At 44.1% G+C, this 72,089-nt stretch overlaps 1 long non-coding RNA gene across 1 annotated transcript; it reads left to right on the forward strand.

The window, feature by feature from the left end:
• Positions 1-4,216: 4,216 nt before the first annotated feature.
• Positions 4,217-10,150, forward strand: LOC116979378. Its single transcript, XR_004413692.1, has 3 exons — positions 4,217-4,392; positions 6,443-6,446; positions 10,070-10,150. It is a non-coding gene; the product is annotated as an uncharacterized LOC116979378 (long non-coding RNA).
• The last annotated feature ends 61,939 nt before the right edge of the window (positions 10,151-72,089 follow it).

Genomic DNA, 72,089 nt, shown 5'->3' on the forward strand with positions numbered 1-72,089 from the left:
CATTCAAGGCTCCTAAAATCTCTTGCTCTGTCATTATGTTGATCGTGTTGAAGTAAACTCTACAGAAGTGTTTATGAATCTTTTTTTCGCTGTAGAAAGAAATGCCGTCTGAACACAAGTCTTGATTGTTTTCAGCATCCTTGAGAAAACTCTGTAGTTGGTGACAAGGAAGAAAGTGGTTTCACTTTTGTTAGACTACTTTGAGAAATATTTCAAATCTGTCATCTGCTGTTGACATGAAGCAAAACACAGGCAACAGACCTGATAGAAGTAAATAAAATTATGAAAGGCAGAGATAGGGTAGACAGTCAGAACCTTTTTCTAAAGATGGCAATGTTTTCTCTGGAATGTTCAAGGTTGAGGGGAGACTTGATAGAAGTATATAACTTTAGGAGAAACATAGCCAGGGTATGTCTTTGGAATGTGAGAGGAAACCAGAGCACCAGGGGAAAACCCACGTGATCACAGGGAGAACATACAAACTCCATATAGACAGCACCTGCATTCAGGATCGAACCTGGGTCTCAGGCTCTCATGGATATTAAGGCAACAACTCTAGGAAGGACATTAGTTTGCAGGATGTGGAATCGGTATGGGTAGAGCTGCGAAACACTAAGGGGCAGAAAACGCTGGTGGGTGTTGTGTACAGGCCACCTAACAGTAGTAGTGAAGTTGGAGATGGTATCAAACAGGAAATTAGAAATGCGTGCGACAAAGGCAAAACCGTTATAATGGGTGACTTCAATGTACATATAGATTGGGTGAATCAAATTGGCAGGGGTGCTGAGGAAGAGGATTTTTTGGAATGTATGCGGGATAGTTATCTAAATCAACATGTAGAGGAACCAACGAGAGAGCAGGCTATTTTAGACTGGGTATTGAGTAATGAGGAAGGGTTAGTTAGCAGTCTTGTTGTACGTGCCCCCTTGGGCAAGAGTGACCATAATATGGTTGAGTTCTTCATTAGGATGGAGAGTGACATTGTTAATTCAGAAACAATGGTTCTGAACTTAAAGAAAGGTAACTTTGAGGGTATGAGACGTGAATTGGCCAAGATTGACTGGCAATTAATTCTAAAAGGGTTGATGGTGGATATGCAATGGAAGACATTTAAAGACTGCATGGATGAACTACAAAAATTGTTCATCCCAGTTTGGCAAAAGAATAAATCAGGGAAGGTAGTGCATCCGTGGATAACAAGGGAAATCAGGGATAGTATCAAAGCGAAGGATGATGCGTACAAATTAGCCAGAAAAAGCAGCATACCGGAGGACTGGGAGAAATTCAGAGACCAGCAGAGGAGGACAAAGGGCTTAATTAGGAAAGGAAAAATAGATTATGAAAGAAAACTGGCAGGGAACATAAAAAATGACTGCAAAAGTTTTTATAGATATGTGAAAAGAAAGAGATTAGTTAAAACAAATGTAGGTCCCTTGCAGTCAGAAACGGGTGAGTTGATCATGGGGAACAAGGATATGGCGGACCAATTGAATAACTACTTTGGTTCCGTCTTCACTAAGGAAGACATAAATAATCTGCCGGAAATAGCAGGGGACAGCGGGTCAAAGGAGTTGGAGGAATTGAGTGAAATCCAGGTTAGCCGGGAAGTGGTGTTGGGTAAATTAAATGGATTAAAGGCCGATAAATCCCCAGGGCCAGATAGGCTGCATCCCAGAGTACTTAAGAAAGTAGCTCCAGAAATAGTGGATGCATTAGTAATAATCTTTCAAAACTCTTTAGATTCTGGAGTAGTTCCTGAGGATTGGCGGGTAGCAAACGTAACCCCACTTTTTAAGAAGGGAGGGAGAGAGAAAACGGGGAATTACAGACCAGTTAGTCTAACATCGGTAGTGGGGAAACTGCTAGAGTCAGTTATTAAAGATGGGATAGCAGCACATTTGGAAAGTGGTGAAATCATTGGACAAAGTCAGCATGGATTTACAAAAGGTAAATCATGTCTGACGAATCTTATATAATTTTTCGAGGATGTAACTAGTAGCGTGGATAGGGGAGAACCAGTGGATGTGGTGTATCTGGACTTCCAGAAGGCTTTCGACAAGGTCCCACATAAGAGATTAGTTTACAAACTTAAAGCACACGGCATTGGGGGTTCAGTATTGATGTGGATAGAGAACTGGCTGGCAAACAGGAAGCAAAGAGTAGGAGCAAACGGGTCCTTTTCACAATGGCAGGCAGTGACTAGTGGGGTACCGCAAGGCTCAGTGCTGGGACCCCAGCTATTTACAATATATATTAATGATCTGGATGAGGGAATTGAAGGCAATATCTCCAAGTTTGCGGATGACACTGAGCTGGGGGGCAGTGTTAGCTGTGAGGAGGATGCTAGGAGACTGCAAGGTGACTTGGATAGGCTGGGTGAGTGGGCAAATGTTTGGCAGATGCAGTATAATGTGGATAAATGTGAGGTTATCCATTTTGGTGGCAAAAACAGGAAAGCAGACTATTATCTAAATGGTGGCCGACTAGGAAAAGGGGAGATGCAGCGAGACCTGGGTGTCATGGTACACCAGTCATTGAAAGTGGGCATGCAGGTGCAGCAGGCAGTGAAGAAAGCGAATGGTATGTTAGCTTTCATAGCAAAAGGATTTGAGTATAGGAGCAGGGAGGTTCTACTGCAGTTGTACAGGGTCTTGGTGAGACCACACCTGGAGTATTGCGTACAGTTTTGGTCTCCAAATCTGAGGAAGGACATTATTGCCATAGAGGGAGTGCAGAGAAGGTTCACCAGACTGATTCCTGGGATGTCAGGACTGTCTTATGAAGAAAGACTGGATAGACTTGGTTTATACTCTCTAGAATTTAGGAGATTGAGAGGGGATCTTATAGAAACTTACAAAATTCTTAAGGGGTTGGACAGGCTAGATGCAGGAAGATTGCTCCCGATGTTGGGGAAGTCCAGGACAAGGGGTCACAGCTTAAGGATAAGGGGGAAATCCTTTAAAACCGAGATGAGAAGAACTTTTTTCACACAGAGAGTGGTGAATCTCTGGAACTCCCTGCCACAGAGGGTAGTCGAGGCCAGTTCATTGGCTATATTTAAGAGGGAGTTAGATGTGGCCCTTGTGGCTAAGGGGATCAGAGGGTATGGAGAGAAGGCAGGTACGGGATACTGAGTTGGATGATCAGCCATGATCATATTGAATGGCGGTGCAGGCTCGAAGGGCCGAATGGCCTACTCCTGCACCTAATTTCTATGTTTCTATGTTTCTATGTTTCTAACTCTACTGCTGCACCACTGTGCTGCTCTAATGCAACCTTCAAATGTTACTTTATAAACCATTATGTTTCACAATTTCCCTCCCACTTTAGAACAACATAATATCCATGATAAGATCTATGACATGGCTGTCAGGGTCAGTTTGCATTAGGAGATTGTGGATTTGCAATACTCAAAATCTACTTAATACTTCATGTGTGACTATAAGAGACAATATCATCCAGTTAAGAAACTCCTCAGACAATAGCAATCCTGTGAAGTTCTATCTGGCCTCATTTTCCCAAGATTACAGTTCATAGTTACACTGAAACTGTTGCGAGTGGTGACGATTTACTAGAATGCTAAATATTTCTTTTCACTATTTTCATTCAGAGATATTAAGAGATAGATATTACAAATTAATATTTATGTATATTTTTACTTCATCATTGAGTCGTGTCAAAGAGTCCCTTCAACCCAACAAGTCCATTGCAACCTATAATCATCCATTTACATAATACTACACTAAGTTTTGTTTTCTCTTCACTCACATGCTGATCAACACCTCTCCAGATTCTGCAACTATTGTCCTACACGTGGCAGATTATACCTACCAATCAATGAACATCGCGCACATTTTTGGGATGTGGGACGAAACCGGAGCAATCAGGAGAAACATATTCACAGGGAGAATAGATGCAAACTCCACAGAGACAGCTTTGGAAATCTGGATTGAACCCGGAGGTGCCATTGATCTTTGTAGTTGCCATTATATGCTGTAATTTTTTTTATTTCAATTTTCAGCAATTTGGATCCACAGATAATAGATTTGGCCATGTAAATGCAATGTGATTGAAAAGGGATTTCAAGAATAGTGCGAGTATTTTACATGAACTACTTAATTTATTGAGAAAAAAGGAACTGCAGATGCTGGTTAATGCACAAAAGGACCCAAAGTGCTGGAGTAACTCAGCAGTTCAGGCAGCATCTCTGGAGAATATGGAACAGGTGACATTTCGAGTCGAGACTCTTCATCTATCCATATTCTCAAGGGATGCTGCCTGTCCTGCTGAGTTGTCCCAGCACTTTGTGTCCTTTTGTACTTAATTTATTGAAACATGTTAACAAGAAGAATTATATCTCTCTGCAGGACTAATCAGGAATGTGAAATAATAGTAAGATTAAACGAGAACTTACCAGTTCGAAGTTTGATCGTTATTTTATGAGGAGTACGTTGAGGGATTACGTGAAGAACCCCGCCAGGACGCATGCGTGTCATTCTTCAAAGCAGCGGTGTGAAATCACAGATAACTGTAATGACTGAACATAGTAAGATTAGAGAAGAAAATACCAGTTGAGTATATGATCAAGGGTGGGAGCGGAGGGCACGTATTCCCTCAACGTACTCCTCATAAAATAACGATCAAACTTCGAACTGGTAAGTTCTCGTTTAATCTTACTATTTTACTTCGGAGTCACGTGAGTGACTACGTGAAGATTTCAAAGCTCTGTGATTTCATGCCGTGGAAACGAGTCCATGCATCACATCTGCCTTAATTGACTGTGGGAGGAATTGTGTTAACATGTTTAGACATTAATCCAACATTGAAATCCATAATAAATTGTTAACAACAAATCATAGCCCCTATTTATGGGGTGAAATTATATTACAGAACTTAAAATTGGCTCTGCAAAGTTCCAGTTTAACTACTGGTTTGTGGTAGAATAGTTGGTACATTTTCCCCTGATCCATCCTGCTGTCTCGAGGATTTGGTTCATTGGTACATCCAACTCCATAGCTGCCGATGTAGTTGCAGCCCTGGTGGAATAAGATTTGAATATGTTGAACAGTATCCACCCCAGCTGTTGTTAAAACCTGTTTCAGCCATCTGGAAATAGTTTGAACCGACACTTTTTTGTGGGTTTGTTTGTGGCTGATTAGTAGTGTCATCTCATAGCCTCAGATGTTTTTGGTGTTCTCCATATAGAACAATAATTGTCTTATTATACAGAGACGATATCTGTAGGGTAATCCCTAAATTCTATTTTGAGGCCTGATGATCCCGGTCTGTTCTGTTTGACTAATTCGTAATATGAAACGTTATATTCCTTTTGAAGAAGTCATATGGTCCAGCCTTAACTTATGTACGACTGTACCCTTAGTGCCGTGACCAAAGCCATCAGCATGACTGTTTTGTGCGTCAGTCTTTGCAGGGACAGAGCAGTTGCTGGAGACCAATTCCTTAGCAACGTTAGGGCAATACTCATATCCCATTTAGAGAGTACCTGGTTCTTGGGGGATTGATATTAAAAATTCCCCTCATAAGTTTGGTTACCAGGGGTGAGTCCCAACAGAATAATAATAATAATAATAATAATACATTTTATTTATGGGCGCCTTTCAAGAGTCTCAAGGACACCTTACAAAAATTTAACAGGTAGAGGAAAAACATGTAAGGGGAATGAAATAAATAGTAGAGACATGACTAGTACACAAAGTAAAGACAGAATTCAATACATAACACAATATGAGGCAATTAATGCACAGATGAAAAGGGAGGGGGACGTGGGGCTAAGGATAGGCAGAGGTGAAAAGATGGGTATTGAGGCGAGACTGGAAGATGGTGAGGGACACGGAATTGCGGATCAGTTGGGGGAGGGAGTTCCAGAGCCTGGGAGCTGCCCTGGAGAAGGCTCTGTCCCCAAAACTGCGGAGGTTGGACTTGTGGATGGAGAGGAGACCGGCTGATATGGATCTGAGGGACCATGAGGGTTGGTAGGGGGAGAGGAGGTCAGTGAGATATGGGGGGGGGGGGGCAGATGGTGGAGGGCTTTGTAGGTGAGGATCAGGATTTTGTAGTTGATCCGGTGGGAGATGGGAAGCCAGTGAAGTTGTTTGAGGACTGTGATGCCAGGATTTGGTGTGGGTGATGAGTCGGGTGGCTGCGTTCTGGACCAGTTGGAGTCGGTTGATGTAGGTGGAGCTGATGCCAAGGAGAAGAGAGTTGCAGTAGTCCAGTCGGGAGGAGATGAAGGCATGGATGAGTCTTTCAGCAGCGGGAGGTGTGAGAGAGGGTCTGAGTTTAGCGATGTTGCGGAGATGAAAGAAGGAGGTTTTAATGACATGGCGGATGTGAGGCTCAAGGGAGAGGGTGGAATCAAAGATCACGCCAAGGTTGCGGGCCTGGGGAGATGGGGAGACAGTGGTGCCGTCGATGGTGAGAGTGGGGTTATTGATTTTGCTGAGTGTGGCTTTGGAGCCTATGAGGAGGAATTCTGTCTTATCGCTGTTGAGTTTGAGGAAATTATGTTGCATCCGTTGAATGACGCTCTGATCCTCGCCATAGATATGTTGAAAGGACACTTCTGGCGCAGTTATTGGCACTGTAGCTGAGCCCCTCATCATAATGGAGGCCTGCCAGGAATTTGAGAACAGACATTATGTTCAAAAAACAGTAGGTGATGTTGTTTCTGTGACAATATAGCTCCCATTTCCTGATGTATACCAGATATAGTTTTTTGGTGGACTGTCTGTGGCCCGCTGAGATAATGTTCAATGTTCGGTCCGCCAGTCCCAGTTGCAGTAGAGGTTTCTTTAGACTCTACAAATAGATAGGTTTGTTGTTTTTGACATGGATGGGTTCCCCTGTTATGGGATGAACCAATAATCTGGTTGTTTCAGGATGGTGATGCATGGTTAAAACCCATGTTGAGTATCACAGGGAACCATGGTTAAGTAGGCCAATCGGCACTACCAATTAACAGACGCTGAGTCTTGTTGTATTTTTCGTAATACCCGACTGATGATGCAGAAAAGGAGAGAATGCATAGATAAACAATTGCCCCCTCAATGCAGTGAAAAGCATCTGTCCCTGCTGTCCCAGGGTCTGGTTCCCAAGAAACACAGTTTGGTAACTGGTGATTAAGTCTTATTTTATTGAATTTGCGTGACCTGATGTTTGTCACTGAATTTTGGGTTACCTGGTAGGTAAGTAGCTGATATTCCAATATTTCTCTGGATACACCCTTACCAAATTGTATTAGTCAGTTTGTCACTCTGTAGTCTGACATGCTGGTGATTTATCCCAGAGCAGTATGACTTTAGGCCATAGAACGCACCCCACATTTTCAGGTAGTTTATGCCCAGTGTCTGTGATAATGATGCCTCCTGTGCCTTTCATCTACCTCCACAGATGGAGATGGAAATTGGTAGTACCCCAACCAAGCGCACTGGCATCAGTTTGTAGCACCCCTAAGGGTTTGCTGATAATGATAGGGTTGGAACAATGCCTGAATGTTATCCTTCCACCATTTTAATTCCATAAGCTTTGATTGGTGGCTTATTGGTCTGTCGAAATGACCAGTATTAACTTTGAGTGTTTGTATTTTTGTCCTTTGTAGATTTTTGGTAATACAAAGGTCCAAATTGTGTGGCTGGAAAAGCAGACACTATATGCCAATTATACTTGCTACCAATCTGATAGACGGTTCACTGATGTCAGTGGGGTTGTTGCAGGCCTCAGTTAAGACTGTAGCCTTGTCCTTTGGTAAAGTCACTGACATGTGAGCTGTCAATAGTGAACCCCAAATAATCCATTATGTTGGTAGGTGTTAGTTTAGATTTAACTGGATGGATGATAACCCCAGTTTTCACCCAATTGTATGGTGGATGTTACAGCTAGTTAGGCCAACTCCAAAGTTATGCCCACAATTAGTACGATCATATGATTATGTATTTGGTAGAGCTCTATACTGCCAGAGCTGCCCCATCCAGTTGAATTTTTTTTAAATAACGTTTGTGATCAGTCCGTGTAGGCACTGAATAGTAAGTATCTTTTAGGTCGATGCTAGCCATGGAGTAGCCTTTGGAAAGCAGTCCTTTAGCAGTTACCAGTTCCCATTTTGTACTGAATATATAGTACAATGTATTAAATTTGGTCAATTCGATGATGATGCGACTGTCACCATCTATTTTTTTTTTGGTAAAGATATAAGACACAAATTCCAGCCAATCGTGTTGGGTTTACCCATTACCCCTTTTGCACAATTTAATGGTATATCCCTGGATACTGCTTAGGATATAAGTGTCTGTAGTTAATATACACCATGTATCCAAAAGAGTGTAATCACCCACCAATGTGTGTATTATCCACTCTTCCTATAATTTGTAAGGGACCAGACCCACCTACCTCCATTGTTACCAGTGGAAGTTTGCTTCTTCTGTGTGGTCTTCGTGGAGGTTGAGGCGCCGGTGTCTGGGTTTATTTTTGGGTTGGGGGTTTGCGCATCATCCAGAAAGGCCGGTCTGGGCTATGGTCTAAAAGACCGCTGTCCTGTATGCCCGGCCTTTGAGCTTTCACCAGCTTCTCTTGTTCTGCTGGTGGGTACATAAGTGTGCTGTCTTTGGCTGTAGGAGATCCTTAATGTTGTCGCCTTTATGAGCCCCAGGGCTTTCCTAAGTCCTGCTCCGACATGTTTCCAGATGCTATTTCCACGACTGGAACATTCAGGGATGCGCAGTTTCCTGATCCCAAGTATTTTTGTAGTGGTGTCCATCGTGGTCTGGCTGTATGTATTTGGACACTATGACCAGTAGATTTTGCCTTCCTGCACACCTTGCACACTTGTAGTTTTGTTCGTCAAAACCCCTCTTCAGGGTCAGCCCAGAATTGACCCCCCCCCCAGTACTCCCCTCTGACGAGGGAGATGCACTGTGCAGCCCTACAAGAGGTGCTGCTGTGGGTTTTACATAGTGCCCACAGTGACTAGACTCCATCTCCCGGAGCCTGTCATGTTGGAGCTCGGCTCCATAAGCCGCTCTGACCGGGTCCAGCGCTCACGGTCGCTGGCCGCCCAAAGTCGGACTCATCAGTCCTCGACTCTTTTAGTTTTCTTCTTGCCTTCCCGCCCAGACGCAGTGTTTAATCTGGCCGGTGCGGGGGCGAAGACGGGATCAGCTGTTCCCTTACGGGTGATTCCTGTGCCGCCGGCCGCTGCTGGCGTCCGCAACTCCGCGGTCTTCCCCTGCCAGCTCTGGTCGACTTCTTTGCCTTGTGCATGTTTCCCCCCACCTGTAGAACAGTATAGGAACAATAAAGACCGCAGTATCACATACCTGCAGGTCCAGGCTTAAAACTTGCCGTTAAGGGGGAATGTCTTCCATCCCTCCTCCTGCCGTTTTGACGTGTCAAAGCCGACGGCTCCGTTCTGTATGGTCTCCCGCCCAGCCATGGTGTTTAATCTGGCCGGTGCGGGAGCGAAGTCGGGCACAGCTGTTCCCTTACGGGTGATTCCTGTGCTGCCTGCCGTTATTTGCACAGCTCACCATGTTTCCCCACCTGTGAAACAGTATGGGGAGAATAAAGACTGCAGTTTCACTTACCTGCAGGTCCAGGCTTAAACTGTTGCTACGGGGGAACGTCGTTCCACCCCGCCTCCTGCCGTTTTTGACTTGTCAAAGTCGACGGCCCCATTCTGAATAGTCTCCCGCCCGGCCGTGGTGTTCTGGCCGGCGCGGGACCAAATGTCGGCACAGCTGATCCCACTAACGGGGCTTGTGCCTTCAGCTGCTGCTGGCTCCCGCAACTTCGCGGTCCTCCCCAGCCAGCTTCACTCGCAGCACTTGTGGATACTATTTTGTCCAGCTTCCCCCCCCCTGTGTAAAAACGGCGCGGGGACAAAAACTACTGCAGAGTAAATCACTTACCTGCAGGTCGCGGTTTCAAACTTACCGCTGCGGGGGAACGCTCCACCCCGCCTGTCATTTCGCAAGCGTGAAAGCGATATGACACGCATGCATCCTGGCGGGGTTCTTCACGTAGTCACTCACGTGACTCCGAAGTAAAATCTGAGCTAAAATTGAATGCATGATTTATATGCTGAAAAATGTAGGCACAAGGAATTTCAGATGCTGGTTTACAAAAAAAGACACAGTGACTCAGCAGATCAGGCAGCATCTCTGGAGAACATGGAAAGGTGGGGTTTCGGGTCAGGAACCATCTTCAGACTGATTGTAGTGGGAGTGGGAATAGAATGCTGGAAGAGCAGAGGAACGGGATAAAGAGTGGCAAGTGATAGGTGGATACAGGTGATGCGGGTTTGATAGGCAGATAGTTGGACATTTCACCCCACATCTTTGTCTTTTCCTCTCTGACGTTTGTCCAAACATCTGCAGGAAGCCATTGGTGGCTGGCAGACTTGATGGAATAGAAGGGAACTGTATGTCTATGGCATCCTTTAGAACCTGTGTTTCAAAATTTCAAAGCCAATTAAAGTCAACTATCTCAGGAATATATTCTTTGTTGCAAAGCCAAAATCATGCAGCCAAAAGACCCACAAAAATGGTGTGAAATGAGCAGGATTGGCACAACACAGTGGTGCAGTAGTAGAGCTGCTGCCTGACAGTGCCAAAGACCGGGGTTTGATACTGGCTATGGTGCTGTCTGTATGTAGTTAGCATGGTCTCCCCGTGACCTGCGTGGTTCTTCTCCGGGATTTCTGGATTCCTCCCACACTCCAAAGACGTACAAGTTTGTACAGTGCTCTCCATAATGATTGGGACAAAGACCCATCATTTATTTATTTGCCTCTGTACTTCACAATTTGAGATTTGTAATAGAAAAAATCACATGTGGTTAAAATGCACATTGTCAAATTTTATTAAAGGCTATTTGTATACATTTTGGTTTCATCATGTAGAAATTACAGCAGTGTTTATACATGGTCCCCCCCATTTCAGGGCACCATTATGTTTGGGACACATGGCTTCACAGGCGTTTGTAATTGCTCAGGTGTGTTTAATTGCCTCCTTAATGCAGGTATAAGAGAGCTCGCAGCACCTCGTCTTTCCTCCAGCCTTTCCTTCACCTTTGGAAACTTGTATTGCTGTTTATCAACATGAGGACCAAAGTTGTGCCAATGAAAGTCAAAGAAGCCATTATGAGACTGAGAAACAAGAATAAAGCTGTTAGAGACATCAGCCAACCTTAGGCTTACCAAAATCAACTGTTTGGAACATCATTAAGAAGAAAGACAGCACTGGTGAGCATACTAATCTGGCAGGCCAAGGAAGATCTCCACAGCTGATGACAGAAGAATTCTCTCTATAATAAAGAAAAATCCCCAAACACCTGTCCAATAGATCAGAAACACTCTTCAGGAGTCAGGTGTGGATTTGTCAATGACCACTGTCCACAGAAGACTTCATGAATGGAAATACAGAGGCTACACTGCAAGATGCAAACCACTGGTTAGCCGCAAAAATAGGATGACCAGGTTACAGTTTGTCAAGAAGTACTTAAAAGAGCAACCACAGTTCTGGAAATAGGTCTTGTGGACAGATGAGACAAAGATTAACTTACCAGAGTAATGGCAAGAGCAAAGTATGGAGGAGAGAAGGATATGCTCAAGATCCAAAGCATACCACCTCATCTGTGAAACATGGTTGTGGGGGTGTTATGGCCTGGGCATGTTTGGCTGCTGAAGGTACTGGTTCACTTATCTTCATTGATGATGCAACTGCTGATGGTAGTAGCATAATGAATTCTGAAGTGTACAGACACATCCTATCTGCTCAAGTTCAAGCAAATGCCTCAAAACTCATTGGCCGGCGGTTCATTCTACAGCAAGCCAATGATCCCAAACATACTGTTAAAGTAACAAAGGAGTTTTTCAAAGCTAAAAAATAATGAATTGTTGAGTGGCCAAGTCAATCATCCGATCTGAAACCAATTGAGCATGCCTTTTATACACTGAAGGGCACTAGCCCCCAAAACAAGCATAAACTAAAGAATACTGCAATACAGGCCTGGCAGAGCATCACCAGAGAAGACATCCAGCAACTGGTGATGTCCATGAATTGCAGACTTCAAGCAGTCGTTGCATGCAAAGGATATGCACCAAAATACTAAACATGGCTACTTTCATTTACTGTGTCCCAAACATTATGGTGCCCTCAAATGGGGGGACTATGTAAAAACACTGTTGTAATTTCCACATGGTGAAACCAAAATGCATAAAAATCTGACAATGTGCACTTTAACCACGTGATTTTTTTCTATTACAAATCTCAAATTGTGTCCAGAGGCAAATAAATAAATAAATGGGCCTTTGTCCCAAATGATGGGTCTTTGACCACGTGGGTTTCCTCTGGGTGCTCTGCTTTCCTCCCACACGCCAAAGACATGCAGGTTTGTAGGATAATTGACTTCTGTAATTTATCCCTAGTGTGTAGGATGTGAAACTGGGATAACATAGAACAAGCATATGGGCGATCACTGGTCGTCACAGACTTGACGGCTCGAAAGGCCTGTTTCCACACTGTATCTCTAAACCTCTAAGCAAGTAGAAGTATCAACATGCTCTCTTTATGATTATGTCTATGACCTGCACACAGAAACGAGAGTGCAGATTCAATTTGCCCGTAAATTAAGAAGCACAGACACAAGTGGTGGTTTACAATTTAAATCTCGAGTTGTAGCCAAATTGCATATGCCCTTACCGATCAAAGTCATTGCCAGTGATGCAAATTCCTTAGCAATTATACGCTATAAATGTGAGCTTCAGCAGGTACAAAGTGAATGTCCAATTGTTGGCATTAAAATTTCAAGATTGTCAAGAACAGGGCAGGCACCAGATTACTGGAAGGATGTGGAGGCTTTGGAGAGTGTGCGGAAGAGGTTTACCAGAATGCTACCTGGATTAGAGGGTAGTCGTTACAAGCATAAGCGTTTTCTCTGTAGCGTCAGAGGTTGAGGGGAGTCCTCATAGGAGTGTTACACAATTGTGAGAGGCATAGATAGAGTAGACAGTCAGAACCTTTTTCCCAGGCTACAAATGTCAAAGACTAGAGGGCTTAGGTTAAAGGTGATAGGGGGAAAGGTTAAAGGAGATGTGTGGGTCAGCTTTTTAATACAGAGGTTGGTGAGTGCCTGGAACCCGCTGTCAGGGGTGGTGTTGGAGGCAGGTACAATAGCAGCGTTCAAATGGCTTTTGTATAGGTGCATGGATATGCAGGGTATGGAGGGATGTGGATCACGTGCAGGCAAATGAGATTAGTTTATTTTGGCATCATATTCAGCACAGACATTGTGGGCCAAAGAGCCTGTTCCTATGCTGTGCTGTTCTATATTATATGAGTCAAGTGTGCTCCATTTTGATTACAAATCATCTTTAAGTGCCTGAAGAAGGGTCTCAACCCAAAACATCACCTATTCCTTCTCTCCAGAGATGTTGCCAGTCCCGCTGAGTTAGTCCAGCATTTTCTGTCTATCTTGGTTTAACCCAGCATCAGCAATTCCTTCCTATACATCTTTAACCTCTGTGTCATTTTCTAACACTCTGATCAGAGGTATTAAAGATGGACATTAACATGCCAACATTGTGACATGTACAGTATCTCATGTGCTAAGCTCATACATTCTATATGGTTTTCATCCTTAAATTATCCCGGTGACCTTTAAGATAATCAGAACTGATCCACAGTTACAAAACCAGTTCTTCACCTTAATTTTGTTTTGTATTTTGATGCTGAAGATTGGATTGAAATTATATATCCCAATGAACATATTACAATGTAACAAAAACATATCACCAAAAATATATCAGGGACGACACAGTGGCACAATGGTAGTTTAGTTTAGTTGATTGTCTCATATACCGAGGTACAGGGAAAAGCTTTTGTTGCATGTTATCCAGAGTTGCTGCCTCACAGCGCCAGAGACCCGGGTTCGATCTTGACTACAGGAACTTTCGGTACGGAGGTTGCACGTTCTCGCTGTGACCACGTGGGTTTTCTCCGGGTGTTCTGGTTTCATCCCATATTACAAATATATGGGGTTTTGTGGGTTAACTGGCATCTGTAAATTTTCCCTAGTGTGTAGGGTCGAATCTGACTATGGGTGCTTGTCTGTACGAAGTTTGCACGTTCTCCCCGTGACTTGCGTGGGGTTTCTCCCGGAACTCCGGTTTCCTCCCACACTTCAAAGACGTGCAGGCTTGTAGGTTAATTGGCTTGGTATAATTGTAAATTGTCCCTAGTGTGTGTAGGAAAGTGTTAGTGTACGGGGATTGCCAGGTGGCATGGACACGGTGGGCCGAAGGACCTGTTTACACGCTGTTTCTCAAAACTAAATTAAACTAAACAATTCTTTTTCTCCACTGCTCAGTACCTAAAATGGTTGCAATTTTGTCTCAAAAACAGAATGCTGCTATTTCAAAGCTCTCCCTGGAGATCTGAGCCATCAGTGTGCAGCACACACCTCCACAGTGTCGGAATTGTTGTCTTAGAATAAGGCTTTAAACAAATGCTCTCACAGGTGGATATTAAACATTAACACTAAAAGACGATCAAAGAAGTTCTGTCTGGCTTCTCAGCGGCACTGGAAATAATTATCCAATCATTTATGACCTTGTTGTTGGTGGAGCTTGCTGCGTACAAATTGTCTGTTGATTTTCTTCACACTGAACATGTTAGTTGTGAAGTCCCCTAGTTCATCCACAGATTGTGAACAATATTGAATGAATGGCAGCCTTGTTTAATCTCTCCAAAGAGGTAAAACCAGCAAGCAGTCAAACTGATAAGAAATCATTTGTGCAGGAAGGAATTGCAGATACTGCTTTATACCGAAGGTAGACACAAAGTGCTGGAGTAATTCAGTGGATCAGGCAGCATCTCTGGAGAAAAAGGAATAGGTGACGTTTCGGGCCGGGACTCTTCTTCAGATTTGGCGGCGCGACTTTCGTCAGCAGCGGCCTCTGCAGTCCGCCTGCGTTTTTATTATTTTATGTCTTATGTTTTTATGTAGTTTTTGTTATTTTTGTTGGGGTATGTGTGTGGGGGGGTGGGGGTGGTGTGGGGGGGGGGGGGGGGGGGGGTAACTTTTAAATCTCTCCCTGCACGGGAGACCCGACCTTTTCTTTGTCGGGTCTCCGTTGTCGTTGGGGCGGCAACGAGGAGCGGCCTCCAACAGGAAGACCGGGGGCTGTGGTGCCGACTACTCACCTCACCGTCGCGGAGCTGGCCGAGTCCAGAGCGGGTGGAGCTGTGGTGGACGCTGCTGCGACCCGACCCCCGGAGATTCGGAGGCTGCAACTGCGGGTTTGGCGGGCGGCGGCACCGGGAGCCCGCGGGTCCCTGGAGGGAGTCCGCTTTTCAGGGCTTCCGCAACGGCGACTTCTCCCGCCCGAGTTGCGGGGTTGAAGAGCTCCGGGAGCGGGGCATTACATCACCGCCCCGCGCGGCTTGGAATGGCTGCGGGACTGCGAGCGCCCGCCGGGGGCTCTAACACCAAGACCCGGTGCGCGACCTTGCATCACCCGGCGTGGCTTTAACGGCCGCGGGACAATTCGCCATCGTCCGCCGGGGGCTTTGACTTTGACTTTGACTCTGACATCGGGGGGGAGAGTGCAGTGGAGAGATAAGTTTTTTTGGCCTTCCATCACAGCAATGTGATGGATGTTTATGTAAATTATGTTGTGTCTTGGGTCTATTTGTTTGTAAAGTATGACTGCAGAAACGACATTTCGTTTGGACCTCAAGGGGTCCAAATGACAATAAATTGAATTGTATTGTATTGTATTGTATTCAGACTGAAAGTAGAGGGGAGGGAACTGGAGGTAGGAAAAGGCCAGAACAAAGCAGGGATGACAAGATGACCAAGGAAGGGTGAGGCCCATAATGGCCCATTGTTGGCTGGGGAAGAGGTGATAACGATGGGATACAGGGATATGAACAGTGGAACTGGTAGGACAACTAGGGGGGGGGGGGGGGGGGGAGGTTTGTTTAAAAAATAAGTTTGTGATCTGCCTTGCTGCTTTTAAAAGTGTTCTGCTGAAATGGGGGGGGGGGGGGGGGGGAGGTTTGCAAGCAAAATTAATAATTACCAGCATTTGAGTGTGAGGATAATGAAAAGCTTGCGATTATATTTAATGTATCAATTAAAAAAACATTTAAAAATTACACCTTAGACAATCTGATGAAGGGTCTCAACCCAGAACGTCACCTATTCCTTTTCACTAGAGATGCTGCCTGACACGCTGAGTTACTCAACAGTTTATGTCTATCTTCAGTGTAAACCAGCATCTGCAGTTCATTCCTACACACCTAGAACAGGCAATTAGGGTTTGCCCAATAATATGGCTCATAACCAAGATGAATATGTTATAAGAGCTCAATTGCTGACCAACTAAAATCTTGTCTCATTACTTAGCCTCAACAGGGACCCATAATTGTGGATCGAAGACAAGTGAATCAGAAATAATCACACAGGCTTCAAATTTAACCTAGGAACATCCGGAGTGGATATATGGGCTCTTGCCTGTTCTCAAGAAGGATCCCGACCTGAAAAGTGGTCTGTCCGTTCTGTCCGCAGATGCTGCCTGACCCATTGATGTGCTCCAACGCTTTGTGTTTTGCTCAAGATTCCAGCATCTGCAGTTCCTTGTGTCTCTATCTCTTCCCATTTTGGCATGCAAGCCTACTGGAATGTAATGATAAATGAAGGAAAGTGTTGTGTGCCCCCCCCTCTATGCCCTGAAGTTCCTGAAAATGCATTTGTATTTTATAAACCATATTCTACTGTATCATTACATCTCTTCGCACATACTGGTGACATATTGTGAAGAATAGAGATAGACATGAGAGTTGCAGTTATCAGAATTTTTTAGTGCAATCCTTCATGCTTTAATGCAGGCTGGAGATGAAATCCTGTCAACGAGAAAATGTGAACAGATTCAGAAGGATATTTTTTGAGAATATTGTGTTTTGTAAGTTAATTGAAAAATGCGAGGTTCAAGTGATATACATTCGATAAAAGAAAGGCACCTACCTGCCTTTGTGTGTAGAGAATCATGAAGGGAATCGATAGGGTAGACGTATAGAGTTTTTTTCTAACCCAGAATAGGGGAATCAAGAACTAGAAAACATAGTTTTAAGGTGTTAGAGGAAAGATTTAATAGGGACCTGAGCGGCAATTTTCTCTCACAGTGGGTGGGGTGTATATGTAACAAGTTGCCAGAGGAGGTAGTTGAGGCAGGTACCATCACAATGTTTAAAAAACATTTGGACAGGTACATGGACAGGTGTAGAGGGATATGGGCCAAATACAGGCAGAAAGGATTAGCGTAGATGGGGCATCTTGGTCGGCATGGACGAGTTGGGATGAGGGGCTGCTTCAATGCTGTATGATTCCATGACTCTATGACTCTATGACTCCATGCACTGACTAATTTCTGAGCGTGACCATATTTCAATCACCACAGCTATGAAATGAAAGCAAATTTGCAAGGGCAGTGTGTTTTTGCCTCCATAAATAATTTTGACAAATTTGATTCTGAGAGATCGGCCAAGCCATTTTAGCTATGACATGGGCCACAGTTTGGAAGAAAAATCGTTGTTTTGCGGATGTGGTTTCCAGCAAGTTACCAACCAAAACATTTTGCAGGAACAAAAGAGAAAGTGGTGGAGGAACTCAGCTGATCAGGCAGTATCTGTGGAAGGAATGGACAGGTGATGTTTCGGAGCACACCAATGTAGTAGGGGGATGAAAGCTGGAAAAAAGAGGTGGGGTGGGACTAAAGCCTGGGGTTGCGATAGGTGGGTACAGTTGAGGGGTAGATTGATTGGTTGCTGTATCTCCTTATCAATGACAGGCTTTGTCCTGACCCCTCCTCTCTTTTCCAGCCTTCTTCCCTCCCCTACTCCGATCAGTCCGAAGAAGGCTCTGACCAGAAATATTGCCTGTACTTTCCATCCACAGATGTCGCCTGACATGCTGAGTTCTCAACCACTTAGAACTTTATTCAAGCTTTCAACATCTGCGATTCCTCGTGTCTTCATATTACAGTTTGCGTTTGTTTTTGGCCACTATCGTTAACTACTATTAACTACTGTTGACTACTATTAATCATTCACTACCATAACCACTGACATATACCACTGACAACACCATACTTCCCAATCATTGAACTCATTTGCTTCGCCAGCCAGCAACATTTCCAAAGCTTAGTGTACAACATTATGAGAGGCCTTGACAGGGTAGACATTCAAAGCCTTTTCCCCAGGGTGGAATTGTCCAACACTACAAGGTATGTCCTACACTAAGGTGTGAGAGGGAAAGTTTAAAGGAGATGTGCAGGGAAAGGTTTGTACACAGAGAGTAGTGGGTGCCTGGAACGTGCTGCCAGGGCTGGTAATTGAGACAGATATGAATGTGGCAATTAACAGGCTCATAGATATGCAGGGAATAGAAGAATTTGGATCATGTACAAGCAGATTAGATCAGTTAAACATGGCATTATGTTCAGCAGAAACATTGTAGGCTGAAGGACCACTGGCAATGCCATACTATTTTATACTCTATGTTGGTGATCAAAATTAATTTCACCCTAATATTTGAAGCTTGAAAGAAAATACGCATTAGTTTAGTTTAGTTTAGTTTAGTTTAGTTTAGTTTAGAGATGGAGTGCAAAAATAGGCCCTTCGGCCCAACAAGTCCACGCCGACCAATGATACCCGCACACCAACGCTATCCTACACACATGTTTTCCTCATCTCGGTCCTAAAAGATTTCCCCCTTATCCTTAAACTGTGACCCCATGTTCTGGACTTCCCCAACATCGGGAACAATCTTCCTGCATCTAGCCTGTCCAACCCCTTAAGAATTTTTAAAGTTTCTATAAGATCCCCCCTCAATCTTCTTTGGAGTGTGGGAGGAAACTACAGATCCCGGAGAAAACACTCGCAGGTCGCAGGGAGAATGTATAAAGTTCGTACAGACAAGTACCTGTAGCCAGGATCGAACGCAGGTCTGTTGGCACTGTATCCCAAAGTGATAAAGTGCCAACATTTCCTGGGGAGATGGTGCTTGAAGTCATAACATAGCAAGCAATTAAATGGTCTGATTGCGGTGTGAGGAATGATTCAATAAAGCAGATGGAAACTATTCCCTCTTGTGGGGGAAGAGTCCAGAATATAGTGGCAAAACCTATAGGCAGCACAGTGGCTCATCTGGTAGAGTCGCTGCCTTACAGCGCCAGAGACCCGGGTTTGCTCCTGACCTCAGGTGCTGCCCGTGTGGAGTTTGCATTCCTCCGGGTACTCCTATTTCCTCCCACATTCCCACAAAGGCGCATGAGTTTGGAGGTTAATTTGCCTCAGTAAATTGCCCTGAGTATCGAGTGAGTTGATGAGAAAGTGTGATAAAATAGAACTAGTGTGAATGGGTGATTAATGGCCGACGTAGACTCGGTGAGACGAAGGGCCTGTTTCCATGCTGTACCTAACAATCAATCAAAACCTTTATATTAGACTTTCGCCACATAAAGATTATCAAAATGGTGAAAATTGCAAAACTCTCCCTTAGAGAAAAAACATTGTGATGAGAATCAGTAACTGAGACTGATAGCTGTTGTTACTGCAGGATACCGAGCCATGAGGTCATTCTTTCTCCTGCTCCATTCCAACAGAAGATACAGAAACTTGAAAGTGCGCATCACCAGACTCAGAAACAGCTTCTTCCCCTCTGTTACCAGGCTTCTGTATGGTCCTTTCATAAGCTAGGGTACTGTCTGATTCACCGCTACCCCATTGAGGACATTGCAATTTGGCTCTGGAACTGGTGCGCTACAATGCTGAGAACTATATTCTGCACTCTGTATCTTCCCCTTTGTTCTACCTATTGTACTTGAGTTTGAACTGATTGTATTTATGTGTCATAATGTATGATATAGCTGATCTGTTTAGACAGCATTTAAAACAAAGCTTTTCACAGTACCGCAGTGCACGTGACAATAATAAACCTAAACATAAAACTGTTGATGAATTCAAACTTAGCAGAACATGATAGAAATCTGAAATCCAAAATATTGAATCACAGCATAATTTTTCACATGGTGTTGGGAATATGTGGGTCAGGCCACACCTTAAGCATATACACTCTTATTTGTATACCCCTTCTCATGGGAAAATAATTGACAATCTACTCTATCCATATCTCTCATAATTGTATTTACATATATAAGTAATCGTATAATCATCACCCCTCAGCCTCCTTTGCTCAAGGTGAAACAATTCCACACTATGTAATAGATAGGCACAAAGTGTTGGAGTAACTCAGCGGGTCAGGCAGCATCTCTGGAGAAAAAGGATGGGTGATGTTATGGGACGGAACCCTTCTTCAGACCTCACGGTATGTCTGCTCAGAAGAAGTTCTCCTCCTCTCTCCGACGAGAGTGCTGCGAGACTCTCACTGCTCCCCCTCTGTGATTCTGACGAAGGGTCCCTAACTGAAATGTTTCCCATCCTTTTTCTGCCTGACCCTCTGAGTTACTCCAGTACTTTGTGTCTACCTTCGGTACAAAACAAGCATCTGCAATTACATTCTACACAGCAGAGGTGCAGGCAGGGGAGTGCTCTAATTTCTATGAATATATGAATACATCAAATGACATGACAGTGCCAGGAAGCTCTGCTGAGTGTCACAAACAATGATTGTCAGTCCCCTGAGAGGGAGAATGAATATGTGGGTTGATCCAGATGGCATTCCAGAGGAGTGAAATAATGTTTTGTGGAACACAACAGGAGATGTGATATTATTCAGCATCAGACATGTCATTTCACTACTCACTTGTACAAAACAAATGAAATCGTGCCAAATATTACTCATACTTATGACTCTGAAGGACGCCATTTGGCCCATTGAGTCTCTGACAGCTCTCAGAGTAATCAGATGAACCCTATTCTCTCGCTTGGTTTTAGTTTATTTAAGAGATTAAGAGATACAGCATGGAAACTGGCCCTTCGCCCCTCCGAGTCCCCGCCGATCACCCGTTCTGGTTCTAAGTCACCACACTTTCTCATCCACACCTTGAAAACTAGGAGCAATTTATAGAGGCCCTACAAACCTGCACGTCTTTGGAATGTGGGAGGAAACCAGAGCACCCTGAGGAAACACATGCGGTCACAGGGAGAGCGTGCAAACTCCACACAGATACCTCCTGGGGGTCAGGATCGAACCATGGTCTCTGGCGCTGTGAGGCAGCAGCTCTACCAGCTGTGCCACTGTGCCATCGAACAATGCCATCAAAATTATTTCCCAACAATCTATTCTCTCACACATTCCGATCTGTTTGACCTAATTTTCCTAGCATCCGCCACAGAAAGGATGTGGACACTTTGGAGAGGGTGCAGATGTGATTTAACCAATTGCTGCCGGGATTATGGAGGTATTACGTATAAGGAGAGGTTGGACAGTCTTGGATTGTTTTCTCTGGAGTGTCGGAGACTGAGGGTAAACATGTGGACCTTGCATGCTCTCACTGTGATCGCATGGGGATTTCTCCGGGTGTTCTGGCTTCCTCCCACATCCCAAAAACGTGCATGTTTGTTGGTTAATTGGCCTCTGTAAATTGCCCCAAGGGTGTAAGGTGTGGATGAGAAAATGGGATAAAATAGAACTAGTGTGAATGGGCGATCGATAGGCCGAAGGATCTGGTTTCCATTCTGTATTTCTGAACACTGAACTAAACTCTAATCTTTGGTCACATACTTTAGCAGGAAGATTGGGTAATATCACTCCAACAAAGCTCAATTGTCAGACTCAAAACTTGGGGGTTGCAGATTGATCGCCCATTGCTGAACCCACTTCATCTTGCATCTTCATGCCATGTTTAATGGACAAAAAGTGGTGCTTCACAGGCAAGGTTTTTTTAAATCAAACCTCATCAGGACACTTGAGCAAAACACAAGGTACTTGACAAAAGGTTAAGTAGCATCTTTGGATGGAATGGATAGGTAACGTTTTGGGTCAGGGCCCACATTCAAAAATGTTCCTGAAAGGACACTTCTCTTCACTTGGTCTGAGTTGTAGGGCCACTAGCAAGATAGTCATAGAGTTATAGTCATATAGTCAAACAGCATGGTAACAGGCCCATTGGCCCAACTTGTCCATGTCGACCAAGATGCCACATGTCCCACCTGCCTGTGTTTGGCCCATATCCCTCTAAACCTTTCCTCTCCAGATTTCTGTCCAATTTACATAGGTGGAGATCTTTGCAAAGGAGTCCTGAAAGTTAAGTCTAGGGCAGCCGAAGGCACTGTGCCAATGGGCTGATGGTTAAAGTTGGGATGCACAAGCAACAAAAATTCATATAATACTCAAGAGAGTTGCAGATTTGGATAAGGCATTCAGAGGCCAAGGATTGGAAGGATTTGAAAAGAGGAACAAGTTGCTTAATACCAAAGTGTTACTGGGCCAGGACCCAATGTAGGTCAACAAGCATGCGGAGGGATGATTTTAATATCCGTGGAAATCAATCAGAACAGCGTGAGTCGAACGTCTGTCTTGCTTTGTTCATGTGCCATTTCTCTATTTTAGCAGGGACATTAACCCAGTTATGTGAAGTGGGTTAATTCCTCTGGAATCTCATCCAAGATGCTCTTGCGACTCTGCCTGACAATGTTGCCAACAATAACGTTTACCTTAAAGAGAAAACAAAAGGTTTGAGATGCTCGATAGGTCAGGCAGGATCCACCATTGAGATACAGAGCAAGGCTTTCAGGTCAATAGCCTGTCATCAGATCTGAAGGGTCTGTCTGACTGACACATTAACTCTGTTCCTCTCTCCACAGATGCTGCGCTTGATCTGCTGAAGATTCCCAGCACTTTTGTTTAATTCAGATTTCCAGCAGCATAACTTGCTATTGTTTCAATCATAGTCTTATCCCTCAAGCATTCCATGAAGGGTCTCGGCCCAAAACGTTGCATGTCCATTCTCTCCACAGAAGCTGCCTGACCTGCTGAGTTCCTCCAGCACCTTGTTCAAGATTCCAGCATCTGCAGATCCTTCTGCCTGCATTCCTTGACACTTGTTCCAAACATTATCTTGGCATTAAAAAAGATGCCACATCTAATGCCGGTTGCAGTTTGAGATTCTGAGAGCGAAATAAGTTTGTCCAAGTAAAATTACAGTTCTCATTTATTGCCATGCTATGCATGCTTTGTAATCCAATTATACACCAAGTACCAAAGCTTTATTTTTATTTTACGTATGTTGGTTCCAACAAGTCCAAAATGCATGGTTCAGTAGCATACATAATCAGTTTATTTTTAAATGAAATTAGGTCATTAGCAAATCCTCTTTTCAATCAAACCGCTTTGAGATGTCAAGCTCTCAGGCTGTTGTAATTTATAGTGTCTTGTTTTAGCATTGGCTAATGAAGAGCAACAAAGCTTGAGATTTTAAACCAGGACTTTGTTATTCCCAGCTTCAGTGCAAAGTCAAGCCTTACACCAGTGCTCAAAGACAAAGCCCTGACGCTGTGCTTTCTCCTCGCTAATCCTTGCAGCATTTACATATTATGCACTGTGTGGTTTTTTTTTTGTTACAGTGAAATATGAAAGACTTTTGTGCCAAAGATAGGCACATTAAAAAGAAAATCAATGTAAACTCAAAATGGATTGCCTTCATTCTACCTTGGAAATAGTTTTGATTTTTATATAACCTGCTCGGAAGCATAATTAATATCACAGCACAAGAGATGTGCCTCACTTTTCCCTATTCTATTTTAGCCTAGATCTTCGTCTCTAATGAGTATAACAGTGCAGAAGTCTGTGCTGCAGTCTGGCTGTGCTGATTTACTAATTGGACGCCGTGTGTTTTAAATGAGCGTCTCGTGGGATTAAGGATGAATATTGTCTTGTTAGTACATACTCAGTTAGAAGGCAGGAATAGGCCCATTGACCCCCATCTGATACATGTAGCATTTCCCACATCGGGTTCCACGGAGACACAATGTCTTTTTTAATGGCCTTGGATTTACATTTGGATTGCATAAAGCGGACTTCGTTCTGTTAATAATAATGATCGCTCATTTTGGCCAACTATTGATCAATGTCACATCCATATACTTTTGCTTCACAGGGGCAGAGTTATGCACCTATAATTCTGCAAATGTATCACAGGAAGCTGCTCAGAGGGATGATAACAGTGCATAGCTTGTTGAGCTAAGAGTATATTTGAGAGCAAAGTAAACTCTAAATCTTAATGAAATCTATACTTCCAATGAATAATATATTACGCTATGCTAATATCCTACCAGTTTTTGTTGCAATAAAATAATATTATTGATCCAGACATTTAAAACCATTTCAGTAATCAGAATGAAAGGGATTTCTGCCTTATCTTTTATCATGTCGTTGGGGTCATTTTTAGCGTAACATTGATTGTAAGATTTAACGAGGAAGAAAGATGCAAGATTTAATACTTCGATAGCCAAAAGAAAAACCTATTTTATTTGGTTGAATGAGATTGCAGATAATATGAATTAATGAAATTTATTATAAAATGGATGCTGATGTAAAATTTGTATCTGAGGAAACTGATCGGGAAATTTCATAAAAAAGGTATATATACTTGCCAATATTCTAAAAGTAACATTGTAAATGATTGCATTAGTCCTGAGAGTCCAAATAAGATATTTTAGCATCTACCATATTTTTTAAACATCAGGAGGCTCCTGCAGAAGAAATAATTTTTAACATTATTATTTATTTATTCATTAGTGCAACTTTGACCATCACTGGCAAGGGCACCATTTACTTCCTTGGGAGATGGCGATGAGCTGCCTTTGTGATCCATGGTATTCCAGGTGGCGTGATTCCACTGTGTTGTTGGGCAAGCATTTCCAGGATTAAAGCCAGCATTGATGAAGGAATGACAAACTTTATCCAAGTCAGGAGAGTGAGTGGGTCGATAGGAAGCCCGCGAGCGGTGCTCTTCCCATGCCTGGTAACCTTGTGGAACCCACGGGATGGGAGGTTCTGTTGCGATGGGGAGCTTCAGATGCACACAATGAATCCACAGCATTCCAGGGCTGGCGGGTGAGGAATGTTCGAAGGGTTGGGAATCATCTAGTCCTGGATGTTGCTGACCTGCTTGAGAATTATTGGAGCTGCACTTATCCGAGAAAGGAAAGAGCATTCCATCATCTTGTGGGCCAGTGCCTCGTAGATGGAGGGAATGCTTTGGGTAGTCAGGAGGTGCATCATGAGCTGTAGTGTAGCCAGTCTCTGACCAGCCGTAGTTTTCTATTGGACCAGTTGAGTTCCTCATCAATGGTGCTGACGGATAATTACAGAACGTCAAGAGAAGCTGGTCACCCATCTCCTGGTGGAGATGATTCCTCCCTCGCACCCAGATGGTGGAAATGTCACTTGCCCCTCATCCGCCCATCTTTGAATGCCATGTAGGTCTTGCTGCACACCAGCAGGCTCTGCATTATTAACCGAGGAGTTAACAAAGGGGAATTGCTCATCTATTTCCAGTGGAAAGCAGAGGGTGTGTACATGCACAATCATCGCTCAATGTCCTGATCAAAATAGAACCCGTCCTACAATCCTTTTGACAAATGTTCTCAAAGTTTGTGCCATTGACAATCAAACCTCAAACAAAAAAAAACAAAACACATAAAGAGTTGAAAGTAGAAGATTCTTTATTTTGTATTTATGCTGGTCATTAAATCTAACCTCCTTAAGGAAGCAGCTCCCATTTCATCCATGCTGTAATGAATGCATTAAGAGAACAATGTGCTGCTGTTCGGTAAATGGGGCGATATTACATTTGGGAGCTTAATCAGGGCATTCACCCTACTAGATCCACTCCAATTTTATGCAAACTCTCTGTATACTTTTAAAATGAAATTATCATCATGAAATGTTCATCAAAAATATTAACATTAATGTACCTGAAATGGATTTTTGATGCTGTGTGTAATATATCAATAATAAAAAAAAGCTTGCTGCAATACATGCAATAAACCATGGCCCCTGCCTCTCTTTCTGACAGTCTAATTTATTTTGTCAGTTAGACCCAATACTGCCACGTGTTCCTTTTGAACTTTTTAATCAAGTACAAATCCTTGAGGTTTTGATTGCCTTAAAAGAAGAATGGAAGTGAAGGAGCTACGTGGAAGGATGTAATTATGCAGGAACCTGCTGTGCCTAAATTGAGGGTACCTTAATCTTTGGAGACTCCGGGATAATGGCTGGAGTTCTGCAGGACTTGTGTGTTGCCATTGCTGTTGATTAATTGATTGTTTGAAAGGTGCAGCAAGGAAACAGGTCCTTTGGTCCAACTTTGGCCCAGGGAAACAGGCACTTTGGCCCAACTTTGGCCAGCCATTGATCAACCAGTTATAGTCAACAGCATGGAAACAGGCCTTTCAGTCCAATTTGCCCATGCCGACCAAGATGTCCCATCGTTGCTAGTCCCATGTGGTTCATCTTCCTCTAAACAATTCCTATTAATTTACCTTTCCATGTACCTATCTTTTCAGTACAACTTGTCCATGCCAACCAAGATGCTCCATGAAACTAGTCCCATTTAGTCCATATCCCTCAAAACATTTAATATCCATGTACTTGTCCAAATGTCTTTTGAATGCTGTGATAGCACCTCAACTATCTCCTCTGGCAGCTTGTTCCATATACCATATACTGTGTGAAAGTGTTGCCCCTCAGGTTCTTGTTAATTTTTTTTATTAGTTCCACATTATCCCACTTTGTCATCCACTCTGTAAACACCAGGGGCAATTTCACAGAATTACAGAAGCTAATTAACCTACAAACCCGCGTGTCGGTGTGATATGGGAGGAAACCGGAGCACCCGGAGAAAACTCATCACAGGGAGAACGTGCAAACTCCGTACAGACAGCGCCTGAAGTCAGGATTGAATCTGGGTCTCTGGCGTTGTGAGGCAACAACTCCACCAGCTGTGTCACTGTACTGTCTAATGAAATAAAGCCATTTATGTTCCCCTACCCCTTCCTCTAATGATCCTGTCTCCTTAAATACATAGAAACATAGAAACATAGAAAATAGGTGCAGGAGTAGGCCATTCGGCCTTTCGAGCCTGCACCACCATTCAATATGATCATGGCTGATCATCCAACTCAGTATCCCGTACCTGCCTTCTCTCCATACCCCCTGATCCCTTTAGCCACAAGGGCCACATCTAACTCCCTCTTAAATATAGCCAATGAACTGGCCTCAACTACCTTCTGTGGCAGAGAGTTCCAGAGATTCACCACTCTCTGTGTGAAAAATGTTTTTCTCATCTCGGTCCTAAAGGATTTCCCCTCTATCCTTATGTTCTAAAGTTCATAAGTGATAGGAGCAGAATTCGGCCATTCGGCCCATCGTCTACTCTGCCTTTCAATCGTGGCTGATCTATCTTTCCCTCTCAACCCCATTCTCCTGCCTTCATAACCCGTGACACCCGTACTAATCAAGAACCTGTAAATCTCTGCCATAAATATCCATTGACAGCATCCACTTAGCCGTCAGTGGCAATGGATTCCACAAATTCCTCCTCATCTCCTTTCTAAATGTACGTTCTTTTATTCTGAGGCTGTGCCCTCTAGTCCTAGACCCTCCCACTAGTAGAAGATGACTAACTTCCGCTACATCTGTACCATTCGTGCACTGAGAGCAGTGAGCTTATACTCACTGCTGTTTGGTGAAGAAGAATTGTGGCTATGAACTCTCCATCAAAGCTCTTGATGTCTCCATTGCACTGAAGGCCTGCAGGGAGGATCTGACCTCCAAGTGGGGAAAAAAATATCATGCCTACTCTCCAAAAAATTCATTGAGATTTTAAAGCTCTCTGTTAAATCACAAAAACTCAACTCTCTCGAGAGAAATGTGTTAAATGTGCAATATGGTTGTGTGATAACGTTTCTTTGATATCACTGGGAGGACATTTCAGAATGAGAATATACTGCACAAGCTGTCTCTGTCAGGGATAAATCTCCACCCAGCGTTGAACCGTGCAATGCAGAGAGGATTCATTCAGCCCATTGAGAATGCACACAAACAGTAAAACATCCATTGCAATATACTGAAAGCGCTCCTCTGATAAATACATTTGTGTATAAATCATATATTAGAACATAGGCAAGGCAAGGCAAGGCAAGGCAAGGCAAGGCAACTTTATTTATATAGCACATTTCATACACGAGGCAGACTCAAAGTGCTTCACATAAAAACATGTCATACAATAAAATGAAATAATAAAAATAAATAAAATAGAAGAATTAAAATAAAATAAAAGCAAAGTTAAAAATGCATTATAAAAAGTGCAAAAGTTAAAAGTGCAATGTAGTTAAGATTTAGCTGAAAGCTAAAGTAAACATAAAAGTTTTCAGTCTTGTTTTAAAACTGGTCAAAGTTGAGGCAAGTCTTAAATCTTCAGGAAGTTTATTCCAACATAGAGCATCACAGCACAGGAACAGGCCCTTCAGCCCATAATGTTTATGTTGAACATGATGACAAGATCAACTTTAGTTTAGTTTAGGGATACAACGTGGAAACAGGCCCTTCCACTCACCAGGTTTGCACCGACCAGCGATCACCCCATTCACCAGCACCATCCTACACACTAGAGACAATTTACCATTTTTCCTGAAGCCAATTAACCTACAAACCTGTGGGATGAAACCGGAGCAATCGGTAACAACCCACGCAGTCACAGGGAGAACATACAAACTCTGTACAGACTAAATCTGTAGTCAGAATCAAACCCGGGTCTCTGGCCCTGTCAGGCAGCAACTCTACCGCTGCGCCACTGTGCCACCCCTAATCTACCTGCACATAATGCATATCTCTTGCAGTGCATGTGCCTATCCAAAAGTCTCTTAAATGCCACTATCATGTCTGTTTCTGCCACCACCTCTGGCAGCATGTTCCAGACACTTCCTACAGTACCTTCTGTGTAAAAAACGCACATCTCCTTTAAACCTTGTTCCTCTCATCTTAAAGCTATGCCCTCTTGTATTTGATATTTCCATCTTGGTAGTAAGGTTCTGACTGTCTACCCCATCTAAGCCTCTCATGATTTTATATACTTCTATCAGGTCTTACCTCAACCTCTGGCATTTCAGAGAAAACAATCGACGTGTGTCCAATTTAATACCCCTAATCCAGGCATAATTCTGGTAAATTATCCGTATTAATACCATATTCCTTGTTGACGAATAATGAACGCAGGTAGTTCAGCTATAATACATTGGTTGCATTCCTAAGAAATCTGGTGTTATGGAAAATTGTGTTTAATTTAGTTTAATTTAGTTTAGAGATACGGCGTGGCCCTTTGACCCACTGAGTCCACGCTGACCAGTGAACCCCGTGTTTCAAGACAATTGCATTGCTAGGGAAAAGGAGGTTAGGGCTAGAGAGTTTCAAACTCGCGATATAATATTCGCCTTCCTTTTCAAATGTAAATGTCTTTTTAATAGCTTTAAGTTTCTTTGTGTTACTGCTAGATAAGCAGACAATTGTTTAATAAAGTTTCATTGTATAAGTGTCAATAAAACCAATTAAGTGTCAATAACTATGGCCACTTACAATCAAAAGTACAGACTAGGTTCTTAAGAGATTACTGCAGGGAGGTTACATAGCCACATTTTTCTCCCAGACTTTTTTTTGAAAGACAGATTTTTTTCCTGCTTGTCAATTTTCAAAGCAACTTTTACGTAGTTCTCTAGTTACCAATTGAAGTTGAGTTGTAACTAATTTCACCTATATAATATAAATGGTGTTCCCTAATTCATCAACCACATAATGTCCAATCCACGGTATGGAAACATGCTACACAGCAGAACTACCTAACTAAATTAAACAATCAAAATATTTATCCATGCCATATAGTTTAGTTTAATTTAGAGTTTAAAGTTACAGCATGGAAACAGGCCCTTCGGTCCACCGAGTCCACCCTAGTCCATGTCGGACTGGTAAAATTTGTAATTTTACCAAGCCAATCAGCCTACAAACCTCTACGTCTTTGGTGTGGGAGGAAATGGAGCACCCGGCGAAAACCATGCAGGTCACAGGGAGAACGTACAAACTCCGTACAGACAGCACCCATAGTCAGGATCGAACCCAAGTCTCAGGTGCTGTAAGGCAGCAACTTTACCACTGCACCACCGTGCTGCAGTTCCTCCAAAAATATTTAATCCAAAATTTAATCCAAAATTATTTTTATTTACAAATAAAGAAATATAATTTTCCAAGATGCTTAAGACCTATGCAATGAAACTGGTGGATTTTCACATTGTAAATATGTTAATTTATCAAATGCTGTGTACATTGATTGAAATTAATGATTTAAAATATGTAAGATGACTTTTGCATGGTTATATCTGGGGGATGACAGATATCCGACAAGCAACATGGATTATGGGATGATGCTGTGAAGATTCATCATGTTTGTCCAAAATATTTTTCCTGCTCTCTTCAAAGACACTGACAACAATGTAATCCTGAATGGCAGAGCACATCTATAAAACACCTGACAGGAGAAGATTAAGCATCAAGGGACACGGATGCCCTGCGTACTACAAAACAATAAGCAGACTTGAGTGGAACTGTGTCATGCAATGCCCAACTTTCCTCGATCTTTAAGACACAAAAGGCATAAAAGACTAGGTAAAAAAACTGCTGGAGGAACTCAGTGGGCCATGCAGCATCGCTTGTGGGAGATGGTGAAGGATTGTAAACCTTTAGACTGCTGAAGTTTTCATTCTGCTTAAAGGTCAAACAACACCTCACATTTTGCTTGGGCATCTTACAACCCAACAGTATGAATATTGATTTATTTAACTTCGTAACCCTTGCATTCCCTCTATCCCTGTCCCTCCCCCACCCTAATCGTCCTACTAGTTTCTTTGTCGTCCTGATGAGTTTGATTATCTGTATGACTCGTTATCATCTACCCCACAGCTTCCTCAGTACCTTCTATATATCTCATTTCCCTTTCCCCTGACTCTGTATGAAGAAGGGTCTCGACCTGAAACATCTTCTAACCCTTTTCTCCAGAGATGCTGCCTGGCCCGCTACTCCAGCTTTTTGTGTCTATCTTCGAAACATCATCCGTTCATTTCCTTCGACAAATGCTTCCAAACCTGCTGAGTTCCTTCATCACTTAATATTGTTCCTCAACCTTGTACGTCCATCCATCAGTCCCTTACCACCAACATATCACTGCTCAATATAAAACTGCTGAGTGCAGTTAAGGAATTATGTACCCAAGTGCCTAAATGAGTATAAATTTACCTTCAGAATTTGAGACCCCACAGGAGGTTAACCCATTTATCTGGATTTTCATTGCAATTTTTACAAGTGATTTCTCATGCTTTCTCAAATCACTGTTTCTTTGAATGCACTTTTCAGCTGAGAATGAGTCATGCTGAAAGCCAGAGAGCTTTGATGATTGCATGTTGCTGATCTTGCTGTGCCTAATGTGCGTGAATGTTGGCAAATGCCTTCAATATTTTAATTTTCGGACTCAAAGACGTTATAAATGGTGTGAGACTCAAAGCTTCCTCCGATCACGGAGTCATGGAGTTGTAGCACAGTACAGCACAGAAGCAGGCCATTCGGCCCACTTGTCCATTCAGACCAAAATGCCCCATCTACATTAGTCCCATCTGCCTGCTTTTGGACCGTATCCCTCCAAACCTTTCCTGTCCATATACCTGTCCACATGGACAGGTCCAAAAGCATGTGCTGTCTATTATTGATATATGTCTAACATATGCGAACACCCTAATCAGAAATTTTGGGGGCAGATTGACATTGAGGGGCAAGGATGGAAATATTTTGGGATGACATTCCCATTTCACCCTGGAGTAAATATTCACAACACTATGGTCACCAACCCAGCATCAGATTACAGGTCCACCACTGATTATCCGGCACCCTTGGTTCCACAGCCTTTCTGGATTATCCATTTTCTCAGACCAACGGCGGTCACGTTCTTCGAGAGGAGTCCAACACTACTGGAATGGTCCGCCTAGGTACTGGCCCACTTAGTCGGCTTCATAAATCGACTAAGGAAATGGATCTGCCGGCTCTGGCTGGGCCGGGGTTCCATAACCTCAGCCGCAGGGGCCAAATCCAACCCGCCAATCGGCTACGGAAATCCCGATGAGGTCGAGATCGACCGCCTCACCCGGCCTAGATGCCACATTTTCGGGGAGATTTCTGAAGGCGGTTTCAAGTGAGCTCTCATAATTTAGTCTGGATTAAAGCAGGTGCTAGACCACCAGTTGCGGCAAAATCAGTGATGGACCTGCATATCAAAGCACAGGGCTCATTTTATAGAGCAGTAAATCATTCTTTACCCGACCTCATTCACAGTATGAGGAGAATCTGGGAAATTTAGGAAAGAGTTACAGGAATTTGAACATGAACTTTACTTTCGTCCAACACAAACTTTCCTTCAGCTTCCTGCAATCAGTCTGAAGAGGGGTCCTGATCCAAAACGTTACTGATCCATTACCTCTACAAATGCTGACTGACTCGCTGAGTTCCTCCAGCACTTTGTGTTTTACTCAAGATTCCGTCATCTGCAGTTTCTTGTGTCTCAATTGATTTTACTTCCATACAATTACAAGGAGGTCATTTGGTTAATTGAGGTTATGCTAGCCCTCTGCCCCTCTAATTATTCCTTGACCTTTAATCTACACTTCCAACAACTGCCCCCATATTACTGTCATTATTGTTGTCATTCAATTTGTCTCCAGCATCTTCAAATTGAGAAAACAAATGAAATGTTCTTGTTGTCTCACTCCTGCCTTTTCATCTGTGGTCTTTGTCCACCATCTGCTTACCGAAAGCCCTCCCCACCAGCATCAACTTGTTACTGCCAGGCTTTGTCCTGCTCCTCTTCTCTTACAGTTTCCTTCCCTTACCCTCCCCAACAATCAATCTGAAGAAGGGTCTCGATCTGAAATATCAACTATCCACGTTCTCCAGAGATGCTGCCTGACCTTCTGAGTTACTCCAGCACTTTGCATCTATTGTTGTAAACCAGCGTCTGTCGTTCCTTGCATCTACTCTTGAGAAAATTAGTGGATTGAATGGGACTGAGAGCTATTATAGACTCAATGGACCAAATGGCCTTTGTACATTATATGGAAATAAAATCAACATCCTAATTTCAGGAATTCCTGTCTAAATCGCCAAGATTTCCTCTGAGCCTCTGAGTTATTTGTTATAATGTGTATCCTTTTAAAAGCTTTTAGTATTTTCTCTAATATTGATTTATGTTTTTGCTCTTATTACAGTTTGTATGAGAATAATCCAGTGAACCCCCCTGGGATACAACACAACATTAAAGCTGCTATATAAATGTGTTTTGTCATTACTATTATTATTGTTGTTGTTCAATTTGACTCCAGCATCTTCAAATAGAGAAAGCAAATGTAATTTCCTGGAAATTATTTTCTTAAGTTTGTATGCAGTAAATTCTCCAGCTGTGTTTTTTTCCAAATCAATGTCTGCGATGCGATATACAGTGGAACATTGAACAGTGCAGCACAGAAACAGGCTTTTCAGCCCACAATGTCTGTGCCGAACATGATGCTGTTAAACAGGATCGGACATGTCGCTTGGGCTTCGAAGAAGCACGATAGACTTTAGAGATACAGCGCAGAAACAGGGCCATTGGACCACCACGACCGCGCAGACCAGTGATCACCTCATACACCAGCATTATCCTACACACAAGGAACAATTTACAATTTTACCCAAGCCAATTAACCTACAAACATGTACGTCTTTGGAGTGTGTGAGGAAACTGGAGCACCCGATGACATTCCTGTAGTAACAGAGAGAACATACAAACTCTGTACAGACAGCACCCGTAGTCAGGATCGAACCTGGGTCTCTGGCACTGTAACTCTACCGCTGCACCACTGTGCTGCCCTTTCTGCTGCTGCCACCTCTACCTGCTGATCCACTGTTCCACTGTCGGGCAGCATAGTGGCGCAACTGGTAGAGCCACTGCCTCACAGCGCCATAGACCTGGATTTGATCCTGACCTCGGGTGCTGCCTGTGCGGAATTTGTACGTCCTCCCTGTTACCGTGTGGGGTTGCTCCGGGTGCTCCAATTTCCTCCCACATCCAAATGACGTGCATGCTTGTAGGTTAATTGGCCCTCTGTAAAATGCCCCTGGTGTGTAGGGAGTGAATGAGGAAGTGGGATAACATAGAACTAGTGTGAATGGGTGATTGATGGTTGGCGTGGACACGGTGGGCCGAAGGAGCTGTTTCCACGCTGTCTCTGAATTAAATCTGCAGTAGCAATGGAAGGATGACTAGATCTTGCCTCTGGACCATTTGTCCATCCTTTCTTCAACCTTTGACTGTACCCCACATGATCACAATCCAATTCCTCCCCACTGTCACCCAGTCAGGTGGCACCACACTCTCTTTCCTCCATTATAATTGTTGCATTTAACACCTTTTATATATCAGCATTGACCTGCAGCCAGCATCATCAGGAACCCACACCACCCTGACCACACTTTCATTTCATCATTCCTGCCATTGAGAAGAAAGTACAGAAGTCTAAAAACCATGACCACCAGGTTCAAGAATAGCTTCTTCCCAACAACCATCAGTCTCTTGTAAACCAAAAATCACTAATTAAACTATGAACTGATTTGGTTATATGAAAGATTTAATGGAGATATCCAGCATTGGAAATAGGTCCTTCGGCCCAACTTGCCCATGCCAGCCAACATGTCTCAACTGCACTAGTCCCACCTGCCTGTGTTTGGCCCATATCCTTCTTAATCTATCCTATCCATGTACCTTTCCAAATATTTGTATTAATTTAATTTGGAGCATTTTGCATTAATATTGGGATGTTTAATTTATTGTTCTTTTTTTCTTGATTGTGTTATCTATGAGTACTGTGTGTTGTGCTACTGCTTTAAGAATTATTTGTCAGTACATATGACAATTAAACACTCTTGACTCTTGGCTCTACCCACTCCTGCATAATGAGCTTACTTGTCACACAAGGTTCTATCCTAGGCTCCAGCCCATTTTTTCATCACTGCAACATCATCGGAGAACAGGGAAACAGTGGCACATGCATGATCCAACTCACAGCCACCTCACTTGGTCCCTCCAGTGCTATTAAGTTCTCATTTTGCTTGGCTGCTATCCAGTCTCTTGGGCTTTTGGGTGGAAGTTTACTCCATCTAAATATTGGGACGACTAGTGCCGTCAGTCCAAATCTCGCTTTTCTCCAGCAAAGGTCTAGAAGAAGATTGTTAGTTGCAGACCTTGGGATCTGTGTGCCATCCTAGAGTCATACAGCATAGAAACGGGCCCTTCAGCCCAACTCCTCCATGCTGAACAAGATGCCCCATCTCAGTTAGTCCCATTAGCCTGCATTTGACCCATATCCATAGAGTAATAAAGACATCCAGGCATTTTGGCCCAATTTCCTCATGCCAACCATGATGCTCCATCTACACGTCCCATCTGCCTGCATTTGGCTCCTAAAATTTTCCTATCCATGTATCTGTCCTAATGTCCTTTAAATATTGTTATAGTACCTCCTCAACTACATACCTCCCCTAGCAGCACGTTCCATATACCAACCACTCTCTGTGTGAAAAAGTTGCCCCTCTGTTTCCACTTTTACCTTCTGGATTTCGATACCTGTGCACATCAGCATGGAACTGAAGATCATGGTCAGGGGCAGATTGTAGTATGCGTAACCTCCCATTCTACTGAATTAATCAACATTCAGTCCAGGCGTAAAGTGCATTTTGTCTCACCCATGGAATGGGACACTTCAAAACCTCTGCCCTACCCCAGCATGGTGGCTGTATGTAAGACCGTCCCATTCATGAATGGAGTTGGCAACTGGATTGAAATGGTAAGAAAAGGTAAGTGACCTCCTAACTATAATCAAGCTTTTGAATTGAATTGAAAAATACAACATGGAAACCGGCCTCTCAGACCACCGAGTCCACGCTGACCATCGATCCACCGTTCATACTCGTTCTATGATGTCCCACTTTCTATTCCTCTTCCTACATACCACAAAGGAAATTTACAGAAGCCAATTAATTTACAAACCCGCACATGTTTGGAACGTAGGAGGAAACCGGAACACCCAAAGGAAACCCATTCGGTCACGGGGAGTAGATGTAAACTCCACACAGGTAGCACCCGTAATCAGGATCGAACCAGGGTGTCTGGCGTTGTGAGGCAGCAACTCTACCAGCTGCGCCACCATGCATGGTTCAAAAAGGTGAATGTTCTCCTTACTTTAATTAATCCGAACCTTACTAATTAGTTTTCTGTTATTTGAAGGCATCCTTAACTAAATGCAATCATTTTTGGAAAACAAGATTTGTTTAAATTGGCATTATGTTTGGCACAGACATTGTGGGCTAAAGGATCTGTTCCTGTGCTGTACTGTTCTTTGTTCTTTATATTCAGCAATTCTAAATTATTAAATGATCTGTATTTAGATTCCCTGCTACCTCGATGTTGGTCCCGTTACCTAAATAGACCAGTACAGCACAGCAACAGGTCTTTTGGCTCGCAATGTTTGTATCGAACACTTAAACCAATTTCCTGTACATGCATGTATCTCTCCATTTCCTGCATATCATTGTGCCCGTCTAAAGCCAGGTAAATACAACTATCACATCTGCCTCTACTATTTGCTGTTATAATAAAACACAAATGCCGGGGAAACTCAGTGGGCCAGCCAGCATCTGTGGAGGGAATGGACAGACAATGTTTCAGATCCGGACCATTCTTCAGTCCTGACCCAAAACATTGTCTGTCCATTCCCTCTACAGATGCTGCCTCACCCTCTGTGTTCCTCCAGCATTTTTTGATTTGCCCAAGATTCCAGCAGCTTTAATACCTTGTGTTTCTTTCTTGATATTATCATGTTATCTTAGATTATTGATGCTGGCATTTTTCCTGCGACATATATCAGGCCAAGAGATTTGGAGTTCTCGAAGTTAACTTTCAAAGAATATAGAACATAGAACAAAAGCATGGGGCATAGAACCGCACAGGAATGGGCCCTTCAACCCACAATGTTTGTGCCGAACAAGATAGATTCAGATTCAGATTCAATCTTTATTGTCATTGTGCAGTGTACAGTACAGAGACAATGCAAGTTAAACTGATGTTATCTGCCTGACATGATCCATATCCTTTTATTCCCTGTACTTCCATGTGCCTATCTAAAAGCCTCTCAAACATCACTTTTGCATCTGCCTCCATCACCACCCTGGCAATGCTTTGCAGACCCCAAGACTCTCTGTATAAAGATTGCTCCACTCATCTATATTAAACTTTTCCCCTCTCACCTTCGAGTGTTGGACATTTCCACCCTGGGAAAAAGGTTCTGACTGTTTACCCTATCCGTGCCTCTCATAATTTTACAAACTTCTATCATGTTTCCCCATAACCTCCAATGTTCCAGAGAAAACAATCCAAACTCCCCTTGTTGCTGAAACCCTCTAATCCAGGCATCATTCTGGTAAACCTCATTTGCACCCTCTTCAAAGCCTCCACATCTGTGCTGTAAACAAATTTCCCCACAACTTCCGAAGTTCCAGAAAAAATCAATCCAAGTATATTCAACCTCTTTATGTAACTGCAACTTTCTAATCTAGGCAGCATTCTGGCAAATATTTAGGTCATATTTTCTACCCTTCAATCCAGAGGAACTATCTCAGAATCTGCAGAGAGCAAAGAATCTGGACTGGACGAGCAGGCTTGATATCATAACTGATATTAGACGACACAACTAAAGCTTGATACGGAAGTATCTCCGAGATTCATATTTCTGTCACAATACTACTGGGAGAAAGTTGCATTTGAGAAAATAGGAGAGCCCAGCAGAGCGAAGTTCCCACATTTGACAGCAAGTGACAGCTGATAGTTTAACTAATTAATGCATAAGCATCCAATTAACTTAAGTGAATGTACTAATATTTGAAAGGCACTCTACAAACAATGGTATAATTCGTCAGAGGCATGGGAGGGAGCCGCTGGAGGTGTCAAACATGAGGAGCCAGGGCAGGTAGGTGGTTGATCCTGGGAAATGCCTCAGCGCCTTCAAGGTTGGCTACCGGTGGCATCCCTAAGACACAAAGATGGCTGGACAACAAGAGGGATGCCGGTTCCCGGGCTGATTCGGTCGAAGGCGATGGAAAAAGGCCCTGCAGGTGCATGGGGCTTACCTGGATCGGGAACTGCTCCAGTAGACCGAGCGCGCGGACGGACCGGACTTTGGACTTTGGAAGTGGTGCCAAAACATGGCGGTGCCCGCATGTGTAAATATGCAAAAGTAAATTCACTGTGCAGTTGCACGTGTGACAAATAAAGCACCATTGAACCATTGACCATTGAACTGCCGATGCTGGAAACTGGAGCAAAACACAGAGTGCTGGAGGAACTCAACGGGTTCGGCAGCATCTGTGGAGGGAATGGAGAGGCAATGTTTCTGGTTGGGTCCCTTCTTCAGACTAGTTGCTGGGACATTGCAAATATTACAGGGCTTGTTACTGGCAGCACTTTGTATAATTCAGCAGGTTTGTCTGACCTCCAGTCCAAGCCTAGGATGAAAGGAAAAATGTTGAAGGTAGATTTATAATTTCATGTTCATAAGTCATAGGGGCAGAATTAGGCCATTCGGCCTATTGAGTCTACTCCACCAATCAATCATGGCTGATCTATCTTTCCTTCTCAATCCCATTCTCCAGCCTTCTTCCCATAACCTTTGACACCCTTACTAATCAAGAACCTATCAACCTCCGCTATAACAATATCCAATGACCTGTCCTCCACAGCCATCTGTGGCAATGAATTCCACAGATTCACTACTCTTTGATTGAAGAAATTCTTCCTCATCTCTTTTCTAAATATACATCTTTTTGTTCTGAGGCTATGGCCTCTGGTCCTAGACTCTCCCACTAGTGGAAAGATCCTCTCCACGTCCGCTCTATCCAGGCTTTCATTATTTGATAAGTTTCAATAATGTCGCCCCTCATCTATTTAAACTCCAGTGACTACAGGCCCAGTGCCGTCAACTGCCCATCATACATTATCCCGATCATTTCAGGGATCATTCTTGGAAAATTTATCAGTCCGATTTCCAGGCCAGAATTTCCCAGCGCAATTGGACCGTTCCACTAAGCCAAATTTTTTTTCTGGTGACTTCCCCCCACCCCAACAGAGTTGTACAGTTTTAGCTATTTGGTTCCCTTGCTTGGTAAATATGTAATAGTCATAGAGTCATACAGTGTGGAAACAGGCCATTCACCTCAACTTGCCCACGCCGACCAACATGCCTCATCTTTCGGAAACGGGGGTTCTCTTCTTCCGTTACAGATGAGACTCTCACTAGGGTCTGCAGCTTCACTCTTGCTCCCCCTTGTCCTCACCTTCCACCCCATCAGCCGTCGCATACAACATATAATCCAAATTCCACCGACCCTGGTTGTGTGGTAATAAATTCTATCTAATCTAATCTAATAATCCTCCAACATTTTCACCATATCCAACGGGATCCCACTACTGGCCACATCTTCCCATCTCCATCCCTTTCTGCTTTCCACAGACAGTTCCCTCCAACAATCCCTGGTCAACTCGTCCCTTCCCACCCAAACCACCCCCTCCCCAAGTACTTTCCCCTGCAACCGCGGGAGATGCAACACCTGTCCCTTTACCTGCCCCCTCGACTCCATCCAAGGACCCAAACAGTCTTTCCAGGTGAGGCAGAGGTTCACTTGCACCTCGTCCAATCTCATTTACTGTATCCGCTGTTACAGGTGTCAACTTCTCTACATCGGTGAGACCAAGCGCAGGCTCGGCGATCGTTTCGCTGAACACCTCCGCTCAGTCCGTCTCACCCTACCTGATCTCCCGGTGGCTCAGCACTTCAACTACCCCTCCCATTCCCAATGGGATCTTTCTGTCCTGGGCCATTGTCAGAGTGAGGCGCAGCGCAAATTGGAGGAAAAGCACCTCATATTTCGCTTGGGTAGTTTACACCCCAGCGGTATGAACATTGACTTCTCGAACTTCAGATAGCTCTTGCTTTCTCTTTCCATCCCCTCCCCCTTCCCAGTTCTCCCACTAGCGTTACTGTCTCCGACTACATTCTATCTTTGTCCCGCCCCCATCCCTTGACATCAGTCTGAAGAAGAGTCTCGACCCGAAACGTCACCCACTCCTTCTTTCCAGAGATGCTGCCTGACCCATTGAATTGCTCCAGCATTTTGTGTCTGCCTCATCTACATTAATTCCACCTGCCTGTGTTTGGCCCATATCCCTCTAAACCTATCCTATCCGTGTACCTATCTAAATGTTTATTAACGATAGCGATAGTACCTGCCTCAACGACCTCCTCCAGCAGCTCATTTCATATATTTACCACCCTTTCTGTAAAAGTTACCCCTCAGTTTCCTATTAAATCTTTCTCCCTCAACTTAAACCTCAGGCATCACCTATGGCAACTTGGCATCGGGTTCAGCAGGAACATCGTGTGCTGAAGGGATTGTTCCTGTATGGTGTAGTTCTGTGTTCTTTGTTATATGCTAAATAGAGAGTGCAGAAAGGAACTGCGGATTCTGATTTACACCGAAGATAGACACAAATGCTGGAGTAACTCAGCGGGTCGGGCAGCATCTCTGGAGAAAATGAAAAAGTGACATATTGGGTAGAGACTCTTCTTCAGACTGAGGTTTAGGGGAGAGGGAAACTAGAGATATGAAAAGGTATACAGAACAGATTAGAGCCTGCACCGATAAGTCAGGGTAGGTGGAGCCCACAATGGCCCATTGTTGGCTGTACAAGAGGTGATAATGAAGGATACAAATAGTAAAGCTAGCAAGAGGACTAGGGTGGGGAAGGGATGGAGAGGGAGGAAATGCAAGGGTTACTTTACATTAGAGAAATCAATACCGTTGGGTTGGAAGCTGCCTGTCCAGGTGGCAGGCTGTGTGTAGCTTCCCTCTCTTGATGGGTAATTGTATGGACAAGTTGGTCCGATGGGCCTGTTTCCATGCTGTATGACTATGATTCTGTGACTCAGACCTGGTTCATTGCAGTGAATGTTCGGACCAATTTCTCACTTAATTAGCCTCACAGGCTATTGGGAGTCCAAACAATTCACAGGAAAATCAATTGTTAATCTTACTGGGATTTCTAGAGTTATGTTTGCTGAAGATAATCACTTCCAGTCTAAGGTGGCATTGAAAAAATGAAATGATAAAACAAGATCATTACAAGCAACCACACGAGAAGTGAAGCTTTCATTTCACCGGAACTTCCATGTGGAATATTCCAATGCAGAGTTGGGGCTGCAAAGAAACACAGCTGATAGAGCTGCTGCCTCACAGCACCAGAGACCTTGGTTCAATTCTGACCTTGGGTGCTGTCTGTGTGGAGTTTGCACATTCTCCCTGCGACTGCATGGGTTTCCGCCGGGTGCTCCAGTTTACTCCCATATCCCAAAGACGTGCGGGTTTGTAGATTAATCGGCCCTCTGTAAATTGCCCCGTGTGTGTAAGATGAGATGAGAAAGTGGAAAGTAGAATAGAACTTGTGTGAGCGGAAGATCAATGGTTCGTGTGGACTCGGGGGGGCTGAAGGACCTGTTCCCATGCTGTATCTCTCAACTAAGTTAAAGTTTATTTAAAATATAGTTGTTATATGCTCTTAATACATTTTTTACTGAAATATATTAGAAGTTAATATAATATAATATAAAAGTTAAAATATAGAATATAATATACAAATTGCACTTTTTAAAAACATTTTCATCTATAGTAAACGTACACAAAAAAGCTGGAGAAACTCAGCGGGTGCAGCAGCATCTATGGAGCGAAGGAAAAAGGCAACGTTTTGGGCCGAAACCCTTCTTCAACCCTCACCCCCTCATCTAAAACCCTACCTATGTTCAAGACACCTCAGACACTCTCCGTCGTCTCCACGCATTCCATTCTCTAGGCCCTCACCCCCTCATCTAAAATGCCCTCCAACTTCATCTATAGTAAACATTGATTTGTAAATCTTGTTTCTAGGTGTTTTTATAAGAGTTTTACTTGAAACAATGGAATTGTGAAACTTAACAATATGTCCCAGTACTGTAAAACAAATATCAGTCTAGTTTAGTTTAGAGATGCAGCATGGAAACAGGCCTTTCAGCCCATCAAGCCCATGCTAGCCAGCAATCCCTCAACACTTGTTCTATACTACAGGGCAATTCACAAAACCAATTAACTTACAAACCTGCGCTTCTTTGTAGTGTGAGAGGAAACTGGAGCACCTAGGAAAAACCCACGTGGTCACAGAGAGGATGTACAAACTCTGTACAGACAGCAGCTGAGGTCAGGAACAAACCCGAGTCTCTGGCTGCTGGAAGTCAGTAGCTCTATCGCTGCCCTATGGACTTCAGACATTTTAAAAATGTTGACCTCAAACCTACAGAAGTGGGGACTGGAACTAAATAAATGTTTAACCTGGGAAAGATGTTTCTTGGCAAGTCTAGTGAGGAGGGTTTCTGACATACACCAGTACCTCCCATACACCAGTTTATATGGCATTTTGTTTTTAAAGCCTTTGAAATAAATATATTAGTTTAATCGATGTATTCCTTCCATGTATTGCTCTGTTTGGAAGGAAAGCTGGACAGTTCATGCACTTTGACTGGGGACAAATGCTGCCCTTAATTGTACAGTACCTGAAGCTAAATGGCTTGATGGAGTCGAGCATTAATTGTGTATTTTTCATTTCCTATTCCATTATGTGCACTGTCAAATGTTGATGCATCGGGGATACATCAAATGCCATTAAAAGTCCCAAAGGATTTCTCAACCACCTGCCCTGAAAAACATCTTTAGATTTTTGATTAATTTAATTAATTTATACCTCACTGGGTTGCAGTGTTGCCCATCACCGGGTGATCATGAGCAGACGGTGTTGAGCTTTCTTCGTGGACTTCAATACTGTAGGCGGTGGAGGTGACCCTACTGTTATATTCCGGATGGCAGAAAGAATAACAACTTACACGCAGGTTGCCTGGATCACGAGAGAGAGATTTATTACCCAACATTCTCTGCTTATATTGAACACCAACCTATTAACATATACATGAATATGTATGAATACATTATACTGCTCTCCTTTTTTTAAAGTATTCAATTTAAGTACTCAGTTACAATGTTGTTGTTGTGATATTCGATTTAAAGCAGTATTTATGAAATTCTAAATGATAACCGTAATATATTTATTTTACATATCTACACATTTTCACTTTACTTATGCAGTGAGTTGCTTAACTTACAAACCCAGCCTGACTACTAGTTTACGGATCCTGCTTGATCATCGAGCAGTAACAGGTATAACAGGTTTAGGTGTTGACTCAACTGGGGTTGGCTTGTTTGGCTCAGTTTTAGTACCCTGACTTTGACCAGAGGAATCTGTTTCATGTCTGTACTAACTGAACTTTGTGTTTCAATCACAGTGGTCTCTTCCAACTCACTTTCAGATAAAAACTCAGGGATTATGACTTCATGCTCAGTTTTTGGTTCATCTTTGGCTGGAATCATTTGATCAACTTGAACACTTTTGATGCTATCTTCAACTTCAACTAAGTATCTTTTTGTTCCACACATTTCCACTACTTTCCAAACATCCCATTTGTCTCGACTGGACTTCATTGGAGGACTGAGAACACGAACCTGCTCATCTGGCTTGAAGTACGTCTCCTTTTTGTGGGAGTCAAAATGGCATTTTTGACAACTGGTTTTGCTCAACTCTCAAGGCCAAATTGGGTTGAACTAGACTTAGGCGCATTCTTAACCTTCTCTTCATCAACAGTTCTGCAAGTGAGTAACCCGTTGTTGTGTGTTGTGTGTTGTGTGGTTCTGTACTTCAGCAAGAAACTAGCCAAACGATGTTTCATGCTTAGCTTTGAACTATCCTACAAAACCTGTTTCTTGAGAGCATCATTGACAACTCTAACAGACCTTTCCGCCGCCCCGTTGGAGGCTGGATGGTAAGGGGGAACGTGTGTGTTTTATACCATTCCGCTGCAGGAATTCTTTGAACCATTCTAAACGAAACTGAGGCCCGTTATTAGAAACAAGTTTTTCCGATAAACCATGGCATGCAAAAATGGATCTCAACTCATCTATGGTATGTTCAGTAGTAGTGCTTTAGCACAGTTGCTAAATCTGGAAAGAATCGTGCATAGAACTGCACCATCCCAAGGAATGATCGTAGCTCTGACACATTGTTGGGTTTTGGAGCATTCACTATTGCTTCAACATTCGCCTTCGCAGGGCGAAGTCCATTGGCGTCTACTTTGAGTCCAAGGTAGACCACCTCTGACTGCGCAAATGCACATTTACTTTGTCGTAGTTTGACATTGTGGCAGTTCAGTCATATGAGAACTTGCTCAAGGATTTCCAGATGCTCTACCATGCCCTGAATCAGTAGGTCATCCTGGTTGCACACACAGTGCGGAATATGTGTAACATTGTTACATTTTGTCCATGACCGACTGGAAAATTTCCGGCGAGGGTTTCACACCATAGGGCAGCTTTGTATATGAATACAAGCCCTTATGTGTGTTGATAGTCAAGTATCGCTGACTTTCCTTATCGACATTGAGTTGGGCGTAAGCGTGAGACAAATCCAGTTCAGTGAAGACTCTTGCAAATTAAGTTCTGCGTACAGATCTTGCGAGGTTGGTAACGGATATTGTTCATCATCAATGGCATTGTTGATCATGACTTTGTAATCACCACATAGTTGAACAGTTTTGTCGGCCTTGGGTACGGCCATAATTGGCGTTGCCCAGTTACTCTGGTCGGTCTTCACGAGTATTCCATTACGTTCTAACCTGTCGAGTTCTTCCTCCACTTGTTGCTTTAGTGCATATTGTACAGGTCTTGATCGACAATACACAGGTCTCACATCTTGCTTCAGTCGAATGTGTGCAGACTGCCCTGTTATTCCCGTGTAACTGTCAGCAAAAAGACATGATTTGGACAAATCAACGCTGAAAATATTCTTCCAGTCTAACTCTATTCTTCTCAGCCAATCCTTGCCAAGGAGGGTTGGTTTATTTCTGTAGCTGGCCACTATGATGGGCAGTGTTACTGACTGACCATTATGCTTAACTTTACAGTTCATTTGTCCACATCTCCAAAACTTCGCCCGAGTAGGTTCTCAGCTTGACCTTACTCGCAAACAACGGTATCTGTGGGAACTTTGTTTCGTACAGGTCTCTGCTCATGACTGAACAATGTGCTGCCGTGTCAATACACATATCGATTAACTGTTCGTTAATCAATAGTTTCGTTCGAAAGTCCTTGCCCTGGCTGGTTGTAGGCTTATCAATGTTGGTTGCATAAATGGTGTACAACCCAAGTTCATTCCCATCTGGGTTCACCTCCAAGTTGTGAACTCCTCTTTGGTGTTGTCGCCTGATTTCCGCAGATTGTTGGTTTCCTATTTTAAGCTTGGCCCAACATGCTGAGGCGATATGGCCTTTCTTCTGGCAGTTATAGCACTTGGCCATTTTGAACTGACAAAATTGGGATGAGTGATTACCATTGCAACGATAACAGCTGGCTGAACTCGGCTCCCCGCCATACTTTGGTTTTGGTTTAGCGCCTCTTGGTTTGGCCATAGGCACTGCCTTGTGACTGTAAATGGCCACTGCAGTCCGTGATGGACGAAACTCGCGAGCATTCTTTGATGCCATCTCCATTGTGGTAGCAATCTTGCATGCTTTCTCGAATGTAAGATCTGGAGTGTTCATGAGTTTGAACTGAATTTGTTCATCCACTAGACCACAAACAAATCTGTCACGTAGTGCACGTCCGAGAAAGGTTCCAAAGTTACAGTGCAAACTTAAGTTTTACAAGGCAACAATGTACTCACTGATTGTCTCATTCTGCTTCTGGTTTCTAGTGCCGAATTTATAGCTTTCTGCAATTTCCAGAGGGTTTGGGTTGAAGTGCTCCTCCAACTTCTTCATAATATCATTGAATGGCACGTCTTTTGCTGGAATGACAGAGGGGAAGTATTGAGAGAGGGTCTCACAGAATCCCTGTCAGAGAGAGGAGGAGAACTTCTTCAAAGTGGGCAAACCTTGAGGAGATTTCGCAGTGGAGCGGATAAAATGTCGAAACAAGGAACTGCAGATGCTGGTTTACAAAAAAATGATGCAAAGTGCTGGAGTAACTCAGAGGGTCAGGCAGCATCTCAGGAGAACATTGATAGGTGACGTTTCGGGTCGGGATCCTTCTTCGAGTCATTGAGCTGAACCTGACCACTTCCCTGCATGGCAGACACAAAATGCAGCAGTAACTCAGCGGGACAGGCAGAAACTCTGGAGTGAAGGAATCGTGACATTTCGGGTCGAGACCCTTTTGGTATGTCTACTTTGAAGAAGTTCTCTTCCTCTCTCCGACGAGAGTTCAGCACAATGGAGAAGGGTCTCAACCCAAAACGTCACCCATTTCCTTCTCTCCAGAGATGCTGCCTGTCCTGCTGAGTTATTCCAGCATTTTGTGTCTACCTTCGATTGATACCGCATCTGCAGTTCTTTCCTACATTTCCCTGCCTAATCTTCCCAGTCAGTCAGTCAGTCAGTATATCACTCGTGTCCCTGTCCTAAACACACTGTGTGACTGACCTAGCACGGCCCCCTAGTGGGGAGAAGCCCAAACACTTACAACCCTCCAAGCGAAAATACATCTCCTCCTTAATAAGACAGGGTAAACCCTCAGATCAGGTAACAGAGATTCACCTTTATCGAATTCACAAATCACAACCAAACAAAGTGAGATGCCTAAAAAAGTTCTTGGCCACTCCCCTTTTCTCCTCTCTCCCATCTGGCAAGAGGTACAGTAGTGTGAAAACGCACACCTCCAGATTCAGGGACAGTTTCTTCCTAGCTGTTATCAGGCAACTGAACCATCCTATCACCATCGAGAGAACGGTCCTGACCTTCTATCTACTTCATTAGGGACCCTCGGACTATCTTTAATTGGACTTTACTGGACTTTATCTTGCACTAAACATTATTCACTTTATCCTGTTTGTGAACACTGTGTACCAAGAGTCAGTGAAATACTTTGTTTTGTGTGCTATCCTACAAAATCATCCATGCATGATTGCTCTCCAAACCACCGATTAATGCAGTAGGTACTGCAAAGAGAAAGCAAACAGTGCAGAATATTGCAGTGTTACAGCTACTGAGAAAGTGCAGATAAAAATATAGGTACATGGGCCACAACAGGGTAGTTTGGGGAACTGAGAATTCACCCTCAACCTGTCAGCGAACGGTTCAAAAGCCAGATAACAGAGGGGAAGGAGCTGTACACGCTTTCAAGCTTATGTATCATCCGCCTGATGGGAGCGGTGAGAATAAGGAATGACCCGGGTGTGAGTGCTCCTTGATTGCTTTGGCTGTTTTCCCAAGGCAGCGTGAAATGTAGATGGAGTCGATGATGGAGAGTCAGGTCTGTGTGATGGGCTGGGCTACATCTACAGTTCTCTGCGATTTCTTGTGGCCTTGGGCAGAGCTGTTGTCAAACCAAGCTGTGATGCATCCCACAAGCATGCTTCCTACTGTGCTTCTGCAGAAATTGGTCAGAGTCATTTGAGACATTTTGAATTTCATTCAGCATATTTCCCCCAGCATGTAAGCCTGCTCCTTGGAATGTAGCAGTCACTAACATCAGGTGTCGGCAGTTCCTTACTCTCCTTCCCTCCATCCTCTCTCCCTCCCTTCACCTGCTGTCTCTCCCCTCACCCTGCCCTCTCCCCCCTTCACCCTGCCCTCTCCCCCCCCCCTGCCCTCCTCCCCTCACCCTGCCCATCTACCCCCCTCACCCTGCCCTCTCCCCCCCCCTGCCCTCTTCCCTCACCCTGCCCTCTCCCCCCCCTCACCCTGCCCACTCCCCCCCTCACCCTGCCCTCCCCCCCCTCACCCTGCCCTCCCCCCCCCTGCCCTCCCCCCTCTGCCATCTCCCCCCTCACCCTGCCCACTCCCCCCCTCACCCTGCCCTCCCCCCCCTCACCCTGCCCTCCCCCCCCCTGCCCTCCCCCCCTCTGCCATCTCCCCCCCTCACCCTGCCCTCCCCCCCTCACCCTGCCCTCCCCCCCTCACCCTGCCCTCTCCCCCCTCAACCTGCTCTCTCCCTCACCCAGCTCTCTCCCCCCTCACCCTGCCCATCTCCCCCCTCACCCTACAGGATTGAACTGGTACACGGCTGATCACTGGGCAGCACAGACTCGGAGGGCCGAAGGCTCTGTTTCCATGCTGTATCTGAAAACTAAAGATAAACTAAAATACTCTACGGGCAATTTTCCATGACCTGGGAAATTTGGGGAGATCATTCACTAACTCAGAGCGATCTATTTTAGGTGCAATCTATTTAGTATTTCCAGTGTTTACCTTGCATTTTATATTTCTAACTGCTATTAGTCCGCAGCAACCCTTCAATTTCCCTTCCACTTATCTTCCTTTTACAGTGAGATGTACACAATGTACTCGTTTAATGTATTAGCTATTTCTTTCCTCTCCATTACTTATTCCACTGTAATTTTCTTGAAGAGCCACACATAAGAGATCCGCACTCTTCTGAAGACCAGACACCGGGCATTCATGTCTGATGATACAGTGGTCTACAAGAAGTCCAGATACGACCTTGGTAAGGCCATCAAAAAGGCAGAAAAGGACTTCTCCTCCAGTTTGGATGAGACAGATGTTCGGCAGCTGTGGTGGGGCTTGAATGCAATCACCTCCAAAAAGGCGAAATCAGGAGGCAGCTCGAATGTCGGCTAAACATTACTCCCTGACGAGCTCAATGCGTTTTACGTACGCGTCGATAGGGAGAACACTGATGTGCCTTCTCGAGCCCCCATTCGCTGTGATGGTATATCAGTCACAGTCACAGAGGCCGATGTCAGAAAATCCTTCAGAGGGGTGAACCCTCGAAAAACGCCTGGACCTGATGGTATACCCGTTTGTGTTCTAAAAACCTGTGCGGACCAACTGGCTGGAGTTTTTACGGACATTTTCAACCTCTCACTTCTGAGGTCCGAGGTTCCCATCTGCTTTAAAAGGGCATCAATTATACCGGTGCCCAAGAAGAGCAAGGTGACATGCATCAATGACTATCGACCAGTGGCACTAACATCTGTGGTGATGAAGTGCTTTGAGAGGTTGATCATGGCGCAAATCAATTCCTACCTCGACAAAAACCTGGACCCTCTGCAGTTCACTTACCGCCACAACAGATCAACAGTGGATGCGATCTCGCTGGCTCTCCACTCCGGTCTGGACCACTTGGACAACAAAAACTCATATGTCAGGCTGTTATTCATTGATTACAGCTTGGCATTTAATACAATCATCCCCTCCAAGCTGGTTACCAAACTCGCAGAACTGGGTCTCTGCGCATCCCTCTGCAATTGGATCCTCGACTTCCTCATTCACAGACCACAGTCAGTTCGTATAGGTGGAAATGTGTCAGCCTCAATAACAATCAGCATGGGAGCACCACAAGGCTGCGTGCTTAGCCCCCTGCTGTACTCACTCTATACTCATGACTGCATAGCCGGTCATAGTGTGAAGTCCATCATCAAGTTCGCTGACGATACCACTGTTGTGGGACGTATCACTGATGGGGACGAGTACAGAAGTGAGATCGACTGACTGATCAAATGGTTCCAGCACAATAACCTGGCCCTCAACACCAGCAAAACCAAGGAACTGATTGTGGACTTTGGAAGGGGGAGGATGGGGACCCACAGTCCCATTTATATCAACGGGTCGATGGTGGAAAGGGTCAAGAGCTTCAAATTCCTGGGCGTGCATATCTCTGAAGATCTTTCCTGGTCCGAGAACACTGATGCAATCATAAAGAAAACACTTCAGAGCCTCTACTTCCTGAGAAGATTACGGAGAGTCGGTATGTCAAGGAGGACTCTCTCTAACTTCTACAGGTGCACAGTGGAGAGCATGCTGACTGGTTGCAGCATGGCTTGGTTCGGAAACTTGAGCGCCCTGGAGCGGAAAAGACTACAAAAAGTGGTAAACACTGCCCAGTCCATCATCGGCTCTGACCTCCCGTCCATTGAGGGGATCTATCACAGTCGCTGCCTCAAAAAGGCTGGCAGCATCATCAAGGACCCACACCATCCGGGCCATACACTCATCTCCCCACTACCTTCAGGTAGAAGGTACAGGAGCCTGAAGACAGCAATGACCAGGTTCAGGAACAGCGTCTTCCCTACAGCCATCAGGCTATTAAACTCGGCTCAGACAAAACTCTGAACATTAATAGCCAATATCTGTTTATTTGCACTTTATCAGTTTAATTATTCATGTGTGTATATGTTTATGCAATGGTATATGGACACACTGATCTGTTCAGTATTCATGCCTACTATGTTCTGGTGTGCTAAAGCAAAGCAAGAATTATCAGGGACAATTGACAATAAAACTCTCTTGAACTCTCTTGAACTTTTTTTGCTGCAACACTTTTTACGAAGGTGCAAAAAGGTTTGTTTTTTTAACACAAACTTCTTGGAAATATATTAATTCTATTAGTCCTGCCTCTCCTCCCTTCTAGCTTTTCTCTCTCCCCCCACTACAATCAGTCCGAAGAAGGAACTTGATCTGAAAAGGTAACCTATCCATGAGTAGGAAGGAACTGCTCGACACCGCAGATAGACACAACATGCTGGAGTAGCTCAGCAAGTGAGGCAGCATCAATGGAGAAAAAACAAGTGATATTTCGGGTCGGAACCTTTCTTCAGACTGCAGTTACTAACCCCCCTTCGAACCCCCCCCCCCCCCCCCTCCCCCACCTATCTATCTACTTTCTCCAGAAATGCTGCCTGACCTGTTGAGTTACTCCAGCACTTTATGTCATTTTGTTCAGATGCTGGTTTACAAAAGAAAACTGGGTCAGGCAGCATCTCCAGAGATCGTGGATAGGCATCGTGGATAGGTTTTGGGTTAGGACCCTTCATCAAACTGCTTTGGCTGCACTATAGTCATCAAAGTAGATCTACAAAATGGAAAGGGTTGAGGAGCAGCAACTGAAGGAACTGCTGTCCTTAATGATAGAGTCATAGAATCATTCAGTGTGGGAACAGGCCCTTTGGCACAATTTTCCCACACTGACTAACATGCCCCATCTACACTACTATGCCTGCGATTGGCCAATATCCCTCGAAAGCTATCCTATCCATATACTTGTCTAAATGTTTCTTAAACATTGTGATAGTAAACAGATTTTAATGAAGCAATTACAATTATGAGGCCAAGAGGCTAACTTTAATAAACACTGAAAATGAAGATAAATCAACCAGGGCAGCACAGTGGCGCAGTGATGGAGTTGCTGCTTTACAGCGTCAGGGACCCAGATGCAATCCTGACTATGGGTGCTGTCTGTACGGAGTTTGTACGTTTCCCTTGTAACTGCCTTGGTTTTCTTCAGGTACTCCGGTTTCCTCCCACACTCCAAAGTCGTACAGGTTTGCAGGTTAATTGGCTTCAGTAAGTTGTACTATTGTCCCTAGTATGTAGGATAGAGTTAGTGTGCTATAGTGCTCGGGATAATCGCTGATTGGCGCATTCTCGGTAGGCTGAATGGCATGTTTCCACGCCGTATCTCTAAAGTTTGAAGTCGCAATTTGAAAGGTGAATATATTGAACTGAACAAAGTCATACATTCAAGAAAATGCTCAGGCTGTGACAGACTGTTGCATATATTATTTGCTTATCCCATAACATCAAAGGAAACTAAATCCCTCACGATCCTACCATAGTTTCCAGAGGAGAATTAAGGCAATTACTAGACGTGCATTGAACATTCTGACACCGCAAGAGGAGTGACTGTACAACTGTTCAGTTTAACAATGATGCATTTTTTTCTACTTTATCAATGGGCTTCATTAAGGAGCAAAGAGATTACAAACATTTGCAGTCCCTCGGAGATAGTTAGCAAGTGGAGCAGTTGACACCGACTTTGTCCTTGATGTAAGTCTATTCACTTCAATTATTCTTAATCTAATTAGGAACTCCACATCAAAGGTAATGCGCAAGGCTGTGCGGAGTAGATGGAAGCTCGGAAGAGATAGAGCTTGTCAAGATAGACACAAAATGCTGGAGCGACTTGGCGGGCCAGGCAACTTCCTTTCTTATCACTACCCCCCCACGACTTTGTCGATCTATTACCTGCCCTGATTTGCACTGCTTCTCCTCTCTTCCAGCTCTCTTCTCCCCACCTACCCAATCAGTCTGAAGAAGAGTCTTGACCTGAAACATCACCTATCTATGTGTAGGAAGGTACTGCAGATGCTGGTTTACACTGAAGATAGACACAAAATGTTGGAGTAACTCGGCGAGTCAGGCAGCATCTCTGGAGAAAATGAGTAGGTGACATTTTGGGTCAGAATCCTCCTTCAGAGGACCCTTTTCACACCTTTTTTTATTTCTAATTGCCGGCAGGACATCAACCATCATAACTATAGGGCCCCCCAACTACCCCTTTACCTACTCTACCCTCACCCTCTCTGAACGTGCAGACTTCCTTTCATTTTTCTTTTGTTCTTTTGTTATGCTGCCTGACCCTCTGAGTTACTCCAGTGTTTTGTGTCTATCTTCAGGATAAGTAAGCATCTGCAGTTTCATCCTACACACAGAGCAGCTCGTACTGATGTTTCTAACCCGCTGAGTTACTCCATCATTTAGTTTTTATGAGATATATATTGTGCGAAACAGTCACTTCAGCCCAGCGAGTCCTCGCCGACCAGTGATCACCTCGCACACTAACATTACCCTACACTCTGGCCACAAACCCGTACGTCTTTGGAGTGTGTGAGGAAACCAGAGCACCCGGAGAAGAACCACGCGGTCACAGGGAGAACGTACAAACTCCGTACAGTCAACACCCATGGTCAGGATTGAATCCGGGTCTCTGGCACTGTGAGACAGCAACTCTACTGTTGTGCCACTGTGCCACCCTGGTGCTGTGCCAATGATGTCTGCCCAATCCCCAGTGAATGGAGATTTCTGTATTCACACATGACAGGTGTCAGTCAAGTTAAAAATAAATCCCAGCTAAGCAGATGTGACAGGGGCACAGTCTAAAAATGTATTCTTCTTAATCATCAAGCTGTCAAAACCACTGGGCAACCTACATGTCTTCAGTCTTCCAGGAATTCCAGAGTCATTAATTTTCCATTTGTTTTGTCCGCAGTTTTTTTAAATTACTATTTAACGGGAATAATAAAATTGGTATGGGCCTGGGCATTTGTGTGATGATTTCAGTCCTGGAATTAATGATGCGGCGGTTGCGTTAGGGGACTCACTCTCGCAAGGCTGAGCTGTTCATCCAGAAACATGGGTTCAAATCCCACCACGGCAGCTGGGGATATTAAATTGAAGTAATTAAATGAATCTGAAATAAAAAGCTGGAATTAATAATGATGGCCGTGAAACTACCGATTTGTGGATGAGAAAAAAATCTGTTTTATTAATGCCCTCTTCACCCTCAATCAGTTTGCATGAGGGGAGACTAGACAACACAGCTATAAGGTGCGAGGGGCAAAGTTTAAAGGAGATGTGTGAGGCAAGTTAGTTACATAGAGGGTTGTGGGGGCCTGGAGCATGCTGCCCGGGGTGGTGGTGGAGGCAGGGGTGACAGTGGTCGTTAAGATACTTTTGGATTGGCACATGGATATGCAGGTTATGGATCACATGCAGGCAGAGTAGATTAGTTTATCGGCATTATAGGTAGAGGCGGATGGGGGTGGCACAGTGGTGCTGCGGTAAAGTTGCTGCCTCACTGCGCCAGAGACCCGGGTTTGATCCTGATTATGGGTACTGTCTGTACAGAGTTTGTATGATCTCCCTGTCACCTCCAGGGCTTTCTCTGGTTACTCCGGTTTCCCCCTACGTTCCAAAGATGTGCGGGTTTGTAGGTTAATTGGCTTCTGTAAAATTTCCCCTAGTGTGTATGTTAGAACTAGTGTATAGGTGATTGTTGGTCTGCGCGGACTCGGTGGGACGAAGGGCCTGTTTCCACGTTGTATCTCTAACTAAAAACTAGATTAAAGTGGTCGATAAGGATCACCAATCCTTTTTCTCCAAAGATGCTGCCTGATCAGCCGAGGTACTCCAGCACTTAGTGTCTATCTTTGGTACAACCAGCATCTACATGGTGTTTAAGAGGCGTTTGGATTGGCACATGCACATGGAGATTAGTCATGGACATTATAGGCCGAAGGGCTGGATTGTGTGCTGCTTTGTTCAGTTCTAACTATGCTTGACACTTTGGCCTCCTTGATTCAGTGGCAATCAAGGATAGACAATCAGTGTTGTTACTGCACCTGACAGTGAAGTGCATATCCCATGAGCAACAGTATATACTCATAAATTAACAAGCAAACCTTTCCTCTTTTTCTTGGCCACCGTATTGAGGATAAATGCCCATGCCCTTCAAGCCTGGCCCAGCATTTAGTATGGTTGCGACTGATTTACCCTGGGAGTGATCTCCTCTCCTGAGCTAGTTCCCCCTCACCCTCAATTCCCTCCAATCTTTTACTTTTATCTACCACTCAAAACCTTCCACAACCCACCCAGGTAGAGAATTCCAGAGATTCCCCACCCTCTGAGAAAAGACAATGATTATTTGATTACTATATATATAATTAGTTTAGTCTAGTTAAGAGATACAGCGTGGAAACAGGCCCTTCGGCCCACCGAGTCCGGGCTGACCAGTGATTACCCCCCGTACACCAGCACTACCCCACACATACGAGGGATAATTTACAATTATACCAAGCCAATTAACCTCCAAACCGGTATGTTTTTGGATTGTGGGAGGAAACCGGACATTAAAAAGAAAACCCATGCAGGTCATGGGGAGAACCATCAAACTCCGTACAGACAGCAGCCATAGTCAGGATCAAACCTGGGCTTCTGGCACTAAAGGCAGTAACTCAACTGTTGCCGCCACTGTGCCAAACTAATTAATAGGCATGCTGCACCAAAGTGAACATATAACATCGTATCTCTTTGTATTTGAGAAATCTTGATTAGTAGGACTGGATGTTACAATCCCTAAGGTTCTTCACCCCAACTGACACTCGGTATTCTTGGGGGTGACCACTAGGTGATTTTGCTACCAATCAGACACATCTTCAGTTGTGTACCTCAACGTTACTGGGTGTTTCGGCCTTTTATCACAAGACACACTCAGCCGAGGCAGGCGCACCGCAGGATGATCAGTCCTAGATGTGTGTCTTATGGTTAGCCTCTAGATGGTCACGTGTAAGTTGATGTTAGAAATTCCTTTTGAAAATCGAGGTAGTAATTTAGGACTGTATAGGAATAGCAAAATGTAATCTCAGAGTAAATACAGTAGCTTTGTAAATTGTAAGAAATGCTATGAAAACGATAATGTTATTTTTTTTATATTGAAAGCAAAACTGATGGCAAATCACCTTTTGAGTTAATATCAGCTTGGGGATCTTGGTCCAAAGATTATTATTTTTAATGATGAACAGCACAGAAACAGGCCCTTTGGCCCACAGTGCCTGTGCTGAACATGATGCCAAGGCATGTTGCCTCCTTGCCACCTTCCCTTCAGCTAACAATGTACCACCCTACATTTTCTTACCATCATCTGCTCTGATCTGTTTTTTTCTCACCTTACCCTTCCATATCATTGGACTCCCCCACCACTGATTCTCAATCTGAAGGAGGGTCTTGACCCGAGACGTCACCCATCCCTTCTCTCCAGTGATGCTGCCTGTCCCACTGAGTTACTCCAGCATTTTGTCCCTATCTTCAGTATGAATATTTATTTCTCTAATTTTGTAACCCTTGGATTCCCTATCTCCCCCCGTCCTTTCCCCCACCCAAGTCATCCCACTAGTTTCACTAACATCTTGCTCAGTTTCAGTTCATACCTTTCATTATCACCTCTTCTACAGCCAACACAGGGCCATTGTAAGCTCCACCTATCCCTGATCATCCCTGCTGGCCTTGATTTGTTCTTGTCATACCTATCATTCTTTTGCTCTTCATACCTTATCATACCTCTAGTTTCCCTCTCCCCTGCTCTCAGTCTGAAGGTGGGTCTTGACCCGAGACGTCACCCATTCCTTCTCTCCAGAGATGCTGCCTGTCCTGCTGAGTTACTCCAGCATACTGTCTCTATCTTGTTACCAAGACCAACATTTTTCTGCTTGCACAAGATTTTCTGGAAAAGATTTTGGATTTAAACTTCCCAAGTATCATAAGAGTGTTTTTGGGTGAAACAATAGGGGCAGCATGATGCCAGAGACCTGGGTTCAATCCTGACTACGCTATGAAGATTTTCAATTATAAATTGTCCCTCCTGTGCAGAATAATGCTAGTGTACTTGGATCAGCGGTCAGCGTGGACTCGGTGGGCCGAATGGGCCTGTTTCTACACTGTATTTCCAAACTAAACTAAATAGCACAGCTGGTGGAGTTGCTGCCTCATAACTCCAGTGACACAGGTTCAATCCTGACCTGGGGAGTGGAGTTTGAACTTATTCCTGGATTTCCCCTCGGATGGTCCAGTTTCCTCCAAAACCCCTTAGATATGCAGATATGTTGATTAATCAGCAACTGTAAGTTTCATCTGGTGTGTAGTGGTAGCCTTGGGTCGTTGTTGTTCGTATGGGGGGAATAAAAAGGGATTTATGTCAATGGGTGGGTGATGGTCAGTATGGACAAAGGGCCTGTTTCTGCGCTGTGTAACTCTTTGACTTAGACTGAGTAACTGGAAATCTTCATAACGACAATAATGGTGATCAGATTTGATTGAAAGTGAAATAATTACCTACCTCTTGAGATATTTGGCAGAAACAATTAGAACATTACTTCCATCTTGCATTTATTTTGAATTGATTGAAAGATACAGCATGGAAACTGGCCCCTCAGCCCACCGATTCCACACTGACTGTCGATCATCCATTCACATTAGTTCTATATTATCCCACTGTTTGCATTCACACCGTACACAATAGGGGTAATTTATAGAATCCAATCAACCTACAAACTCACTCGTCTTTGGGATGTGGGAGGAAACTAGAGCACCAGGTCACAGATAGAATGTGCAAACCCCAAGTACTGTAGATTACCCCTCATGTACAGGGAGTGGATGATAAAGTAGGCTAACATAGAGCTAATGTGAATGGGTGATCGCTGATCTGCGTGGATTCGGTGGGCTGATGGTCCTGTTTCCATGCTGTAAATTGAACCAAACGTAGCTAAACTAAATAAAACGATTGAAAGGATACAACGCACTGGAGTAACTCAGCAGGTCAGGCAGTATCTCTGGAGAACTAGGATAGGTGACGTTTCAATTTGAGAAGTATCCCGATGTGAAACGTCACTCCATGTTCTCCAGAGATGCTGCCTGACCAGCTTTATTTATTTATTTATTTTTAATTTTAATTTTTATTAGAAGTAACGTACAGTCGTATAAACCATGGTTTATAACATAATACATTTTGTGTACAACTTCTTGTTTTAAATTTAACAGTATAAAAATAATAGCCGCAAGAAAAGAAGAAAGAAGAATAGATTAAGGAAGGTAGTGATGTGTAGGCCCCGGAAGTTAACAATTTGTAGTTTGTGGATAGATAGATAGAGAGAAAGAGCCCATAGAAATGTAGAAAAAAAGATAAGCCCAGAAATGAAAAGCAAAAAAAATATATATATATATTTTTTAAATCAAACAAAAAAAAGAGAGAAAAAAGGAAGAGAAAAGGGAAAAGAAGAAACAGAACAGAAAAGAAAAGGGATATACCTACTTCATATCTTTCCACACCCCACACCTAGTTCTGAAATGGTTAATTACCTGAGTTATGTTGCACCATATTATACGTAATAAATCGATGAAAGGAGACCATATCTTTAAGAATTGTTCTGATTTTCCTGCTAGAACGAATCTCATATCTTCGAGATGTAACATTTCAGACATGTTTGTGATCCACATTTTCAGCGTTGGGGTCGGTGCATTTTTCCAAAATTTGAGTATAAGTTTTTTTGCCGTAGTTAAGGAAACAATTTTGGAATGAAGTTAGCTCAGAGCAGGCTTCCATTGTTCCGAAAATAATCAATTCTGTGTTAGGGTCCAATTTTATTTCAAATAGTTTTGAGAAGATTTCAAAGATTTCTTTCCAAAATTTATGGAGTTTTGTACAAGATACGAAGGAGTGTGCTCTGGTTGCTTCTTGACCAGTTGAGTTACTCCAGCCCTTTGTGTCCTTTTGTGTATTAACCAGAATCTGCAGTTCCTTGTTTCTACATTCTGAAATGATTGAATCTGTATTGCTGGACTTTTACAAAAGATGAGATACCACCAACCTCAGTAGCAGATACCCACAGTAATCCTATTTAGTTTATTGTTACGTGTACCAAGTTACAGTGAAAAGCTTTTGTTAGTGCTAACCAGTCATTATAAAGACAATACATGATTACAATTGAGCCGTCCACAGTGTACAGATATCTGATAAAGGGAATAACATTTAGTGCAAGATAAAGTCCCGTAAATTCCGATTAAAGATAGTTCGAGGGTCTCCAATTAGGTATATGGAGCTCAGCACGACTCTCTAATTTTTGATAGACTGCTTCAGTTACAGCTGGGAAGAAACTGTCCCTAAATATGGAGGTGTGTGTTTTCACATTTCTGTACCTCTTGGGGGAGGGGAAAAGAAGGAGTGACCGAGGTGAGATTCATCCTTGATTATGCTGGTGGCCTTGCTGAGACAGTAAATTGAGTCAATAGAAGACAGGAATGGTTTATGTGGTGGTCTGGGCTGCATCCACAATTCTCCGCAATTTCTTGTGGTCTTGGATGGTCCTGTTCCCAAACCATGCTGTGACGCATCCGGATATAATGCTTTCTGCGGAGCATCTGTACACATTGGTGAGAGTTCTTGAGGACGTGCCGAAATTCGTAAGCCTTCTAAGGAAGTAGACGTGTTGGTGTGCTTTCTTGGCAATTGCTTTGACATGGGTGGCCCAGGACAAGTTGCTGCTGATATTTACTGCTCAGAATCTGAAGCTTTCAATCTTCTCTACTTCAACGCTGTCAATGTATACCGGGGGTATGTGTACTGCTTCACTTCCTGAAGTTGATCATTACCTCCTTTGTCTTGCTGACATTGAGAGAAAGGTTGTGTAGGAAGGAACTGTGCTGATGCTGGTTTATACCAAAGATAGACACAAAATGCTGGATTAGCTCTGTGGGTCAGGCAGTATCTCTGGAGAAAAGTAATGGTGAACGATTCAGGTCGGGACCCTTCTTCAGAGAAAAGTTGTGATTTTGACACCAGGTCATGAGGTTCCCTAACACCTCTTGTGACGTGGACCTCCTCTGATGTCTTCTGCTGTCAAGCATTCGCTGCGTCTTGCATCTGTGATATCATAGGTCTCACAGATCAGCCAGTCACAGCGGGGTATTGCTCTCTAAGTGACTGTGGAGTTACAGTCCAGTGGAAAAAACAAACAAAAGCAGCATTAACAAGTGAATAGAAGGCTCTAGGTCTCTCCGCTACATATGTATAAATCTCTCGTCAACGCAATGTTTCTGGCTTCAGGCAATCTGACTGGAGATTGTTTTTCTAAGCAACTACATATCATGGTAGAACTTTTTTGACTGCTTTTTCTTTCTAGTTTAATCATCTTGATTCAATGACCAGGAGGTACTTGCTTGCCAGTTTTTGAAAGCCTGTTTCTCTTGCTGCACCATCCCAAGACAAATAGCAAAATACTGGCTGCTGAAATCAAACGTCTGTGACAATAGTTCAGTTTAATGAACAGTTAAGAATGTTTCAACTCAACAGCATGAACATTGAAGATAAACACAAGGTGCGCAAATAACTCTGCGGGTCAGGCAACATCTCTGGAGAACAATGGTTAGATGACATTTCAGATCAGGACCCTTCTTCAGACTGATACTGGTCTGAATCATGGTCTGGTTTATATAGAATAACTGATAATTTATTGTATAAACAAGGAGCTGCTGATGCTGGTTTATACTAAGGATAGATACAAAATGCTGGAGCAACTCAGTGGGTCAGGCAGCATCTCTGGAGCAAAAATAATGGATGACGTTTTGGGTCAGAACCCTTCTTCAGACAGAAACTAGAGGGGAGGGAACTAGAGGAGAGTTGAACATTTATTTCTCTAATTTTAAGTAACATCTGCATCCCTCTCTCCCTTCCTCCCCCGCCCTAGTCATCCTACTAGTTCTACTGTTCACATCCTTGATTCCATTTGTTATAATTTCTTCCACAGCCAGCCAGCCCTGATTTGTTCTGGCCTCTTCCTACCTTTAGCTCCCTTCCCTCTACTTTCAGGCTGAAGAAGGGTACCAAACTGAAACATCACCCATCCCTTTTCTCCAGAGATGTTGCCTGACCTGCTGAGTTACTCCAGCACTTTGCTTCTATCTTTGGTATAAACCATCATCTGCAGTTTCTTTTTCCATAGAATGAACATTTGATGTCTCCAATTTGAAAGGATACCCCATCAACCCCCTTCTCTTCTCTATTTCCTCCCCAACCATGGTGCATACCCATTTCTCCCTACATTCCAGACACCCTGCTCTTTTCCCCTATGTCTTTCCCAACGTTTAACCCCCTTTCCCTTCCCCCCTGTCCCCTTCCATTCATATCCCTTCGCTCTAGCTTCACATTTCACTTCTCCTCTTCTTTCCTTATCTGACACTCTTTTGTCTCGTTTTCACAACTAACCTTTGTCACTTACTCCACCCGTCACCTATCACTTGCCAGGATTTGTCCCGTCACCAGCTCTCTTTTCCAGCTTTCTCCCCTTACTACAATCAATCTCAAGAAGGGTCCTGCCCCAAAACGTTGTCTGTCCATTCCATCAACAGATAGAGTCATAGAATTATAGAATCATTTAGACTTGAAGCTATGAACCAATGGAATATAACATTGATAAATATGTTTAGGAATGATGGTCATGTACAAGAATCAGTTTATTATTGTAATGTATACCAAGATACAGTGAAAAGCTTTTTTTTACTTCGGAGTCACGTAAGTGACTACGTGAGGAACCCCGCCAGGACGCATGCGTGTCATATCGCTACACGCATTGCGAAACAGTCAGGCGAGGTGGAACGACGTTCCCCCGCAGCGGCAAGTTTAAAAGCCGGAACCTGCAGGTAAGAGATACACTGCGGTCTTTTTTGTTGTTCCCATACTGTTTTACAGGTGGGGAGTCAATGGACAAGTCCAAGAAAATGACGAGGGCTGCGACAAAGCTGGCGGGGGAAGACCGCGGAGTTGCGGGCAGCCAGCAGCGGCCAGCGGCACATGAATCACCCATAATGGGAACAGCTGTGCCCGGCTTCACCCCCGCACCGGCCAGATCTACACCGCGGCCGGGCAGTAAGGCAAAACAAAAAGTCAACAAAGTCGTTGACTCGGACGAGTCCGACTTTGAGCAGCCGCGAGCGGCCAGCGACCGTGAGCGCTGGAGCCAGATGGAGCGGCTTATGGAGCAATGCTCCAACGTGACAGGCTCCAAGAAATGGAGTCCAGTCACCGTGGGCAATTTATCACACCCACAGCAGCACCTCTTGTAGGGCTGCACAGTGCATCTCTCTCGTCAGAGGGGAGTACTGGGGGTCAATTCAGGGCTGATCCTGAAGAGGGGTTTGCAGAACAGAAATCAAGTGTGCAAGGGGTGCAGGAAGATGAAAATCTACTGGACATGGTGTCCAACTTCATACAGCCAGACCAGACTGGCCGAAACCTGGAACAAAAACTAGCTGCCAGTATAGATTATATGTCCTTTAACCAGCTACAGGAACAGGCTGTGATGGACACCACGGCAAGACACTTGGCACCAGGAAACTGTATATCCTTGAATGTTCCTATCGTAAATAATTGCATATGGAAACACGTCGGAGCAGGAGTTAGAGGCCTGGATGTCAAACTCCAAAAAGTACTAAAGCCTCTAACAGCGGGAATAACAGCTTTCGCCCGCACAGTAGATGAGAAGGAGATGTCGCAGGATCAACAGGATGCACTGGCACTGCTCTGTAATACACAATACGAAATAAACAGCATCAGAAAGAGTGCCATCCGACCTGCTTTAAACCCGAAATTCGCAGGTCTGTGCAAACTTGGAAACACAAAACCACCAATTTTACTATTTGGAGGAAACCTATCCAAGCAGGTCAAGGAGCTCAATGAGGAGGCAAAAACCCTGGGGCTCATAAAAGCGACATCATCAAAAACCCACTACGGCCATAGACAGCACCCTTACGCACCCACCAGTAGAACAAGACAAACTGGTGAAAGCTCGAAGGCCAGGTACACCGAACATCGGTCTTTTTTAGGCCATGGCCCAGACCGGCCTTCGTGGAAGATGCGCAAACCCCCAACACCAACCCAACCACAAACCCAGACACCGGCGCCTCAACCTCCACAAAGGATTTACAAAAATAAGTAAACCTGCCACTGGTAACCATGGTGGGTCTGGTTCCCTACAAATTGCAGGGAGCATGGAGGTTGGTGGGAGATTACACTTCTTTCAGGATGCATGGAGTATGTTAACTACAGACACTTATATTTTAAGCAGTATCCAGGGATATATCATAGAATTTATACACAAATATAGCCCTCCAGTTCATAAAGAAAAATCAGAACCACATGCTGAACTGGAGCGGCTTTACGCAAAAGGGGTAATTGAAAAAACCCAACACGAATCAATGGAATTTGTGTCTAATATCTTTACAAAAAACAAAAAAGATGGTGGTTGTCGCATCATCATAGATTTGACCAATTTGAATACATTTGTACAATATATTCATTTCAAAATGGAAACCTTTGTTACTGCTAAACAATTGATTTCCAAAGGTTACTTCATGGCTAGCATCGATTTAAAAGATGCTTACTATTCAGTGCCTATACGAGGTGATCACAGATGTTATTTAAAATTCAACTGGATGGGACAGCACTGGCAGTATAGAGCGCTACCAAATGGGTTAACATCAGCGCCCAGGCTGTTCACTAAAATTTGGAAAACAGCCCTAGCGTTTATGCGGAAACAAAAACACATGGTCATGGCATATCTAGATGACATACTTATTGTGGGCAAAACTTTGGAATTGGCCAAATAAACTGTAACAGCCAACAAAACAATTATTTGAAAAACGGGTTCATCATCCATCCAGTTAAATCTAAATTAACGCCTTCCACCACAATGGATTATTTGGGGTTCACCATTGACTCAGTTCACATGTCGGTGACTTTGCCAAAGGAAAAGGCTATAGTCTTAATAGAGGCTTGCAATAACCTCATTGACATCAGTAAGCCGTCCATCAGATTGGTAGCAAGAGTAATTGGCAAAATGGTGGCTGCTTTTCCAGCCACACAATTCGGACCTTTACATTACCAAAATTTACAGAGGGCAAAAATACGAGCACTCAAAATTAATGCTGGTCATTTTGACAGACCAATGAAGCTACCAATCGAAGCTATAATGGAACTAAAATGGTGGAAAGATAACATTTGGCATTGTTCCAATCCAATCATTATCAGCAACCTTTCTATGGTGCTATAAACTGATGCCAGTGCACTTGGTTGGGGTGCTACCAATTCCATCTCCAGCTGTGGAGGTAGATGGAATGCACAGGAGGCGTCATTATTACAAACACTGGGCATAAACTACCTGGAAATGTTGGGTGCATTTCATGGCCTAAAGTCATATTGTTCTGGGTTATATCACCAGCATGTTAGACTACAGATTGACAATACCACCGTGGTAGCATATATCAACCACATGGGTGGAAACAAATCGACATCATGTGACAATCTGGCCAATACAATTTGGCAATGGTGTATCCAGAGAAATATTTGGATATCAGCTACTTACCTACCAGGTAAACTAAATTCAGTGGCAGACACCAGGTCACGCAAATTTAATGAAAACACCGAATGGATGTTGGATAAAAAAGTATTTGCTGATATTACAGCACGGTATGGAACACCAAATATCGATCTATTCGCATCCAGACTTAATCACCAGATATCAAACTATGTTTCATGGGGACCAGACCATGGGGCAGCGGCGGCAGATGCATTTTCGCTGCATTGGGGGAAATTGTTTATTTATGCATTCCCTCCTTTCTGCCTCATCAGTCGGGTATTAAGGAAAATACAGCAAGACTCTGCGTCTGGTATTTTGGTAGTACCCGATTGGCCTACTCAACCATGGTTCCCTGTGATACTCGACATGGTATTAGAACCATGCATCACCATCCTGAATAGACCAGATTTATTGGTTCATCCCGTAACAAGGGAAAGCCACCCATGTCATAACTATATGAACTTATTAATTTGTAGAGTCTAAAAGTACCTCTACTGCAACTGGGACTGACGGACCGAACAGTGAACATTATTTCAGCGGCCCACAGACAGTCCACCAAAAAACAGTATCTGGTATACATCAGGAAATGGGAGATATATTGTCACAGAAACAACATAACCTACAGATCAATGAACATCCTGTCTGTTCTGGAATTCCTGGCAGGCCTGGGGCTCATGATGTTTGTTATTTATTCTATGTTATGACTGCAGGCTAAACCATATTGTTTGTTTTGTTTTGTTTTTGTCTTTTGTTTTTACCTTGTTTGGGATGTGTTTACCTTGTTTGGGACTAAAGATGGAAATTAGCTACTGGCTACAATCTTGCATATTACATGCAAATGTTTATTAATATGCACTGTCCCTAATAAAATCAATTCAATTCAATCAGTATACAGATACAGGATAAAGGAAATAACATTTTAGCAAGATAAAGTCTGATAATGTCTGATTAATGATCATTCAAAGGTCTCCAATGCGGTGGATGGGAGGTTAGGAGTATTCTCTAGTTGGGGAGAGCGTGTGTTTTCAAATGTTTCTCTCTTGTGCCTGTCTTGTGACTGGCAGGAGTGGAGAGAAGAGAGTATGTGAGAGGGCTTGATAGGTTAGATGTTGCAAAAACGTTTCTGTTATCTGGAGAGCATAGAATTAATAGCAAGATCGAGGTTAATGGCATGCCATTAAGAAAGGTGATAAGGAAAAGCCTTCATTCAGAGAGCTGTAAATCTTCGGTGTTTGCTTGCTCAAGCAGGTTAGGGTGCTTATTCATTCCGTGCAGTCAAGACCAAGTTTATTTTTAGGAATCGGAAGATAAGACAAGAAAATGCAAGATCTTAGAGTGGAAACAAGAAACTGCAAATGCTGGTTAATTCAGATTCAGATTCAGATTCAACGTTGTGCAGTGTACAGTACAGAGACAACGAAATGCACACACGGACACAAAGCCCTGGAGTAACTTAGCAGGTCAGGCAGCATCCCTGGAGAGAATGGATGGGCGACTTTTTGGTCGATACTCTTCTTCAGACTGATTGCAAGGGGGGCCGGTGTGGTGGTGGTGGTGGGGGGGTAGAGGAAGACTAGAAGAAGGGAGAGGCAGGACAAGGTGTGGCAGGTATTTGTGGATGTAGGTGAGGAAGTTTTGTTAGGTAGTTAGTTGGAACAAAGTCCAGAGATACAAAAACAGAAAATAAGATCTTATTGAGTCCCAGAATGGGTTAAATAGGCCAAATCACCTACTGCTTTCTTTATTTCCTATGCAGAGTAGAAGAGTAACACTTGATCTCCCCTGCAGACATGGCTGATCTTGCACACAGCCAGGCATTGAAACCTAGAAACCCTAATCATCCCAAACATAAACATAAACATCCCACAGTAGCATTGGTTAGAGAAATCCCCAAAGACAAAAGGGACAAGGGGCGGCACTATAAAAGCATTTAAAAGACACTGGTGTCTAAGTGAACTCACTCCGCTGTTTGTATACCACGTAACAAAAAAGTTTTTCACTATACTTCAGCACAGGTGACAATAATAGACTAAACTGAAACTAAACACCCTCCTCAATTAAAACATTCCTCAACCCACCACTTCAATCAGCCTTCAGGCATCTACGTAAAAGCATTTGGAGGCCTGCCGTCAATGTTTCAGCTCAATAACACTCCTGCGATGCATCCTGGAATATTTTGCAACCTTAATAGATTTCTATAAATGGAATTTGTTTCTGCCTTTGTAGCATTTCATTCGTTTGTAAATCACTTTAGGGGCTGCTGAGGTTAGGAAAATTGTTATATAAATCTGCTTCTTTCTTCAAAGCCTCAATGTTCTGTTGCAGTATTGATGTCTGGAATTGTTTACAGTTTTTGTTTTCTGTTACATCCTCAGCGGCGATCTATATTCAGTTAGAATAGTTTGTTCTGTCGTGAATGCTGGAAGATCCACTGATATTTGATTTCCTTTGTAGGTGATGGGCTAGCTTTGGCCAGAAGGCGTTTAGTGATTGAGCAGTGATCACATCCAAATGCTTTTCAACCCTCTGATGCTTACAAGCCTCACAGTTACTCATCCTGACTGAATTTAAAACTACTACAAACCATCAACTCAATTCACATAGAGTCATGGACTCATCCAACATGAAAACAAGCCCTTCAGCCCAACTCATTAATTCTGACCAAAGTGCCTCAACTTAGCTTGTTCCACCTGCCCGCGTTTGGCCCATACCCCTCTGAACCTTTCCTAACCATGTACATATCCAAGTGTCTTTTAAATGTTATTATAGTACCTAACTCAACTAACACCTCTGGCAGCTTGTTCCATTTACCAACCACACTTTCAGGCTTTAGAATTTAGAGGCAACGTGGAACTGGGCCCTTCGACCCATCGAGTCCGCAGCAACCAGCGGTCACCACGTGCACTAGCACCATCCTACACACTAGGGGCAATTTACAATTTATGGAAACTAATTAACCTACAAACCTATCCGTCGCCTCCGCCTCCTTACCCTTTTCTATGGGAAGAAGTCCTCCCCATCCAGTGATGACCCCTTTTCTCGTCTCCAATGGACCCCCTCCTCTTGGACTCCCCCGGATGGCCCTCTACTTTCCTTAGACCTTATTATTTCCAACTGCCGGCAGGACATCAATCGCCTCAAATTTTCCACTCCCCTTACTTACTCTAACCTCTCCCCCCCGAACGTACAGCCCTCCGCTCATTCTGCAGCAACCCCGACTTGATAATCAAACGCATCATCAAGGGAAGCGCCGTGGTAGTCTGGCGCGCTGACCTCTACCGGACTGAGGCCAGGCAACAACTCTCAGACACCTCCTCCTATTTATCCTTGGACCATGACCCCAGAGACAAGCATAAGACATTAATATCACACACCATTTCTGATTTTATTACTTCCGACTCTGTGCCTTCTAAAGCCTCCAACCTTATCATTCCCCTGCCCTGCATGGCTCGATTTTATCTTCTCCCCAAAATCTACAAACAGAACTGTACTGGCAGACCCATTGTTTCTGCTTGTTCATGTCCCACCAAATCAAAATATTAGTCTGAAGATGGGTTTTGACCCAAAACATCACCCATTCTTTCTCTCCAGAGATGCTGCCTGGCCTGCTGAGTTACTCCAGCATTTTGTGTCTACCTTTGATTTAAACCAGCATATGTAGTTCTTTCCTAAACAACTTCCATGGTCTGCATCTACCCATTTAGATTGTTGAGGTCCTCTTCCTCCCAATGTTGACTACACCAGTCTCTTGGTGACAGACCTGGCCATTGAATGTTTAACAGAAGATTATAGGAACTGCAGATGCTAGTTTACAATAAAAAAGACACAAACCGTTCAGCAGGTCAGGCAGCATCTTTGGAGAATATGGAAAGGGATGTTTTGGGTCAGGACCTTTCTTCACTGAAGAAGGGGCCCAACCCAAAATTTACCATAGGCTTGAAGGTGCAATAACTCCCTGGTGTTGTTCTCTGATTATCGTTGTATCATTTGGAAACATATTTCCGATAGTCTTATTTGTCTTGTCCGATATTGGAGGTGATGGGAATCGAGCACCCCTTAGGCAACTGCAAAAGGTACCATGAGCTGATCAATGTGTGTTCCACAATTATCAAATTGTCCTTGCTGCAACTCTTCATGTCTTAGATATGCCATTGAGCTGGAAAGAGGGCAGAGAAGATTTACAACGATGTTGCCCAGACTTGGGCAATCTAGGACTTTTTTTCTTGACGTGCAGGAGGCTGATGAGTGACCTTATAGGGGTATCTTTTTTCAAGATGGTGGCACTGGCTTAACAGCTACAGCCCACCTGCAGTCCGTCTGTTTTTTTTCTTTCTTTTTGTTCCTTTGTCATGTTTTAGTTCATTTTGTTTTATTAAGTTGTGTATGTGTGTGGGTGGGGTGGGAGAAACATGTTTTGGTCTCTTCCTTCGGGGGACGCGACTTTTTTCTGTCGTATTCCCCGTCCCCGTCTCCGTCTGCGCTGAGGCCTAATGGCGGAGCTGGCGGCCTCGGAGCTGTGGCGGCGGCAGCAGCAGCAGCAGTGGCGACCCGACTCGGCCTCGGAGCTGTGGCGATGCTCCGGCGGCAGCAGCGGCTGCGGAGACCCGACTCGGCCCCGGAGCTGTGGCGGCGGCAGCAGCAGCAGCAGTGGCGACCCGACTCGGCCCCGGAGCTGTGGCGATGCTCCGGCGGCAGCAGCGGCTGCGGAGACCCGACTCGGCCCCGGAACCGTGGCGGCGGCAGCGGCGACCCGACTCGGCCCCGGAGCTGTGGCAGCGGCAGCGACAGCGGAGACCCAACTCGGCCCCAGAACCGTGGCGGCGGCAGCGGCGACCCGACTCGGCCTCGGAGCTGTGGCAGCAACCACCCGCGGAGTTTGAACCAGCCCGTTCGCGGAGCACGGTTGAGCTGCGGGACTTACCATCACCCGGTGGGGTCACGACATCTGGGGCCTGGATCGCCTCGACGCAGAGGGAGAACAAAGAGGGAAGAGACAGAGACTTTAACATTTTGCCTTCCATCACAGTGAGGAGGTGTTTGGTGAACTCACTGTGGTGGACGTTAAATTTGTGTTGATTGCGTGTTTTTGTCATTTTTTATTATATGTATGACTGCAGGGAAACAACATTTCGTTCAGACCGAAAGGTCTGAATGACAAATAAATTCAATTCAATGCAATTCAATTCAATGAAATCAAGAGGGAAATAGATATGGTAAATGCACAGATTGGTTTTAATTCTCTCGGGCTGGGAATCAAGAACCAGAGGACGTAAGTTTAAGGTGAGCAGCGAAAGATTTAATAGAAACCTAATAGCTGAGTCTCACGTTGCGAGTTGACACAAGAGGTACCCCGAGTTAAAACTCATGGTAATAACGTACGATTAAAGTACGGAACTCGTGGACACAACTTAGAGACTCGTGGCGCTAACGGCAGGTACTCGTGAAACTTGTCAACTCTTGCAAAAAATCAATTAAAATTTGATTAAAACAACCCCACTCTCCTGCTCACCTAACCCACCCATCCCCCCCCCCCCTCCCCCACCTTTCCCTCCCAACTCCAGTCCTGTCCCGACCCCCTGGGAAACTGAAGGGAGCGACTGCCCCGGGCGACTGGCATTGACCTGCTGGCATCGCCGACGTGAAGACAGTGCAAAGCCCCCGCGCCGGTGCAATGGGCGGGGAGCTGGGGGGTGTAGGTGGGGGTGGTGACAGATAGGGCCAACAATGAGTGGAGAAAGACAGAAACACCGATGTGCAAAGGAGACCTACAACAGTGCATGATCTCTCTCGCGTTATGGCAGGTGATTGTCGCCTGCCCGCTGTCGCTAAAGCCTTGGGATCGTTGCCCTTCGTGTTGGCGTGGAGGGGGAGGGGGGTATTGTGCCGTTTGGTCGTCCCCTGCTATCCCAGGGACAGGGAGACACAGCAACTTTTGTGACTGGCGGGTATTCACTTCCAAAGTGTCTTCCCACAGACTCAGTACACCTCTCCTACACTTGTCTCCCGCACTAAGATCATCCCGCAGAGAATGATCCCAGCCCAAACCAAGAGCCATGTCACCCCAGACAGATTAATGACGCCCCACCCCACCTCTCTCCACCTCAACTCACGCCTGGGCACCAAAGCAGCTCAGGAGGTGAACCCTGAGCTCCGTCTCACAACAATCTGATGTGCACATCCGTCCACATTCAAAGATTTAATCTCCCGTCTCCCCGCAGTGTGTAGACATGGCAGTAAATTCAATTAAAACATATCAAACCTGTGTGTTTCAAACAAATCATAAGTATAACTGCTCTGGCACTGGATGGTGCGCATTTTCCCTTTGTAGGTCACATCAATAGATGCGGCCGCGCTGAATTCTATCTTTAAAACAAAGCCACAGGATGGAGAGGTCTTCTTTAACACTGTTGCTTATTAAAAAACATAACACTGTTGCTTATTAAAACAAACGTTCAATCAAGATTAGCTCAAGAGTAACTCGGGAGACGAACTTGGAACATCGCAGAAATGACAAGTAAACGGCAAACTTGTCATACCCGTGGGAACTCGGTTAAACTCTTGATCATACACTTGCAATCTCGTACACAACCACGAGTCTTTCACTCGGGGTATCTCTTGTGTCAACTCGCAATGTGAGACTCAGCTTTAAGGAACAATTTTTCCATTCAGAGTGTGTTGGGTATATGTAACAGGCTTCAGGAGGAGGTAGTTGAGGCAGGTAATATTGCAATGTTTAAGACTTTTGGACAGGTACATGGATAGGATAGGTTTAGAGGGAATTTGGGCCAAACGTAGGCAGGTGGGAGTAGTGTAGATGGGGCATGTTGGTCATTATGGTCAAGATAGGCTGAAGGGCCTTTTTCCATGCTATATGACACTATCACTCTTGGGAATTGGGCCAAATGCAGGCAAATGGGACTAGTGTAGATGGGGCATCTTGGTCAGCATTGGCTAGTTGGGCCGAAGGACCTATTTCCATGTGACAATTCAAACACACTTCAAGCCGGCCTCACCTCCTGTACTCTACACAAGTGTGAAGCCATCCAAATAATCCGATAGTTAAATATAACCAAACAGATTGGAGACACAAGGGACTCCGGATGCTGTAATCCGGAAAAAAAACAAGTTACAGCTGTTTAAGCTTGCTCTATATTTTGATTCAATCACATGTGATCCTTCATCTCAATAGCATATTTCCTCTCTCCCCCTGCAACCCTCAGTGCATTTTGTATTTATTTCCTTCTTAAATTTCCGGACCGCTGAATAATTTCACACAGCAAGCACCTACAAAACCAAAGTGTGTTTATAGCCAGAGAATCCAATAATGGAGCAAATTGCTGGAATCTCAGAGGGTCAAGGCAGCATCAGTGGAGGTCAAGGGGTGATCGAGATCATGAAATGTTGACCACTTTTTGACCTCCATAGATGCTGTTTGACTCCCTGAGTTCTTCCTGCAGTTTGCTCCACAGGCAGATTATCTTGATATTAAAACAGTTTTTGTGAAATCTTGCTATGTGAAATTAGCTAGTGCATCCACTAGGAATTTGAGATGTTGGTGGTGGAAGGTTAAGGGGAAAGTCGGCGACTGTGAACGGTCCGTGAATTCTCCACCCACGTCCTTAAACAGTGCCGTAAAGTTCCGTGATCGTCACGGGAAGCGGGACATGGTGACCTCGCCGCTCCGAAGTGGAGAGGTGGCTGCTGGAGGCGACGGATGGAGCGTTTACGGTGGTCATGGGTCGTGGTGTTGGTGGAGTTTACACTTTCTCCCTGAGACAGGGTGGGCTTCCTCCGGGTGCTCTGGTTTCCTCCCAAATCCCAAAGAAGTAGGGTTCGTAGGTTAATTGGCCCTCTGTAAATTGCCCCTCGTGTGTCTAGGGAGTGGATGCAAAAGTGGGATAACGGAACCAGTGTGAACGAGTGATCGATGGTCGCCGTGGACTCAATGGGCCGAATAGTATCTTTCCTTGCTGTATCTTTAAACTGAACTAAAAACTTGATGTTGAAGATAACTCATCTGTAGCAATTTGAAACTCTCTGAAACCCTATC

This window comes from Amblyraja radiata, chromosome 12 (genome assembly GCF_010909765.2).
Source record: "Amblyraja radiata isolate CabotCenter1 chromosome 12, sAmbRad1.1.pri, whole genome shotgun sequence".
Lineage (NCBI taxonomy): Eukaryota > Metazoa > Chordata > Chondrichthyes > Rajiformes > Rajidae > Amblyraja > Amblyraja radiata.